This window comes from Camarhynchus parvulus, chromosome 18 (genome assembly GCF_901933205.1).
Source record: "Camarhynchus parvulus chromosome 18, STF_HiC, whole genome shotgun sequence".
In the NCBI taxonomy this organism is placed as follows: domain Eukaryota; kingdom Metazoa; phylum Chordata; class Aves; order Passeriformes; family Thraupidae; genus Camarhynchus; species Camarhynchus parvulus.
The window spans coordinates 9,833,086-9,895,807 of record NC_044588.1 but is presented as its reverse complement, the minus strand read 5'-3'; the positions used below and the strand labels follow the sequence as shown (position 1 = coordinate 9,895,807).

Here is a 62,722-nt window from a genome sequence, read left to right as displayed (position 1 = left end):
AGTTAGTACATTACAGTTTAAGCTCAAAGTTGTTTTTCAGTTTTCTTGCAGTGGAAAATTCTGAGACCTTTTTTCTACTTGCAACTTTGCTCCTTGTTTGCCTGTGCTGTCTTTCTGCTTGGTAAAAACATCTTCTTGTTTGAGGTGGGTTTATCCTTTGCTCTAAGCCATAAAAACCCCTTCTAACTAACACACCCTTTGCCTCCTTGGTTATCCAGTGAGACTGGCTCAGCAATTCTTTTCTTCTATATCAAAACTTGTTTCCATCTTTATTTCTTCTTCCAATTCTACATTTAAAAATCTTTCTGCTAAGCACACATATCTGTGAGACTTTCTTGTCAAACTTCCACGCTTCCCAACATCCCAGCTCTGGTGAATGGACAGGGAATGCAGGACACAGGGAGAGCCTGTGTCAGCCTTCAAACCTCAGGGTGTCTTAGAGAATTACCCAGACCCCATTGCCCTGGCATTTGGGCATCTCCACATTTTAATGGCATTTCCCCTCTCAATGTTAATGGCGTTTTTTCTTACAATGTGCACTGAAATAGGGGCATAGAGAGAAAAAAAGGCTACACAGGGGACTGAAATTTAGCCAGAACAGGAGTGTTTTCTCACATTGTCTCTGAAATCTGCTCTCTGCTCATTTTCTGAACTGAACTGTATCAAACACAGACAGAATTTACTACCAACAGGCTCCTTGCATGGCAGATTTGGCTGAGAGATCAAAACCTGAAATGCTCTGGAGTCCAGTCTTGTTTTCTGATTAGGCAAAAGGTTATGTAGTAGCTATTTATTATTCTGTGGTGGAAGAGACTTCATTTTCTCTATGCTCTTAATCCACCAGCAGTCATCAACATTGAAAGAGCTCCTGAAAGTACCCGAAACCAATTCTGCTAATTTTCCAGCCCCCAGGGTCAGCTGGAAAGCAGCTCAGAGCCAGGAGAGGTGGAACACGAAGCCGCCTGAGCATGGGCAGGAATGTGAGGCTCAGAAATCTCAGTGGGGGATGTCCCTGTTGCTCTGACAGTGGTGCCCCTCACCTGCCAGCTCGGGGTGGGCTCCCCTGCTCTGCACACCTCGGGCTCAGTGTCTTGGATGAGACCATCCCTGTGATGTCCCCCAAGCTGTCCTGTGTTGGGGAAGATGGAACAGGAAAGCGTTACAAATATGGTTGCCTGGCAAAAGATTTTGAGAATATAGAAACTATAAGTGAGATTGAAATGAAAGCAAGATTTGAGATCCTTCAGTTACTGAACAACTGGAAAACAGTGGTGTGGCTGGACTGAAGGTGATCCCCTTTTGATGGAACAACACCCTCTGCTTGCAGACAGGCCCAAGGGTCAGAGCAGATCCTGCTGGCTTGGCAGAAGGGGCCCAAAGAGGAGTTTTTAGGGTTTAAAATGTAACACAGTGTGGTAATGTAATGATTCTTATAGGCTGTATGTAAATGCTGTAGGATTTGTATCTTGTACTAGATTGATTAGTGAGAATTAGAATATTCAACAGAGAAGATTTATTGTATTGCAACGGGAACCTCGCTCTGTTACGCTCTTACTCCTGTTACTCTCTCACCCTCTCACCCTCTCTGCCCCTCTCTTCTCTCAGCCTGCTCTGAGCTGTGGCTGGCAGCTCCCAGCAGGGCCCTGCACCCACGCCCTTTGCAATAAACCCCAAGTTCCAAGCCCTGGCTTCAGAGATCTCTCATCTCCATCCATCCCCACCGTCCTGCCCCTGACTCTCTGACAGCCCTGGAACAAGGATCCCGTGCCCAGGGAGCCTCCAAATCTGCCCTCAGGTGGGGGAAGGCAGGCAGCTGACCTGATCTCCTCCTTGACCCAAATTCCAGCCTCCTTGGAGCAGTGCTGAGCTTCCTCTGTGAGCCCATGCTCACAAACACTTCCTTGGAGGCTGCTGCCTTTTCCAAGCTTTCCTGGCTGGAAAATGCTGCTGTGGGGTTTGCTGCTGCCTCCATCCCTCCCTGTGCTGAGCAGCCCCTGTGAGCATCCTCACAGAGGCATCGCCTCCTCCGCACACCCAGCTGCCCTTTGGCTCGTGGGACCTGCTGGGAGGCACAAAGAGGGAAATGCCAGGGAGCCTTGGGCAGCCTTGGGCTTTAAAATGCCATTTTTCCTCATCCCCTGGTATCCCCCTGCTCAGAACAAACCCTTCTGCTGCTGAGCAGCAATCCCACACAAATCCTTTGGTCTAAAGCTGCTTCCCAGAGGGGGTTTAACAAACCCTGGGACTCACCCAGCACCCCGCACCAGAACTCTGTGTTTAACAAACCCTGGTGATGCTGCTCTCACTCCCAGCACACCCGGCACCAGAACTCTGTGTTTAACAAACCTTGGTGTTGTTGTTTTCTTTCCAACCACCCCACCACCCGGAACTGTGTTTAACAAACCCTGGTGATGCTGCTCTCACTCCCAGCACATCCCAGCACCAGGAACTCTGTGTTTAACAAACCCTGGTGATGCTGCTCTCACTCCCAGCACATCCAGCACAAGAAACTCTGTGTTCCACCTGCCCTGGGGGAGCAGCTCTGGCAGGGGTGAGCAGAGCTCACCAGTGCAGCTCAGTGCTCCCTGCCAGGCTGCCAAAGGGGCTCTTGCTCTCAGTTCAACCTCCTCCTCCTCCTTCCTGCAAGGGAGTAAACAGAGAAACTCCTTCCCCTTCACCTCCAGCCCTGCTCCCTGAGCTCTGGCTGCCAGATGGAGTGAGCTGAGGCTTTTCTGCCCCTCTCTGCTGCCAGAGTGTCACGGCTGTGCTGCTGCCAGGGGAGGGGAAGCTTCTCCCAAGCCTCTCTCCAGTGCTTTGCACCATCTGCACACGAGCCCAGGGGCTGGGCCAGTTGCTCAAGGCTCTGCCTGAATAAGCAGCATCTCTGCTAAGTGTAAAATTGGAAGCAAAGGGGAGCTGGAGCAGAGGCAGCGGGGGTGTGTGAATGTGCTGCCTCCCCTGCACACAGCCAGGGCTCATCTCCAGAGGATTGGCTCTCCTCTCTATCTCCTTTCTCTTTCTGCAGTGGCTTTTGATGGGTGTTAAAAGCAGCCTGGCCTCAGAAGATGCTGCACACAGATTTATGGGTGCTGTAAGTTACCTGCTGCAGGAGCCCTAGCAGGGATGTTTGCTGCCTGCAAAAGCTGTTTTACTCATTTTCTTGGAGGCTGTTGCTGCTTCACAGGGTTTTGATGGACCAGGGAAAGCTCAGCCTGGGCAGGGAAAGTTCAGCAGCTGTGGATCCTTGTGGAGTGGCTGCTGGTCCCAGCATCACTGAAGGAAGGGGACACAGGGGGGTCCTGCCCATCACTTCCCCTTGGGGCTGACCCCACAGCCATGGCCAGCTCTGGGGATGTTCCTGTGTGCTGTCACCCTGAGCCACATGAGGACATCAGAGAGGTCGGGACCACCCAGAGTGGGGCAGTCTGCAGCCCCCCTTGGCTTATTTCCAGAAGGAAATCATCCAATTGTCCCCACTTGTTAAAATTCATGTTTGAACAGCTTTTTTCAGGCTGGAGAAGGGGGTGCTCAGGAAATGCTCTGTGCAATGTGGTGGGAGCTGAGAGTGCCTTCCCTGGAGCTCAGCTCTGTGAGCAGCAGAGGGACCAACCCCTGTGCTGCAGAGAGGATGGGGAGCCCTTCCTCTCCTGCTGTTTTCCCAGTTTTACATGAAAGCTGGGATGCTGCAGGAGACAGTGGTGGTGCACATGGCACTGTGCAAAGTTCTGCTTTGGCAGCTCCCACAGGATCCACAGCTTGAGGGCTGGGACCCATCACAGGAGGAAAAACAAAACTGTGTCTGTGTCAAAAGCAAGAACTGAATCTGCTCTGCTGATTTCCCAGGTGAGGTCTCTGCCAGTGTTTAAACAGGATAAATGAGACAACCTGGATAATTACAGGGCTGTCAGCTCCACTTCGATCCCAGGCAAACTGATGGAGTGGCTGATGTGGGAATTGATTAATAAGGAATTAAAAGAGAATAACAGCAGTAAATGAAAGGAAAAGGCCTCGATGTCTATCAACAGGTTGAAGGCAGTGGGATTTGCAGGAGCAGCTTTTTGTGGCAGAGCTGCCTGCTTTGGAGGGAGTGGGTTTGTGTGAGGTGTTTGGAACACAGACAGAGTGATCATCAGAGTGACCAGCCCAGCAGGGCCGCAGCTGGACATCACCATGCCAGCTCTCTGTGCCTGTACCTCCATCCCAGCTCAGCCTGAGCTGAGCTCCTTCCAGCACTGCCACATCCTCCTGGCCAGGTGTGGAGGTGAGCAGGGCACAGAAAACACCAGGAAAACACCAGGAAAACACAGAAAACCACCAGGAAAACATGTTCCTGCCCTGCTGGCTGCAGCACTGTGCATCCCCCCAGCACTGTCCTGGTCTCCTGGCAGGCAGGAAAGGGATGGCAGCATCCAGGCAGGATCCATCCCTGTGCTGGCTGCCTCCTTTTCCAGTTGCCATAGGAACAGACGAAGGCCTTTAAAGCATCGCAGTGGGGAGCGTGTCTAGGTCATGCTGTGGAGCAGGCAACAATTTTATAGTGATAATAAATCCAGGGAATTGGGAATTTGGCCGAAGTAGCACGCAAGGAAAGGACTTGAAAAGGCAGAATGGAGATAAATGAATGAAAATAATTTGATGACGAATGGCCACGCGTTGTGCTAGACCTGCCTGAAATCCTTCTCTGCAGTTCAGGAGAGAGGAGCTGGGAACACAGATTGTGAGGAATTATTTGTCCCTGAAGTCTGAAGATAGAAAGGCAAAGGCAGCACCTGAAAGTGTTGAGGGACTATTGGATTTCAAACCCTTTGGTTATTGTCAGTCCCTGCTCCGTCTGGCTGTGAGTTACTGCTGGCCAAAGATTTACCAGCCCTCCATTGGCATGGCAGCAACCAGAGAGGCTCCAAATCATCAGGGATGAGAGCTGGCCAAGCAGAGACAGCCCTGTGAAGGTCACAAAGAACCTGCACAGGGGAATGGGGGCCTGGGTGAGCTCTGCAGGTCCCTGAAGGTCTCCCCAAGCACTGCAGGGCTGGGGGGTCTGGGATGTCCCCTGGGATCCTGGGGAGCTGCTGGGGCAGCTGATGTTGGGAGCAGGTTGGATTCTGGATGTTCTCCTGCATTGTGGTGTGGAGCTGCTCTCCTGCTCCAGCCTGGGACCCTGTGTGGGTGCTTCCCTCCATCCTGGCAAATTCCCTCCCTTTCATGCCAGATCCATGGGCTGCGCAGCATCTTCCTGGCTTTGCTTCCCCTGCCTGGTGAGGCAGAAGCAAAAACTCTGTTCCAAAATGTTCCTTGCCGACAGAGCCCAACCTGTCTGTGTTATCAGCAGCTTTATCACACCCAGCTCCCACTGCAGCAGCAGAACAGTGGGCAGTGGGTGAGGGAGGGGGTGGCAGGCCACTGACACATGGCAGCAGTGTCCTCACATGCCCGAAGGAGCTGGGGAGCTGAAAATGGGTGGAATCAGACAAATCAGGCAATCTCTGTGTTCTCCCAGCCCTCAGAGCTGTGGGTAAATGCAGATCCCCTGTTTGCCCCAGCCTGGCACTGCTGGCAGGGCACAGTGAGCTCTGGGAGGCCCATGCAGATGTCCCCCTCCCCAAAACCATCTGCATCCTCCCCCTAATTGAGCTGAGATTTGAAACTCCTTTTATGTCGCCGTGTCCTGTTGGCTCAGAGCGGCAGAATTTCTCACTGGTTTAATCACCTTGTTATGTCAAACAAGTTTGGGTTATTTTGGGATGGCTGGAGGGTGCCAATTTGTACCTCCTGGCAGCACAAGGCCCGTGCTTTGCCTCAGCACTTGTTCTTGGCAAGACAAAGAAAGCCTTGAGTACCTCATACAGCAAACAAGGCTCCTGCAGGACCTGGGACAGCTGGTGCTGGTGCTGCTGCTTTCAGCTGAAGCCCAGTTTGGTTTCACGAGGCCATGGGAAGAGCTTGGAAGTGGCTGAGCTGGGGTTGGCCAGAGCCCAAGTCAGGCAGGCACCAAAGCTGCAGCAGCTCCTGGAGCAGAGACCTGGCTGTGGGCTCTGCTCCCTGCTGGGGACCTGCGGAGGGGCCTCTGAGCCCTCCCAGACACCGAATCTCTGCTTGGGTGCTCCAGCAGAGGGAATTAGACTCCCCTCGTGCTTCCATTGTCCCGTTCACAGCCCTGGCTAGTGGACACCTTTCCCTGTGCTGGCTGGAGGCATCTCCTCGCTTTCCTGGGGGCAGAAGGATGATGAGGAGAAGGGATGAAGCTCAGGTCTCCTTTTGGAGCCATGGCAGGGGACAGATGGAGGGGACAGGGCAGGCACAGCTCTGTGTGCTCCCACTGCAGGCACCAGGCTTCAAATGGGGGCTGGAGTCTGGCCCTGCCTGCCCTGGGGGGGCCCTGGGGGTCAGCACAGAGCTGGGGGCACACGGTGACTGCTGTGGGTGTGGGTGGCCCTGTCCCTGGGCTGGCCCAAAGCAGGCAGGGTCTGGAGCAGCCCTGGGCCAGCCATGGAATCATGAGGTTGGAAGAGACCTCTAGGCCCTTGTGTTGATGCCTCAGGTTTTGGCTTTTATATTTTTCAGATTCTGTGCTGCTTTAGTCTGTGGGTCTGAGCTTCACATCAGGGGATGGTGAGCTCTGAGCACAGAGCAGGGAGACAAAACAATTCCTGCTCCAGCTGGGCACCAAGGACAAATGATCCAAATCTCAGCCCAGGAGCACAGACACCGTGGGCTGGAGAGAGAAAAACAAGAAGGATGGGACTGGATGGGCTAAAGCTGGAATTGGACAATGAACTGCAAGATGCAAATGGAGCAGAACTGATCAAAGTGAGAGACCCCGTGCCCGGCCGTGCATTTTGGGGCCATTTTGGTTCATCTTGGGTGCAGCCCTGGCTGGGCTCTGGTGCTGCCCAAGGTGGATCCATGGAGGAGATCCTTTGAATAAATCCCTGCTTTATTCCGTAACTCTGTCCAGCCTCTGTTCTAGGCCAGCCTGCACAAGGCATCAGTGTCCCAAAGTTAACCCAGCAGAAGCTCAGCTCCTGGAGCCAGCCTGGCTGCTGGAATGTGGGTGCCTCTCCCAGAGGAGACAGCTGTGATTTTGTGATTTTAGGATTTCTCTCTCTGGCCTCTCCTGCTCAGAGACTGCCTATCCCCCATGCCCAGCATCTGCCCATGGCCTGTTGGGATGCAGCAATGGATGCCAAGCCAGGAGGCTGTGCCACATGTGGGTGGGTGTGGCAGTCACATTTTCTGGAAAAATCCCTTCGCCCAAGATTCTTCCCCTGGGAAGGTGAGAAGCCTCAGAGAAAAAGGAAAACAATATTATCTCATTTGCTTCTCCTGTGTTTTGTTGCTTTGGAATGTCTTTGGAGATTGTTTACCCACAGGTGATTGTTTCACTGGTTTCATGTGAATTGTTTTGACTCATTGGCCAATCAGGGCCAAGCTGTGTCAAGGCTCTGGAAAGAGTCACAAGTTTTCATTATTATCTTTTTAGCCTTCTGTAAGTATCCTTTCTCTATTCTTTAGTATAGGTTAGTTTAGTGTTCTTTAACATAATATATCATAAAATATCAATTATAAAATATAAAATCATAAAATAATAAATTAGCCTTCTAAGAACATGGAGTCAGATTCATCATTCCTTTCTTTGTCTGGGAACCCCACTAATACAATAGTGGGGGAGCTGAAATGTCCCCCTTCCCAGCAGGTGTGACCAGGGAGGCTCTGGGCTCTCTGAGCTGCCCCTGGAATCCTCTGCCTCTTCCCAGCAGCTGCTGGGAGCCATTCCCAAACAAACAAAACCAGAGGGCACCTCACAGCGCTCTCACCCGAGCCCTTTCCTTGGAACAGGAATAGGGAAGGGGAATGTTTGCTCTATTTTGGGATTTCTGAGCTTCTCCAACTGCACAGAGTGGCTGCAGCTATTTTGAGGTCCCTTTCCTTCCCTGCCATCCCCAGAGGTTCCTCACTGAGCAGTGGAATAGAAAACAACATATTACTGCTACATTTTGCTGAGCTTCTCTGTTTCATATGAAAGGAAGATGCTCTGGAAGCCAGTCCAAGCCAGAGATGCCAGGAAGGAATTGGATTTTTTCCTGAGTGTCTTCCCAGGATGCTGCCACAGCCAGTGGGGAGGTGCCTCACCCTGACCCTGCATGCCCTCTGGGCTGCCTCAGGTCCTGCCAAAATCCAAAATTCTCCCTTCAGATTTCTCTCCATGCACTCCAAAGGGACTCCTCTTTAAGAGCACAGGAGCCAGGCATGGAGGGATGTGAAGCCTCCATTGCTTCACTCTGGATAACCCCCAGGTGGTGGCAAATCCAGGTGCCAGGGGGTCTTGGCATTCTGTGGGACTTTGGGATTCTGCATCCCTGGGCTCCCCACAGCACCCTACCAGTATGGAAGCAGGAAGGTGGATCCACCTCCCATCCAGGAGGGATGGATTTCCAGCTGGGACACAACTGCTGTCCCTTCTCACCTCATCCTGCTGGTGGGATGCCTCCTTGGGAGGATCCCTATTAACATTTTCCTACAAAACTTGCACATCCTGCCCATGAAAAGCTTGGGAAGGGGTGGATTCAGGGGGCCAGGATCCCATCTCCCCACCCCAGAGCTCTGGGCCACCCGTCAGTGCCTGAACTTCACGGGATGTGCAGCAAAATGGAGCATCAACCACAAGTCTGCTCCTTTTCTGTGCCACTGGGTCTTCCAAAATCCCACCTTTCTCTCCCTGACCCTGGGACTCAGGAACAGCTGTGGGAGAAAGTATGTGGTGTTTGATGGAGCTGGGACTGGGGAGGACTGAGTGATCTGGGCAGGTTTGGGCTCTTGTCATTTGGATTTTTTAAACCATTCTAGGCATTTGCTATTTAGGATTTTTAATCCATGAGAGTTCAGCGCTCTCTTAGGTTACAAGATGTGCTGGGGGTGTGTATTCTATTTGTTATCTATTAGAGGAGGAACAGTTCTCTGCTGTTCATTGGGCAGTTTTCTTTATCTCTCCCACAGCCAACCCTCCCTCCAGGAGTTCTCTGCTGTCCATGGCCACTGAGTGTCCCTGCAGGGCTGATCCAATTCCACCATCCCATGGGGAGATGCTGCGCCCAGGGGAGGAGCCAAGCATTCCTACCTGGATCCAATCTGAGCCTGGAGCAGCACAGCAGCCTTTGCCCACTGCATTGCCAGAGGAGCAGCTTTCTGCTGCCCTGCATTGCCAGAGGGAGCCCAGGCCCATCTGCAGCAGCCCTGGAGCTGCAGAGGAAAACTCCCCCCTTGTGCAGGATCCCTGCTGCAGCAGCAGCACAGCTGGCACTGCAGGAGGGCTGAGCCCCCATGGGATGGGGCTGTGCCACCCCTGACACACAGGGGGACAGCTCCTGCTCTCACTTTGCCACTGATTGTTTTCTTTTTTTTGTACTATTGCATTTGTATTTTTAATTTTCCTAATAAATAACTGTTATTCCTACTCCCATATCTTTTCCTGAGAGTCCCTTAATTTCAAAATTATAATAATTCATAGGGAGGGGGTTTACATTTTCCATTTCAAGGGAGGCTCCTGCCTTCCCTAGCAGACACCTGTCTGTTCAAACCATGACAAGCACCACACTGAAGTCCCCCAGCCACTGTCCCACCACTTCCAGCTGCATCCCTCAGCCTGCCAGCGCTGCTTCTCACCCTAACCCAAGCTTTCCCTGGCAGGGAAGGAGTTGAAAGCTGAAAATTCCAGGGATGATTTATTTCAGCCACCTCTTTTAATGACGATTTGAATGAGCAAAGCAGAAAGCTTGGTTTAAATTGCCAGCTTTTAATCTTGTTTCTCATTTGTGTGTTTTATTTATTCCCATAATTTGATTCTTTATTGGTAACCACCAACCTGCAGCTTTGATTCTTCTAAAACTCCTCTGTTTTGCTAAACAGAAGAAAACACTTTGTGTGTGGGAGGTTACTTAAGCAATTACGTAGCCTAACGTACATTTACAGCAATTCTTTGTGTTTGGGGTTTATTATGTTATAATATAGGGAGTGATGCATTTCTTCTTTATGAGATGATTATTAAGTTTGGACTCACACCGTGTGCCATGGTCTATTTGGATGGAAATTGGTTTTAAATTTAAGATGCCCAAAAACCAGTATCAAAATTGGGTTTTATTAATTAAATAAAACCGATTAAAATGTGCTAGCCACAGATGAAAAAATTAGCTTATCTGAGCGTTCATTTAAAGCTGATTTCCTAAACAAGATAAGCACTATCCACCAGGAGGGAGCTGAGTGCTTTGTTCCCACTTTTCATATTCTTTATGGGTTTAAAATTAATATAATACTCAGGATTTATTCACAGGCAAGAAAAGGCAAAGGAGCTTTGCCACTTTTCCTCATCCCAAATTCCTAGGGTTTGCAATGACTAAATTACTGGGAAAAGTTAATGCAGAAGGAATTTTTTTTGCCTGCATTTTGGAGGGTAGGGATGCTGGGAGGTGCTGGATCCACCCCTCCAGCCTCTAAAACTTCCATGGTTTTAGAGCTTCTTTATAGAGCTGACAGCACCCACGTGCTGCCTGATGTTTTTATACAAGATACTAAAATTACAGGGGGATACATCTCAACAACAAACTCAATTTTTAATTAAAAGAAAAAAAAAAAGTGTATTTCAAGTAAAGAGAAATCACTCTGAAACTGGAAACACTCCAAAAATAAAGGTGGAGAGCTGTGGCAGAGCAGGCAGGGAGCACTTCAGCCCCCAATCTTTCCAGGCACAGAGAATTATTATTATTTGCCTTGCCACAGCACTGAGTCCAGTCCATAACTTCTCGTTCTCCTTCCTGGGAAGGGGAACTTTTTTCCCATTTGCAGGTCAGAGCCGACAGTAATTGCCCACTACTGCCTGCTCGGGGTTCTCACTGCAGCAATCGCACACAGAATAAATGGCTGTGTGCTGTTATCGGCAGTTTTCTGCCCAGCAGATCCGGGGGGTTTTGTTATCTCAAGGAAAAGAATTCCACGGATTGCTCATAAACAGGGACGGGGCCATCCTAATAAAGATAACGGATTATGTGCATCGTGCCAATAAAAACGCCCCCAGGGTGGGTGAGATCTCCTTTTTGGAGAGGCTGGAGCTGTTTCAGGGCACATCCCGAGGTGCTGATGCTGGAATGGCCCCTGGGTGAGGGGGAATTATTTGGCATTTCCAGAGATGCAATTCCAGGGATGCCAGAGGAGCAGCCCCGGTCCCCACCGCATCCTGGGGATGTTCTGGGAGCTCCTCTGGGTCTGGCACCATCTGCCTCCATCCCCGGGCATCGCTCCCGCTGCAAAAATTTAATAATAAGAAAAGGCAAAAGAAGGAAAACAGGAAAACAAGGCGCTTCTGTGCTTCCAGCTCTCCAGCGACTGGCAGCGGTTTCATGTGTATCTATCACTAATGCTGCTTCGCGGGCTCCAGTCCTACTGGCATAATTTTTTTAAAAAAACCCTTTTCCAGAGTAATTGCTGTTTGTTTTGTCATTTCTCAGTGGACAATTACAGTTCAAAAACAAGAGTGCCTTTGAAGAGTGCGAGCGGGTGGAGGCTTCATTAACACACTATTAATGCTCCATCGAAACTCACTTGAACTCCACCTGCCTGGGGCCTGGGACACAAAAAAATCTGGCTTTGCAAAGCGAGGATTATTTGATCTATTTAAAATACTCACAGTATGGTCTCCTGGATACATTTCAACGTCAGCAGTTCGGGAGGCTGAAATATCTCCTGTAGGTTTGTGCTGTTACTTATCATTCAAAAAAATATTCATTGCAAAGAATAATCCTATCTTTTTTTTTTTTCCCCTGGAGAACGGAAACAGAGACAAATCTGAACCTGTTTGTTTCAGGATGGGGTTCTTTACCTGGGATTAAAGTATTAAGAAGAACAGAACAATTTTGATTCAAAGAAGCAGCTCCCCAGCCTGGGGTCACCCCACCAAACCTGTCAGGGACTCAATCCTTCTGGGAGTGCACTGGGAGAGTTTCCAAGGCCTGATGGTGCAGTGATGTCAGGAGTGAGAAAAGCTGTTAAAAATAAAAAAGAGAGAAAATCAGGAAGTTTCCTGCTTAGCATTTTTATAATTTTTACTGAAAGGGAAGCTCTGGTAAATCAGGGGTTTGTGGTGCTCGCCACCCATCCCTCCATTCATCCATCTGAGGTTATTCTGGTGTTTCATTGCTCATCAGTAATGTTTTCCTTAATTAATATTATCCATCATCCATGAATGAGGCTGTTTGCTGGGAGCTGGGGGCTGCTGCCAGAGCTGGGCCCAGCTCCTGACTCTGCTCCCAGCAGGGTTTGGGAAGGTTCCACCATCCAGAGCTCTCAGAGCTCAATAATCACTTCTGTTAAAGATGCTAACGTGGCTCTGGGGTCATGTCCCATGGCACGGAGATTTTCGTAAAGCAAGGAAAGGTTTTCTTTCTGCTGTGCTGATGCCTTGGGATTTTAGCTTTTATATTTTTCAGATGCTGTACTGCATTAGTGCATAACTCTAAACTCCATATGAAGCTTTGGTTAACTCTCTTCACATTTTGGTCAGACAAAACAATCCCTCCAGGCCTGAGATCCAAGGACACCCTACAGGCTCAGGCCCAGAAAAGTACAAACAAAAGTGAATGGAGGAGAAGCAAATGGGGGAATGTGACTTCATTACCTGAAGCTGTAATTGGAGGTTTAACCTCTGATATGTAAATGGACCAAACTTAAAATTGTCTGAAAAACTTGTGACTGTTATCCATCTTGTTGGCTTCTGAGAGGCTTTTGACTGTCCAGGGTGTATCTATTGAAGGCCTTTAATAAATACCCACTTTTATTCTGTTAATCTGGGCAGCCACCCCAAGGCATGATGCAAACAGGAAGGTGGCCCTGGGCAGGGAGGTGCTTGCCCAAGGCGTTGGGCCCAGCACTGGTGGGAGCAGGGCAGTGAAGGGCTGCATCCCTGGAGATGCTGGGCTGGGATGTTCGTGTCCCTCCAGGGGAGCTTGGGCACGATGGGCCAGCAGCGCCAGGGTTTAATTTGTGTGTAGACACCAAATTTTGGCCATTTTCGTGTGATTTGCAACACATTCCTATTGCAAAGTGCAACCATGGAGCCCACTGAGCACTGCTGGGCAGGGGATGGAAAAGGAGAAGGGAAAAGGGAACTGCTGGAAAAGTGCTGCCATTAATCCATTCTTTTAAACCTGGAGAAGCTTCCTCCAGTCCACCTGAGGAAGATGAGAGACTCTGTGCAGCAGGGAGGAGAGCAGCCCTGGAATTACGCCCTGGAATTACAGCACAGTAATTGCTTGGTACTTACAGTCCAGGTCTAGAAGATCTCCAAGCCATAACTCATTGGAAAGATATTGAGCTCTCATCACAAAGAGGAAATATGGTCTCTAAACAGGCAGCTAATGGTGTGCAATTTATCTGATGGCAAATCACCCACGTTCATTACTCTGCAGCACAGCCAGAAAGAGAAATACAAAATTAGCTGAAGGAGAGAGGGAAGGAGGGAAGGACACATTTCCTTCCAATGTTCCTTCAAGGCAGCTTTTGGAATTAGGGTGGCAGCTCTTTGTACCCAGCACAACCCAGCCAGGAAAACCCCCTTTATATGCATCTTCCTCCCTGGAGACAACAAAAATGCTTTCTGTTCTTATTTTCACAGTATTCAGAGTTCCTACTGAGAAAAGCCTTCACATTCATCCAGGAAAACCTCGGACTGGTGGAATTTTTATTGTTCTTGCTCATCTCTGCCAGTGCTGTGGCTCCAGGGGTGAACAAAGGCCAGATACTCTTTTATGCCTTTCCAGCTCCTGAGTGTCCCCATGCTGGGGTTGGGAATGCCTTCCAGCTTCCTCTGCTTTACAGCTTCCTTCCTCTCCACTGCTGTTACTCTCCTCCAGGTATTTCTGGTGGAGGAAATGGTTTGCTGACTGCACCAGGCTTTTCCTGAGGGGTGGGTGATGTTTTCCAAGCATTGGTGAGGGACTGTGCAGGAGATGCTGGGTGAGGAACAGCCCAACTGGGCACCCCCAGAAAACAGCCACAGCCTCTCCATCCATCACCCTTGTTTAGAAACATAAATCTCATTCATCCCTGTGTGACTTGGGAGTTGTGGTTTCCCTTTGCAGGCCCAAGTGGAGGTGTCTGAAGCAGATGGGGAGTTGCGGGATGTGCAGGGTTTTTCAAAGCTGTCAGAGGTGCAGGACTGACAGACCACAGACACTTCTCCTTCCTCCTGCCTCAGGGTGGAATCGACTCCTTCTGCCTCTGCTTAGGGTGGAACCACAGAGTTTTTAAGGTAGGAAAAGGTCTCTAAACCCATGGAGCCCAGCCATTAACCCAGCAGTGCCAGCTCTCACTAGCCCATGTCCCTCAGCATCACAGCTGCACAATTGCTGAGCTCCTGCAGGGATGGTGATTCCACCACAGCCCGTTCCAATGCCTGACCTTTCCATGAAGAAATTGTTCCTAGCAGTGAAATAAACCTTCCCTGGTGCAACTTGGAGCCTTTTCCTTTTGTCCCAGTGCTTGTTACATGGGAGAAGAGACTGACCCCACTTGTCCACCACCTCCTGTCAGGGAGTTGGAGAGCACTTGGGGTTGAAATGTAGCAAAACTCACTGGCTGATCCTGAAAAATCCACCTTTGTTCCACGAGCTGCAGTGGAAAGGCCTGAAGGACTGACCCTGCCCCACACCTGCCCAGGATCCATCCCCCAGCAGCAGCCCCTGGGATCACTGAGAATTTGTGGGTTGCACACACTGAAAGGGAAATAAAAAAACTAATTTTAGTTTGCAGAGCAAGTGCCTTCATCAATTAATTTATCCTTCATTGTGGAGTTATGGAAGAAGGTTGGGGAAAAAGCTGTAGCACTTCTTAACTCTTAATTTGCCTTTCTTAACTCTTAATTTGCCTTTTCTAGATAATCAGAAGGATACAGTGGCTTGGGGGATGTTTGATTGAGCTTGCTGTGGATTTTGCCTCCTGTTTTTTGATGGCCAACAGGAAGTTATAAACCCCTGAAATAACCTTGATTTCTTGGGATGCTTTGCTTCAAAGAATTCCTTCCATTTCCTCCCAGGGTGACTATGAGAATGATCCAGAAACAATGTGAAATCTAATTTTCTGTTAGTCATACACAAAGCACATCCAAGTCATCACTTCATGCTTGGAAATTTGTCATTTTAATGTGCCTGGAGATCCTGTTGCAGTCCTGAGCTGTCACCTGCTGGTGCCAGGGCCAAATCCTTGCTGGGATTTTTGCTGCGGTGGCTCAGCCTTGAGCCCCTCTGTAACTCTGGAATTCATCTGATCCTGTGGCAGGAAAAGAAACCAACAGCTCAAGGCATGGAAGGGAGGCACCGTTTCCTTCCCTTGCTTGGCCACCATGTGTTCTGCAAGGTGCTCTGCTCCTCTCCAGAGAGCTGGCTGCTGTTTGCTGCTTTTCATCCCCTGTCCTCAAATTCCCAAACAATTCCCACCACCTTCCCTGGGACAGGCGCATTTCAGATGGACAGATGTCCTTGGAGAGCAGAGATGGGAATTAATTTCAGATATATTTTGGTGATGGACAGACTAGCTCAGAGCGCAGAGCTGGGAATGAATAAATGAGGTGAAATCTGGGGGCAATTCTGACAGAGATTTTCTTGGAGATTTTCCTGGCAGGGCTGGCTGCTGGCAGGAATCCTGCCTGACTCCACATGGCACCAGCCCCAAAGGCTTCCCCACCCCACAGCAAAGACCTTCAGATTCCATCCCCATCTCAAAAATTCCTGCATAACCTTAAATCCCCCAGGTCTGGGGCTTAAGAGGCATCAGCAAGGGGTGATGCCCTGGGCTGGTGGGGAGCAGAGGGACAGCCCAGGCCCTGGGGACGCCTGGGGAAGGCACAGGGATGCTGGCACCTCTGGTGGCTGTCCCCTCTTCCCAGTGGATTCACAACGGGAGCAATGATTTGCAGTTCCAAGCCAGGAACATTAAGAATAAATCACTCATAACTGGGAAGATGATAATAACAGAAGCCTCTGGGGAAATCTGTACTGCTGAACAGCAGCTTTTATTTTTTTTTTTTTTCACTTGAAGTCACTTAATGAACCCTCATGTTGAAATCTTCAGAAAGACTCACCTTAGGGGGTATTGGGAAATATTGACAAATAGTGTTTGGCACTCCTGGGGCTCTCAGGGACTGGCACCAATATCATCACAGCAGATGGACTGAATGCCTCCAGTTCTTGTTTTCCCACCCTCTGTGGCTCTTCCTACCTGCAAGGGGCAGGCAAGGTCCAGCAAGAGGTCAGCAAGCCCCATCCCAGCACTCACACAGCCTAATTCCCAGGGAAAGGGGCTGTCAGCTCAGCAGGAAGATCCATTTAATCCCAAACTTTGCCAAGAAACAATATATTAGCTGTAAAACAGCTTCCACACTTTATTTGAAGGTAATTTACAGCCCACACTGTGAGACAGAGCAATATTTGCAAGCAATTAAAGGGAGGATGACTCAACAACAGCCACACGTCGGGTCAGATTTTCAAGTGTTCATCGTTCATAATGAGGGGATTTGGGAAGCAGTGGCTGCTGGCACTGCCCTGGCCCATGAGCTCCCTGTCCCAGGCCTTGGGGGCTCTGGGCAGATTTGCCACTGGAGGAAAAGATGGGAGGGATGGTCCCAGGGAGCTGTGGGCAGGATAATCAGCACAAGGGAAAGTTTTGCATGGGGTCAGGGGTGGTGCCAGCCAAGCCTTGCCAGGGCAGGGGGGGTGAAGGTGAAGGGGCTGTGCTGGCTCTGGCATGAGCAGGATGAAGGCAGGGTGTCACAGCACGTGTCACAGCAGAGATGGCCACGATGCAGAGTGTCACCGTGCAATTTCAGAAGGCTTCAACCCAAACAGAATAACACCAGACCACTTCAGAAGGCTGCAAGTGTCTGCCCCTCTTGTTCTTTACCCAACCTTTTACACCCCTGATGTTCCTGCACTGCCCCTGTGTGCCCTCTGCTCCCTTTGGTGGCTGCTCAGCACACCTGGGCACTCCATGGCTCATTGCTGTCAGTGCTGCTCACCTGCTGCTCACAGCTGCACCCACTGGGGATGAGGCTGGGCCACAGCCCCATCCCAGTGACCCCAAACTGTGCCACGCACAGCCCAATGACCCCAAACTGTGCCACACACAGCCCCATCCCAGTGACCCCAAACTGTGCCACACACAGCCCCATCCCAGTGACCCCAAACTGTGCCACACACAGCCCAATGACCCCAAACTGTGCCACACACAGCCCCATCCCAATGACCCCAAACTGTGCCACACACAGCCCAATGACCCCAAACTGTGCCACACACAGCCCCATCCCAGTGACCCCAAACTGTGCCACACACAGCCCCATCCCAATGACCCCAAACTGTGCCACACACAGCCCAATGACCCCAAACTGTGCCACACACAGCCCCATCCCAATGACCCCAAACTGTGCCACACACAGCCCAATGACCCCAAACTGTGCCACACACAGCCCCATCCCAGTGACCCCAAACTGTGCCACACACAGCCCCATCCCAATTCCCACAAGCTGTGCACCTACAGCAGGGAGAATTCCCATTAAACCCTCGGGGCAGCTCCCTCTCTCCTCCAGCAGCCTGGCACCTCTGAGCACCCCTGTGGGCAGGGCAGGGAGGCCAGGGGGATTGCTGGGGGTGCTGAGCAGTGAGCACAGCCCCGGGACTGTCCCTGTCCCAGCCTGGCCAGGGGACACCGCGAGGCTCCGGCTCTGCCCTGCCCCAGCTGGGGCTCTGCTGCTCAGCTCATCACTGTCTGCTCTCCCCTGGAGACACAGACAGCAAGCGTTTGACTCAGATTTACATCCCTCAGCAGAGATTCTTGCTGTACTTTGGACAAGTCACCGACGAGGCTGTGACAGAGCAGAGCAACCGTGAGGCCAAGGTGGGAAATTGAGGAACAACTCTGAAGTGGGACCTTGGTGTGACCCAGCAAAGCCAGTGACTGTGCCAGCAGCACCCCTGGGTGTCACCAGGGCCAGTCCAAGCCCTGGACACAGGGCAGTTTGGCTGCTGGGTGGCATCCTGCTCCTCTTCCACCCGAGGGATGTTCCTTCCCTCCCTGCCCCTCTGTCCTAGGCTGGGGGTGTGTATTCTATTGCCATCTGTCAGAGCTGGGGCAGTTCTCTGATGTTCTTTGGGCAGTTTTCTTTATCTCTCCCACAGCCAACCCTCCCTCCAGGAGATCTCTGCTGTCCATGGCCACTGAGTGTCCCTGCAGGGCTGATCCAATTCCACCATCCCATGGGGAGATGCTGCGCCCAGGGGAGGAGCCAAGCATTCCTACCTGGATCCAATCTGAGCCTGGAGCAGCACAGCAGCCTTTGCCCACTGCATTGCCAGAGGAGCAGCTTTCTGCTGCCCTGCATTGCCAGAGGGAGCCCAGGCCCATCTGCAGCAGCCCTGGAGCTGCAGAGGAAAACTCCCCCCTTGTGCAGGATCCCTGCTCCAGCAGCAGCACAGCTGGCACTGCAGGAGGGCTGAGCCCCCATGGGATGGGGCTGTGCCACCCCCGACACACAGGGGGGCAGCTCCTGCTCTGACTCTGGCAGTGGTTTGTTTTCTTTTTTGTACTATTGCATTTGTATTTTTAATTTTCCTATGGGAGTTATCCCTACTCCCATATCTTTTCCTGAGAGCCCCTTAATTTTAAAATTATAATAATTCAGAGGGAGGGGGGTTACATTTTCCATTTCAAGGGAGGCTCCTGCCTTCCTTAGCAGACACCTGTCTGTTCAAACCAAGACACCATCGCATCTCCCACAGCTCCTTTAAGCAGCTCTGTTTGCTCCTGTGGTGCTCACTGCTAACCTTGCTCCAGAAAATTGCTCTATTTACCACCTGCTGTTCCTCAGCACTGCCTGCAGCAGCCAAACAACACCCTGGGAAGTGATGGGGGGCTGGAAAGGGAAGAAATGGGGTGGGACCCACATGGAAACACCAACTGGGAGAGGCAACTGGGCTACAGGGGCAGGGTGTCTGGGTGGGGAAGGGTTAATGGCCCCTCCCTGAATCAGAGGGCTGTAAAAGGGAGGGAAATGGGGTTTGCATCTCCTTTCTGTTCTGGGGGAGGGAGCAGTGAAGGGTCAAGGCTCTGCCGTGGTTTTATCCCCCCTGCCCAGGGTTTTCCTATCCCTATATTCCTGAGGAGCTTTGGTGCTGCTGGGGGCATCCTGGTGCCTTCAGCTGGAGCCACTGGCACACATCTGCCCTGGAAATGTGGAAACCTGTCTCTGGAAAGATGGAGACACCCCTGGGTCACACTGATGGCTCAGGCACAGGGAGAAAGGAAAACACACACACACACACACACAAGGAACCTACCCTGCTCTGCCTGGTGGCCCCTTCTGTAAACAAACAGCTTTTCACAGCCTGGGATAAATGCTGGAATAAATCACAGCAGCCAGCAGAGCAGGTACAGCTCCCTGGCCACTGCAGGTGGCAGGGACAGGGTCACTGTCAGGGCTCAGCCCAGTTGTCCCCCTTTGAGGGGCTTTGTGCCATTCTCCTGGGACCCCCTGCTTTCCAGCCAGCTGGCCCATGGCACCTTGCCTGGCAACTTCCAGAGATTACAGGAAATCCCAGCGCTGGTCCAAACAAGAGCTGCTGATTTAACAGTTTTGCCATAAACCATTCTTTATTATCTGGGGTTTCACCAGATGACCCTGGCCCTGTTGAGGAAGTGCTCTTTCTTCTGCAGTCAGCTGTATTTTAATAAGTTCCATTGTGGGTAAAACACCCCCAGAGAAAATCCATGCATTGTTCCATTCATCAGCCACAGCAAGTTCAGGATAAAAATATTCCAGGGTGAGGTAATGTACTGTGACACTGTGTAAGTTAATTTATAAGAGAATTAATTTTGTTTAGAGAGAGGGGATGAAACTTTCTCCAGTCAGACAGGGCTGGAAAATGTACTGATAGAAAAAAAAAACAGTATTCCTTAAGAGATGGGTTGGTTTGGGCATGTTTTCTTTGGTTTTTGTTTTTTTAAAAGTTCAGATGGTTTTGTTTTTTAAAAGTGGAAGTGGAGTGGAAGTACAGCTCCCTGAGCTGATCCAGCCAGGGAACTTCTGCTGCTTTGCTGATTCCCATCAGCTGGGAAATGGGGGAAATGGCCCTGGGCAGGTTTTACCTTTGGTCTCAGCACCAGCAGTGATGGGGGATTGTCACCATCATATTTTCTGAAAAATCTTTTTGCCCAGGATTTTCTCCTGGGAAGCTGAGGAGCCTCAGAGAAAAATGAGAACAATAATTATCTGATTTGCTTCTCCTGTGTTTTGCTGCTGTGAAATGTATTTAGACATTGTTTACTCACAGGTGATTGTTTCATTGGTTTCATGTGAATTGTTTTGACTTAACGGCCAATCAGGGCCAAGCTGTGTTGGGGCTCTGGAGAGAGTCATGAATTTTCATTATTATCTTTTTAGCCTTCTGTCTGTATCTTTTCTGTATTCTTTAGTATAGTTTTCTTTTATATAATATAGTAACATAGTAAATTAGCCTTCTAAGAACATAAGGTCAGATTGATCATTCCTTCTTGCCATGGGGCACCTCACAAATTCAACAGGGGATGAGGGGAGCTGGGGACAGTGCTGCCCTGCCTGGTCCCCTCCTGGCTGCCCATGAAGTGATGCTGAGGGGATCACCCCGGGATGGCTGAGGCTGCCAAAGCCTTTCCTGGGCTGTGCCATCCCCTGGAGCTGCCCTGGGATGCTCAGAGGAGCCCAGGGGGCAGGAGGGCTCAGCTGCACCAGGAGTTTTTTGGCTTCACGCTTCTCCCAGCCAAAGTTCACAGGAATCTGGCCACCAGGAGCATCCCACTGGCTTTGGGGTCCCCAGGCAGGGAGGGGACACGAGATGCTGTGTGTCCTGTGTGGGCACAGGGAGCTCAGGCTGTGGGTGCCAGCTGTAAGAGGCCTGGAATGCCATTATCCCAGGAGATTCCCATGCTGCTTTTTGCAGCTGCACTTCCCTGGGTGCCTTTGGGGCACAGAATCTCTGCTGTGAAAGTCCTGGCACTTCCTTGGGCTCCTGTTCCCTCTCCATCTGTCACTATAGGATACAAAACAACACAACACACACACACACTGCTGTTCTCAAGGTGAAGAAAAGGGAAGTTTATTTTCTGACTCCAACATTTATAGATTTCCAAAAGTGACAGTGGATTGGAGGGTGACAGTGCCACCTCGCCAACGACACTGGACAAACCAACAGTCCAGCAAATTTTTCCTCCTCCATAAAAAAATGCCAAACAAGAAGTTATTTACAGAAAGTACGTGAGAAAGTTGGTTACAAGAATGTAAACATTAGAAGGCTTAGAAAATCTGTCTTGGTTTGGAAAGACAGGTGTCTGCTGAGGAAGTCAGGAGCCTCCCCTGAAATGGAGAATGTAAACCCTCCTCCCCCTCCCTCTGAATTGCTATAAATTTTAAATTAAGGGGCTCTCAAGCAAAAATATGGGAGCAGGAATAACAGTTCTTTATTAGGGAAGAAAATAAAAGGATAAAATAAACAATGCAGTAACCAAACCAACACTGACAGAGTCAGAACCCAACCTGACACCCTGTGGGTCAGGGTGCTGGCAGCAGTCCCATTGGAATTGTGGCTCAGCCCTCCTGCAGTGTCAGGGGTGGTTCTGCTGGAGCAGGGATCCTGGAGAAAGGTGCAGTCTCTGCCTCTGGAGATCCAGGGGAAGAGGCAGCTGCTGTTCCTCTGGGCAATCCAGTGCAGAAGCCGTGCTGGTGTTCCAGAATCTCCAGATTATATCCAGGTAGGAATGCTTGGCTCCTCCCTCTGGGCTCACATCTGCCAATGGGATGCTGTAGTTCTTATCAGCCATGCAGTGACATTCAATAGCTGTTATCAGCAGGGGTCCTCTCCTGAGGGAGGAGTGAATGTGGTCACTCAAAGAGAGAGATAAGGCAAACTGCCCATTTGACAAAGGTAATCTGCCATGCAGATGGTCATGGAATACATCTTGCCTTGCAATCTGGAACAAAATCTTAAAAAATCAGGGTGACACCCATCAGATCCTGCAGGCAGGCACAGGGACACATCTCAAGGTGACACCTGGCTGGGGACACACATCACACCTTGCTGGGGATCATCCCCATGGGCTCTGGCTCTGGCTGCAGGGATTCCCTGGTCCTGCACACCTCATCTCCCACCAAGGATGAAGCCAGGAGGACCATCCAGGCCTTTTATTCCAATGAATGTTTGCAAATTCTTCCTCCTTATCTGGCAGTTTTCACCTCAGCTTTGCAGAGGCAGTGAGGAGTCTCCATTCTGTAGCTATTTCTCACCATAATGATTTATAATAGATGACAAAAATGAAAGTGCTGGAGGAAGAGAGGCCCAGCCTGGGCACTCGGATGGCCCTAATGAAGTCCCATCCAAGTTCCCATTTGTTGTCAGCTATTAATTCTCTCCCAATTCAGCCACCAAATTACTTTCCTGAGAACTGAGTCTAAATATGAAAATCAATTAAGAAGGGAACGAGTAGCTACATCAGGGAGAGGAGGCAAATATAATGACAAATCACCTGGTTCCTTTCGAGCATGCAAATTAACATTTAGAGTGTATTTTGAGGAAGGGGAGCTTGGAAATGCTGCTTCACAGAAGCTGCTAGATCAATTTTCCAAGCCTGAGTGCTGGAGATTCTTCAAAGTTACTGAGGGCTCTGTCTTGGGATAAAAATATAAAAAAGGCAAGAAATCAATGCTGATAATTAATTTAGCAGAATCTATTCGTTCTTTCTCCTTCCAGTCAATGCAAAGAAAAAAATCATGCAGGAGCTGAATTTTACATTTCCACAGAGATTGTGCTGGGACAAAATGAATAAACGCTCATAAATTAGTTCAAAAGCTCTGCTATGTTGCTGAAGTGGGGCTTTTTAATTAACTGGAGGAATTTGTCATCACTTTCCCCCCTGCCCTTGTGAGTGCCATCCAAAGTGCCTGGGCAGCCCAGCCCTCTGGAGATCCAGCAGCTCCACGCCTGCATGTGGAAGAGTTTTAAGCTGTGATTTTTTTGTTTTAGGTCTGGTTTCTCCTGGTGCTTGATGTGCACAGAAAAGCCCAAAATCCACATCCCAGCCAGGATCCTGCTTGTGTCCTGCAAACAGGAGCTGGTTGGGAGTTTGTGGGATTCAGACTTTTTAGCAGGGCTTGTGAAGGGACAGGAAAGATGTTTTTAAGCTAAAAGAGGGTTGATTCAGACTAGAGATAAGGAATACATTGATTTATGGTGAGAGTGGTGAAACACTGGCACATTTTGTGTTTCTGTAATTAGTTTGGGGTTTTGTACAGTTCCTAAAGAGTTTAGAGGAGCCTCAGTAAATATTTAAGGAGGTTGCAGGGTTGGTAAATAGTTCAGGAGGGTTGCAGGGCTCCCAGAGGAGCTGGGATTCTGGAGCAGGGGCAGAGCAGCAGCACATCCTGTGCTCTGTCCAGCAGCAGGCAGAGAGGAGCCGCCTTTTAATTATTCAAAACTCATCTTTCCTCCCATTAGCAACAAATGGGAAGTGGATGGATTTGGGCAATGAATCCCCAGGAGGGTACTTGAGTTTAAAGCACAACCTGTCCACTTAAATCCATCCTGTGGAAATTGATTTAAATGCGCTGATTCTCCAAATTTTGGTTCTGTGGAAGCTCATTGCCAGGGGAAAGGGCTGGGCAAAAATGTGAAATTGGAAAATAAGAGGGGGAAATGGTCCTGGGCAGGTTTTGCCTTTGGTGTCAGTGATGGGGGATGAGGGGAGCTGGGGACAGGGGCTGCAGCACCTGGATGGATTCACTGGGAAAGGGGAAGGGCTGGTTTGGTGTCTCAGACCTGCCCAGTGACCCCCGTGCTGGGGCTGGAGGAGGGATGGGACCCTGCAGTGCCAGCCCAGGGGGCTGTGGAACAGGGGGTGTGTGAAATCCAGGGCTGGTGAGAGGAGTTTGCTGTGGTTGTTGTGGTGTTTGGCCCTTGCTCGATCTGCAAATGGTCGAGGAGCTGATTAATTCCCATGGAAATATTCTGTTTATCTTGATTAATGCATGGCAGACTCAGGAGTTTCTGTCTAGGAGGTTTGTGGCCCATCCCAGGAGCCCCAAGAGTGACATCCCTGGGGTGCTGGCCCTCACCTCCAGCAAATCCAGGCTTTGCCCAATGCTCTGGGAGTGAAAAATCAGATTCTGCACATACACAAACAAAACCTGTGGTTTTCACTTGGCTTGTGTAAGAACACAGGGATTTCCCCCCTGCAGCCCAGGGGTGTGGGATGTGCTCCCGGATCCCAGCTCACTGTTATCACTTTGATAAAATCCAGGAGGAATTAATACACAGTATCGAAATCTAAATCCCTCAAAACAGTTTATTTTCACCCAGGATATCCCAGTGAGGAGTGGCAGCTGCTCACAGATTTCCACCCTTTATGAGGCTCTGGTCCCTGAGATCAGATTCAGATGCTTTTCTCCACACTGGGAAAAAAATCCTGCTATGCCAGGCAGGTGCTAGAAAGAGAAAAAAATCAGTGGTGCTTTAGAGCAAGGGATGGTTTCTGGGACAGGAAGGACAGCTGAGGAAAGGTTCATTTATTATCCTTGTCATGGATTTTATTAGCAAAGCTCTATTGTAGGCATTTTTCTCTTTCTGCTTGCTCTTTGTTTTTCCTTAGCAGTGGCTGGGCTGCTCCCCCCTGATCAGGTAATGAGGTGCAGGGAGCAAACCCCATTAATCAGAGAATGGGAACAGGGACACTGCCCATTCATTCAGCCTCTTTTAAACCCTCAGAGCTAGAACAAACCATCAGCCCCAGTCCAGCAGGAGCCTCCCAGGACAGTCCCAGTGCCCTCAGGTCCCAGCTCACTCACACAAACCCCCACGAGCTCCAGGGCCATGCCTGGCAGCAGAACTGAGCTGTTATTTTCCCTCCCTCAGTAACAAATAAATCCCCTGCTGGATGATGTTTCTATGATGGGTGTTGGCCACGATCCCAGTAGGGCAGGCAATCATGGGCAATTATTTAATTAGCAGGATGAGGCTCACCCTGGTGACTCCATGCACCAGCTCCAGGCTGGGGCAGCAGCTTAGTGCTCCAGAGGGGTTGGATGCTGTTTGCTGCAGGTTTTCCAGCCCTGCCCACCCTCCCCAGGGCTTCTGAGCTGCCTCTGCCTCACCACTGGCCTGGGCCACACAGCAGCTGCTTGAAATGAAGGAATTTCTGTTTCTGCTGGGAAGGATGAAAGTTTGACAAGAAAGTCTCACAGATATGTGTGCTTAGCAGAAAGATTTTTAAATGTAGAGTCTGATGGAGGAATAGAGATGGAAGCAAGTTTCGATATAGAAGAAAAGAATTGCTGAGCCAGTCTCACTGGATAACCAAGGAGGCAAAGGGTGTGTTAGTTAGAAGGGGTTTTTATGGCTTAGAGCAAAGGATAAACCCACCTCAAACAAGAAGATGTTTTTACCAAGCAGAAAGAGAGCACAGGCAAACAAGGCAGCAAATGTTGCAAGTAGAAAAAAGGTCTCAGAATTTTCCACTGCAAGAAAACTGAAAAACAATTTCTAGCTTAAACTGTAATGTACTGACTTTTAGTGATCGGAGAACAGTAACATGAATCTGGTAATTACAGTAGTTATGATAGGCTATAGGTAAAAGTTAAGGTACAGATTGGTTCTGCTGTATTAAGATGCTCAGCAAAGAAAAGTATAAAATGCATTGTAACCAAAACCAAAGGGTCTCCAGGGCTGCCTGCAGCTGGAGCTGACAGCTGTAGGCACAGCTCTGTCACCCACAACCCTGGACTGCTGTGACATCCTGGATACAATAAACTGTGTTTTGGAGAGCCCCTGGAGTCCCACATCTCTCATTCAGGCTCTTGCATATTTCCTCTGTCTTGGAAAAACATAAATGTTCTCTCTGAAGAGAGGATGATCAAGGGTTAAGTTTTATTGGACAGCTCAGCTGCTGTGTCTGTGTTTGGAGCTTCCCTGAGTTCTGCCCCCAGTTTGATTATCATCAAACCCCAGCACATTTGTCATGGGCAAGGAGAACATCAAGTGACATTTTTAGGCCAGGGCCAAATTCATCACCTGTGAGGCAGCTCTGCAGCAGTGCCTGTGCATCTGGGGACATGGAGGGGATGCTCCTAACCCAGGCAGGTTCCTGTGGGGAACAAGCTGATCCCACACGGCCTGATGTGTCCCCTGTCCCTTTGTCCACTTTGTGTCCCAGCACATCTTGTCCAGAGCCAGAGCCTGTGGGAGCTGTCTCAGAAGTTTCTGAGCTGGGTTTCTCCAGCCTGGGAGGGATCCTGTCCATGCTCTGGGCTCTGCAGGGACAAGGCTCCTGCCCAGATGGCTCTGCATGCTCTCCATGGCCCAGCAGCAATGGAAAGGTGTGTCTGAAGGTGGGGCCAGCTCGTGCTTTGCTGTCCCTGCACACACAGCCAGGGCAAAGACAAAACCCACGCAGGGGGTGTCAGCAGGGCAGGACCCTCCCCTAGATGTGTTTTATCCTTTTCTTTCCTGCACAACCCACCTCAGAGGGCTCAAACAAAGCAGTTTTGGTCTCTTGGCACCCTCCAAGGAACCCAATGAGCCCCCATGAGGGCCCTGCTGCTCCCACCCTGACCCTGACTGGCTGGAGTGCCACTGTCACTTTTTCTGAAAAATCCCTTTGCCCAGGATTTCTCTCCTGGGAAGCTGAGAAGCCTCAGAGAAAAAGGAAAACAATATGATCTCATTTGCTTCTCCTGCGTTTTTCTGCTTTGGAATGTGGTTGGAGATTGTTTATCCAACGGGTGAATTGTTTTTAATTAATGGCCAATCAGGGCCAAGCTGTGTCAGGACTCTGGAAGCAGTCATGAGTTTTCATTAGTATCCTTTAGCCCTCTGTCTGTATCCTTGCTCTACTCTTTAGATAGTTTAGTATAGTATTCTTTAATATAATACAGATCATATAGTATTCTTTAATATAATACAGATCATAAAATAATAAATTAGCCTTCTAAGAACATGGAGTCAGGTTCATTCATTCCTGCTTTTGACAGGGGTCCCTGAAAATACCACACGGGAGGATCTACATGGGGAAGGAACTCACCTCAACATTGCCCTGAGGTGAGCAGCAGGAGAGGAAAACAGGGATGAACATCCTCTTAACTGCCTCAGTTTTACATGCCAGACAGCACAGGGCCTGGGAAGGCAGAGGATTTATTGGAAGAGACATTGTCAAGCTGAATAGCATCAGGGGGGAGGCACTGGGGTTTGGCATCTTGGTGGCAGCAGCAGCAAAGTCTGGCTTTGAAGGAGCTGCTGCTCCCACACTCACATTTTGGCAGGGCAGCCCCACTGATTGTGGGGAGGGTTGGATGGGTATTTTGTGCTGGGGTTTGATGCCTGCAGCCTGGCTGGATCAGCTCCTCCTTGGGCTGCAGAGAGTGGCAGCTCTGGGATCTGTCCCCAGGTGTGTGACACCTCCTCCCTCTGGGGTAGCCTTGGAGGGTGTGGGTGTTGTTCACACCCAAGAAAGCAGAAGTTTGGAAAATAGGAGATGTGTAAAGACTTGGTAAGAGGTCAGCACTGGGTGAATGCTCTTCTCCCTGGAGGGTATCCCTCTGTCAAAGCCCTGGGGTGATGCTCCTGCTGCAGTCCCTGCCCTGATCTAGGCTGATGCCAGCCCCAGGCTGCCAGTGGGGGAAATTTTTAACCCCATTTTAACACTTTCCTGGGTGTTATTCACAACAATCACAGCACTTTTTGGTGCAGCAGAGATGTTCCAAGTGGGCTCTGTCTGTCCCCTCTGCTCTGCCACCCTCACCCCTCCCAGCCTGCTTCCTGGGCACTCTGGCATTGAAATTCCTGATCCCCCTCCTCATCTCCAGCTCTGCAAGAGGAAAATGGTTTGATAGCTCAGCCCTCAGCTCAAGCAGCTCATGCTAACAGCAAAGGGTTTGAGGACAGTGGTTCAGGTTGATCAGGAAGAGTTTTTTCATGGAAAAAGTGCTCAAGCCTTGGAATGGGCTGCCCAGGGAGGTGATGGATTCCCCACCCCTGGAGGAGTTTAAAACCAGCTGGACATGGCCCATTGTGATCTGGTCTGGTTGGCAGCCTGCAGATCAGGCAAAGCTTGGCCTCAGTGATCCTGGAGGGCTCCTGAAGCCCAAACAATTCTGTGAAATGATTCCAGGGCCCAGGATCAGGGCTGGGAGTGCTGACCTGAGCCCATCCTTACCTGTGCCTCACTGTGCCACGTGTGGGACCTTTCTGGAGATTGGATTTCAGCATCTCCCTCCATTCCTGCTCCATCTGACTCTCCCACTGCCCAGTGTCCCCTCACAGGCAGGAAAACCTTCCCCTGCCAGCTCTGAGGTGCTGTGGGGCAGCCGGGCCGTGCCAGAGTCCAGTCCAGACTGTGCCACAGGGTTTGACCTGCCACATGAACCTTTTCTAGCATTTTCTCTCTGGTCCATCCAGTTCTGAGTCCATTGTCCATCTTTTTGGGGCACAAGGGCTCTCAGGAGGAAGAGGAGGCAAAGAGAAGAGCAGTTTTACCTGCCACATGAACGTTTTCTAGACTTTTCTCTCTGCTCCCTCCAGCTCTGAGCCCACTGTCTGTGGTGGTGTTCACAGGGGTCCCAGGACAAGGGAAGAGATGAGAATCTTGACTCCATGTTCCAGAAGGCTGGTTTATTATTTTATGATATATATTATATTAAAAGTAAATTATATATTAAAACTATACTAAAAGAATAGAAGAAAGGATTTCAAGAAAGGAAAGGAGAAAGGAAAGGAGAGGAGAAAGGAGAAAGGAGAAAGGCCTGGTGTGTTACACGTCTGAGTTGTAGGTGTTCTTCTGGGAGTCTTCTGGACCCTTAGTCAGGCCCCAGACTCCCCTCTTCTTGGGTTTCTGTGGCTGAAATGGCTCCCAAGGTATTAAGAAGTCTTTTTTTTTCCCCAGCTCTGTGACCAAAGAAGAAGTCAAGATTTGTCAGTTCTGCTTTTCAAGGTTGTTTATTTTCTCTTATCTATTCCATTCTTTCTCTGACCTGCTGAGATCTGTCCAGCAGGTTGGTTTGTGGCACAGTCCCTGCCCTTGGGGTGGTGTTGGCTTTTTATACTAAGAACTACGTGTGCTTTATTTACAATAATTTCCCAATACCTATCACCTATGTTAGACAGTCTGTCTCTACTCTAAACCAACCCAGAAGTGTCACCATCACAGCAGAAGATGGAGAACAAGAAGCAGAAGCACCAGAAGGAGAAGGAGGAGGAGGACAGGACACGCCCAGATTCCTCCATCTTGCCTCTTGAACCCCCATTCTAAAAACCCCAAAATTCTACTTTTCCACCCTGTGACAAATTCACTATCATTCTACTCAAACTCTTGTGGCTTGTAACTCTTCACACAAAGTTGGGAATTGTTTCCATGGGTTAAAATCAAAGGCACGGGTGTTTTTGACTCTGTGCCAAGGTCTCTGAGCCCCCTACCAGGGTCTGGAGCCCTCCAGAGCAGCCAGAGCAATGTCCTGGGTCCTGACAGCAGCAGGGAGGGTCAGCAGGGCTGTTCTGGGGGTGGCTTTGGCTCCCTGGTGAGGCTGGGAGGAGATGGGAGGGGGATAAACCCAATCAGCACCACAGGCTTTACCTGTGCTGCTGGGCTTCAAAGCTCTGCTCAAAACCATTTGAGGGAAACTGTGGCATTCACATTCTCTGAAAAATCCCTTCTCCCAGGATTTTTCCCCTGGGAAGCTGAGGAGCCTCAGAGAAAAGGAAAACAATTCTTATCTCATTTGCTTCTCCTGTGTTGTGCTCATGTGGAATGTGTTTGGAGGTTGTTTACCCACAGGTCACTGTTTCATTGGATTCTGCTGTGAGTTGTTTTGACTCATTGGCCAATCAGGGCCAAGCTGTGTTGAGACTCCGGAAAGAGTCACAAGTTTTCATTATTATCTTTTTAGCCTTCTGTAAGTATCTTTTCTGTATACTTTAGTATAGTTTAGTGTAGTATTCTTTAATATATTATAGATCCTAAAATAATAAATTAGCCTTCTGAGAACATGGAGTCAGATTCATCATTCCTCCCTGCCACAGGAGTCCCTGCAAATACAATAGGAAATCACAAAAACCCAGCTTAAGTGGGCCCAGCTGGTGTCCTGCACATGGAGAGAGCCCAAATGAAGCATCCAGCCCAGGTGGAATGATGGAAAACCCTGGGGCTCACAGGATCCAGCATCCACTTCAGCCTCAATCCACTTTCCTGGCTGTTTGTCCTGCCTCATGCTTGGCTCAACCCAGCAAATGCAGCTCCAGGCTGCAAAGCTGTGACCCCTTCTGAGTGTGTCTGTCCTCTATCATAGCCAGAAATTCCCATTTTCCCCACTATAAATAGCATTTGTGTGTGTGTGTGCATTTATAGATACACAGACAGCTTTGCAAGCTGATACCAATCCTGCAGTGCTGGGTTAGCAGTTGGACTCCATGATCTTTAAGGTCCTTCCCAACCTTAACTTTTCTGTGCTTCCATAATCATATACATTTCTATATAAATCAAATACATTTGCAAGCTTATATCCAATCCTGCAGTGCTGGGTTAACAGTTGGACTCCATGATTTTAAAGGTCCTTCCCAACCTAAATTATTCTCTGCTTCCATGATTAAATCTATATCTATATATCTATATATAGATATATCTATCTATAACTGTCTAAACATTTGTATTTCTTTAAATAAGCACAGTTACAAGTTGATATCCAGTCATGCAGTGCTGGGTTAATGGTTGCACTTGATTTTAAAGGTCTTTTCCAACCTAAATGATTCTCTGCTTCCATGATTAAAAATATATCTATATATCTATAACTATCTATATCTTATCTATATCTATATCTATCTATATCTCTCTCTATATCTGTATTTATATAAATAAGCACAGTTACAAGTTGATATCCAGTTATGCAGTGCTGGCTTAATGGTTACACTTGATTTTAAAGGTTACACTTGATTTTAAAGGTCTTTTTTCCAACCTAAATGATTCTCTGCTTTCATGATTAAATATATATCTATATATCTATAACCATCTATACCTATATCTATATCTTATCTATATATATAGATAGATAGATATTTTATCTATATCTATATATCTGTATTTATATAAATAAGCACAGTTACAAGTTGATATCCAGTGCTGGCTTAATGGTTACACTTGATTTTAAAGGTTACACTTGATTTTAAAGGTCTTTTTTCCAACCTAAATGATTCTCTGCTTTCATGATTAAATCTATATCTATATATCTATAACTATCTATATCTTACCTATATACCTATATTTAATCTATATATCTATATATCTCTATATATCTGTATATATCTACATCTCTTTATATATCTGTATTTATATAAATAAACACAGTTACAAGTTGATATCCAGTTATACAGGGCTGGGTTAATGGTTACACTTGATTTTAAAGGTTACACTTGATTTTAAAGGTCTTTTCCAACCTAAATGATTCTCTGCTTTCATGATTAAATCTATATCTATATATCTATATCTATATATCTATATTTATATCTAATCTATATCTATATATCTATATCTATATCTATCTATATATCTGTATTTATATAAATAAGCACAGTTACAAGCTGGTATCCAGTTATGCAGTGCTGGGTTAATGGTTACACCTGATTTTAAAGGTTACACTTGATTTTAAAGGTCTTTTCCAACCTCTGCTTCCATAATTAAATCTATATCTATATATCTATATCTAATCTATGTCTAATCTATATCATCTATATCTAATCTATATCTATATCTATCTATCTACCTATCTATCTATATCTATATAAATAAGCACAGTTACAAGTTGATACCCAGTCATGCAGTGCTGGGTTAATGGTTACACTTGATTTTAAAGGTTACACTTGATTTTAAAGGTTACACTTGATTTTAAAGGTCTTTTCCCACCTAAATGATTCTGTTCCTCCAAGCACTGGAGGAATCAGCAGTGGGATTTTGCAGTAGGGGAAACTGAGGCCCAAGCTGGCTGTCAGGTACCTGAAGAAATGAGTGTTCCTCACATTAATTCAGTATTTCAGGGAAGGGATGGATCACCCTGACTGCCTTTGTGCCAGCCCTGCTCTGGATTTCGGAGCAAACTGCTCATTTATTTCCCAAGTATTCTCCAATACGTGAAAAAGGAGATGTGCATTGGGCTCTTGTGGGGGTGAGAGGCACCAGTGTGAATTGGGATTAAAGTTTTGGGGTGGTTGGTTTTGCTTCTTCCTTTATTTCCATGAGGGATGACAGCAGTAGCATTGTGGCTGCAAAGGCTGAGCTTGCTTGGAGGAAATCCAGCCTGCTTTGACACTCTGCTGCCCTGAATGACAAGAATGAAATTAAAAAGAGAAGAGAGAAAAAAAATAAAAAAGGGGGGGGGGAAATGGAAAGAAAAAAATTCCAGCAGCCACTGCTCCTGCTCTGGCATTGCAAATCCAACAGCTGAAGTTTTATTTGTACTGACTAAGCTGAAGCAAGCCACTTAATTCCATTTTAATTCCCTTCAGACGGCTTCAAAAAGCCTCATAGCTGTTTTCCTGCTTGCTGGGAGCTCTGAGGCAGCCCCCAGCCTGCCCAGGCTCTGTGGATCCTGGGATGGAGGCTGGATTTGGATCAGCCCTTCCCAGGAAAGGCTGGGATTGGAGCCTGGAGCTCTCACTCCTGGGATTTATGAATTATTCAGGGCAAAGCTGCCCTAGTGGGTCTGCCAGGGGGCTCAGGGGTGGCCTCGCTCTGTCCCCCTGCCACCCTGAAATGTGGCAGCCAGGCCTTGGTCAAAATGTCTCTTAGAGCCTCCCCTGGCCCCTGTGGCTCCAAGAGCATCTTTGGGGAGGTTTCATAAAGTACAAATCCAAATCAGGGTTTGCAGCATCCCTGGGAGCACCTCCAGGCCTGGGCGTGGATGGGGCAGAGCTCTCAGGGCTGGTTTTGTCCTTGAAGAGCTTCTCAGGGCTGGTTTTACCCTGGAAAATCTGCTCAGGGCTGGTTTTACCCTGGAAAAGATTCTCAGGGCTGGTGTTACCCTGGAAAAGATTCTCAGGGCTGGTTTTACCCTGGCAGAGCTGCTCAGGGCTGGTTTTACCCTGGCAGCTCAGAGTTCAGAGCCACCAAAACCCCCATCCATGCGCATGTTGCCTAAAATCCCAGGAAATTCAGCAGAACATCCCCCTGACCCTGCCCTCAGTTGGGAACAGGTGATTCCAGCCCAGCAAACCTCTCTCCATCCACCCACCATGGGTGCAAGGCAAACTTTACCTGTAAGAACCCCTTCAGCCAATAAACCATGAAAAAAAAATGGTTTATTTATAAAATAAAAATCAAACTGAACCAAAATTTAAAAAATAATCTTAAAGTGAAACCTCATCAGTGTGGGCTTTCAGGAGGATTTTGAGGTGTGGGCCCTGCTGCTCTTCTGTAGCCCTCTGAGTCTTGGAACATATTTGGAAGAGCAGAAATGGAATTGGAAATGGAACTTTTTGTATTTGAGGGATGGATGCCAGGTCTGGAAACAGGGAGGACAAAGGGAGCCCCAGACTGGCAAGATAATGGGAGTTTTACCCTCCTGTGCCATTTAATAGCTCTGAACCTTCAGCCCACAACAGGAAATAGTTGAGAATTTGATGCAAAGCACTTATTTTTTTTACTAGAAAAGGAAATTGCAGGGTGTATTTGCTGGGAAAAAGGTGATCTTGAAGTGTTTTGCTGGGAAAAGCTGGGGAATTACTTCAAACTCTGTCTAAATAGTCATCCACTGGTGATGTGAAACTGCATCTCATTGGGAGGTTGCCACTGATGTGTCATAATTCAGTGAGCACAAAATCAAATCTCTCTGCTTGGTAACATCCCCACACCTCAATTTTCCACAAAAATGAGGCATTTGGTATTTATTTGTTATGTGTCAATGCTGGGAGTGAGCCCAGCCTGCTGGAGAGGGTCCCAGGTGGATGTGGCTGTGAGGGGCAGCAGAAAAGCTCCTGAGGAGAGGGAGGAGGAAGAGGAGGGTTGGGATGGGGGCTGCCCTCTGCCCTGGAGCATCCCAGCCTGGCTGGGGCTGTGATGTGCCTCATCCTGTGGGAAAAACCGAAATAATCCTTCACCTGTGGGCAAAGGAAAGGGAAGCAAAGGATCTGCAGGCTCAGAGGATTTTAGGAGGGTCTTGAACAGGGCTGGGTGATTTTAGGGGATGTTACACAGGTGTTGTGGGAAGGGCTGGGTGATTTTAGGGGATGTTAAATGGCCAGTGCATTCTTGCTGCTGACAGGATTTTGGGGACAGTGCCGAGCTCAGGCTGGAGGCAGAGCTGACCCTACAGCTCACCCCATGCCACAGGGTGCTCCCCTTGATCACCAAAAAGGGATGTGTAGCACACCCTTCAAAGAAAGGCCCTGATCTCTTGTCCCTGCTGTTTCCACACCCCATTTACTGCCTCACCAGGAGCAGCTGCCTGCTCAGAGGAGGGATGCTCCCTGCTCAGTGCCAGGGATGGGGAGTTGGGACTCCTGAACCTTCTCTGGACATGTGGGGGAGAGCTGCAAAGCAATGCCTGGGGGTGGCAGGTGACACAAGGTGTCCCCAGGCACTGCAGGAAGGGCTACAGAGGGATGTTCATGTGCAAGGATCCTTCCGCCTTGCCTTTCCTTTCCTTTCCTTTCCTTTCCTTTCCTTTCCTTTCCTTTCCTTTCCTTTCCTTTCCTTTCCTTTCCTTTCCTTTCCTTTCCTTTCCTTTCCTTTCCTTTCCTTTCCTTTCCTTTCCTTTCCTTTCCTTTCCTTTCCTTTCCTTTCCTTTCCTTTCCTTTCCTTTCCTTTCCTTTCCTTTTCCTTTCCCCTTTCCCCTTTCCCCTTTCCCTTTCCCCTTTCCCCTTTCCCCTTTCCCCTTTCCCCTTTCCCCTTTCCCTTTCCCCTTTTCCCTTTCCCCTTTCCCCTTTTCCCCTTTCCCCTTTCCCTTTCCCCTTTCCCTTTCCCCTTTCCCCTTTCCCTTTCCCCTTTCCCCTTTCCCCTTTCCCATTTCCCCTTTCCCCTTTCCCTTTCCCCTTTCCCCTTTCCCCTTTCCTTTCCGCTTTTCCTTTCCTTTTTTTTTCTTTCCTTTTTCCTTTTCTTTTTCCTTTCTTTATTTCGTTTTCTCCTTTCCTCCCTCCCCATCCCCAGTCTCCACTGACCCCTAGTGGCTCTGAGGGCGCTCAGAGCTGAAGCCACCAGGAGGGCTCAGCCTTTCTCGGCTCTGCAGATGGGGACATGGAACAGGGAGGGGTGCATGGCTTTGAGCCCTGTACCTGCCTGATTCTGTCCTCTTCTCCTAAGATTTGGGGAAAATGATGGCGGGAGAAGCCTCAAAATGATGGGAGGAGAATCCTCAAACTCTCTCTGTTTGCTAATCTGAGGCACTCAGCAGGAGGTTAAATATTCCAGGGTGAAAAGCTTTTCAAATTTATGGTTCAGGATGAAAATGCTTGGTCCAGAGCTTTTTAAAACCACAGCAAGCCCTTGCTGGCTGCAGTTCTCCTGCTGTGCTGGCTGAGTAATGGGATGGTTGACTCTCACAATTAAAAGACAAATATCATGTGTGTATGTTAGGAGAAGTTTTATAGATTTATAGTTGTGTTTTACCCCCCTGTGTTGTTATCAGGGGGTGCCCAGGTTTGGGACATTTGGGAGGATGGGACTGTTACTATGGCAACACCTGACCTCCAATCAGGATTTAAGGAAGTAAAACTCCACCACTGGACAGTGCAGAAGGAGTGGATGGACAGAACTTTGGGAGGGGCAAAAGGGTTAAAAGGCAGAACATCCATTGTGTGGATGAGCACATGGTGGGAAAAATCCTCTGCTCCCGTAATATTTTCTCTATTCAGTCTTCTGTTGTATTTTTGGTAAGGTTTTAATTAACCATTTAAATTTTAGGAAGTGAGCATCATCTCTCCCCTTCCCTTTTCCCAGCTCCTCAGCAGTGGGAGCACTGAGGCAGGGATTGCAATGTGCTGCTGAGGCACACTCATGAGAGTGTCTCACATCCTTCCCATCTAAAGGGATGAAAGTTTTGGCAGGATGTGTGAGCTGTGATCTGCTGGAATTGAGATAAAAGCTGTAAAATGGGAGGGGGGTAAAAAAAATGTAAAGAAGAGGTATCAGGAGAGGGAGCTGTGAGGAGCTGGGGATGTTGAGGGCAGAGGGGCTCCACAGAGGGGGTGGGTGACACATCCCCTGGTCTTGTCACCCCACCAAGGACAAGGGATGCACCTGCAAACCCAGTCTGTCAAACCCGAGCTGGTGCAGCCACCAGTGCCACCCGCCCTCAGCACCCACACGGGTGGAAGGGCTGGAGCTGGCCCTTGCTGCCTCATTTTACCACCTCCTCCTCCAAAAAATGCAACTCGATTAACTCTGTTGCAGTGCAAACAGAATTTAATGCTTTGTGTAATCTCCACCGCGCTGAATTTCCCTCCCAAAATGCCAGGGAGCCCAGCACAGCCTCCCCAGTGTGAGAATCACACAGGAGCACATTATTTGATAGAGATCTCCCTGGATTTTTTCTTCTCACCGAGCATCCTTATCTCTGCCCCGGTGTTGTGAAGCGTTTGCTTCCCATTCATCTGCTGGAGGTTGGGGGATTCGCTGCCCTTGGAGCTCCATCAGAGCACAAAGGGCCAGCCATCCCTTTTCTGCAGAGCCAAGAGAGGAATTTGCAGCTCAAGAGTTCCATTCCCAGCTCCATGGCTGTTGGACAATACCCTTTTCCTGACCCAGAGATGGGGAAACTGAGAGGTGTTTTAAAAACTTTGATTCCATTTTCAGTCTCATGTGAAGGGTGAGACAATACAAATGTTATAATTCACACCATCACAATCAGAAGCCAACTATTTCCTAATTACAATACACTATAAGTGTTTCTTGGCCACACCATGCTGGTTTTGCCACACCATGCTTCAAAAACATTCAGCTTTTGCCACTAAATGCCTTAAAGGCAATCATCTAAAATTACTCTTTGTGGGCCTTACTACAATGCATCTTTCATAGCTCTGTTTATACATAGATATATAGATATAGATATATAGATAGATCTATATGGATCTATAATATGATATAGATATAGATATATAGAGATATATATCCATATATATATTATATATATATATATGATATCTAGTATTTTTTGCAAGGCCATCCTTTGAAACTTGTTTCTAGCTCCATTTCTCTCTCAGCAATGTCTGTCCTATCCCATGGCATTTCTAAGTCAGTGTTTCTTATCTCCAAGTTTGCATACAGATGAATACTGTGTGGGCCTTCTGTCAGACCCTTAGAACTCTCTACAAATCCATTTCCAGCCATCCCTTTTCTGCAGGACCAGCAGAGGAATTTGCAGCTCAAGAGCTCCAGGCTGGATGGGCAGAGCAAGGGGAGCCTGACAGGATTATTTATAAAGGAAAGGTGAAACTCTTGGAGACCTGGATCCCATCCCCACTCAGAGGTACCTAACCTAATTTATTGGTTTTTCGAGTAAATTAACTCCTGGGCAGGTCTGTAGTCGAGTGGCTCTGTCAAATAATTCCTGCCCCAGGAGGAAATGGTTTGCCAAGGAGGCAGGAGCAGCTGGCAGGCACCAATCCCCCTCCTCTCCACAGCCAGAGCTCCTGCAGCTCGAGGTGTGCAAAGCTCAAAGCTAAATGCTTTTTTAATGGGATAACATAGCTGTGGTATTTATTTGAGGATCATGCTTTGCATGCAGGATGGGCTTTTTGCCCGTTTACTGTGTTTTTTTTTCTCTTGCCACTGGAAAGAAGGAAATAAAAGCCTGTAATCTCCAGCCAGCAGACACCGAGCAGATAAACTTCAGGTGTCTCCCAAGGCTCCTGGAGGAGTTTTGTGCTCCCTCCTTATCTCCAGCTCCAAGTGGCATCATCCTGGGGATTAGCACAGTTCCTGGGGGAGCACACAGGCTGCTGTCCCATCCCTGCTCCGGGCAGGGCTCCCAGGGTGGGCTTGAGAGGAATGGTGGATTTGTCTTTCAAACAAGCTGTGGGTCTGCTGGTAGATAAAACCAGCATTGAGAGGTAAAATAAACAATGGGAAGCGTTGCACTGATTGATGAATAGAAAAATATATTTGCTTTTACAAATAAACTGTAGGTTTGCTGAGAAATGAAATTGGACATTGAAAGATGAAAGAAACAATGGAGAAGAAAAACCCCTAAATTCCATAAGAATTAAAAATTAAAAGGGAGGGTTGTACCAAATCTTTGGTATCAGGTGTATCAGGGAGTCTGTACTTCTCAAGTACCTCAGAAATGGGGAAAGAGAGAAGGGAAATGCAGCCGGGAAATTGGGATAAAAAGGGAGGCTGCGTCCTCCAAAAATTCAAGAGGCCTCAGAAGAATGCCCCATGGCCTCTCCCTTTATTGGAATAAACCCAGAAAGGGACTCCTCTGTCTCCTTTTTGGACATAAACCTCTGGTGTTTGTGGATTAATTTTCCTGACAGCTGCAATCCCAAACCAGGAGGCAGCAGCATTTCTCCTGATGGGAACCCTTGTCCCAGCCCAGCCACCACGTGCAGACACTGCCAGTGACAGCACATAGCCTGGCCCCAAACCCATCCCGGCAGGAGCATCCCTGGAAGGGCTTGATGAACACGAAGAAACCAATTTTCCCATCTCCTCAGGTATTGTAGCTTTCAGTGCTAATTAGTGTCTGGTTTAATTCATCCATAACTGATATGGTCTTCAAAGCTTAAATGTCTTGCTCTAACGTTTCCAGTTTTTTATTCCTTTTTTTCCCTTGGAACTCCTGCAAGGGAGCCTCTGGGACTCCACAGCTCTTGCTTTTTGTTTGCTTTTAATCAGTTTGCTTTTCTTCCCAAAAACAAAGACTAATAGCTCTGCCATGGTTTCTCCTTGGAAATTTCTCTACATTGAGGAGAAGAGAGAAGAAAAGTGTGACTTGTTACAGGCTTAATTTCCTGAGGTCTTTCATGTTTTTATCTGGCTGACTGCAAGAAAAACAACTCTCTTAATTTAGATGAGAAATTGAAGGGCACACGTATAATTTGGGAGTGATCCAGCCTGTGGGACCGTGGTGAGCAAGTGTGGTTGTTTTGGTTTGAACAGACAGGTGTCTGATAAGGAAGGCAGGAGCCTCACTTGAAATGGAAAATGTAACCTCACTCCCTCTGAATTATTATAATTTTGAAATTAAGGGACTCTCAGGCAAAGATATGGGTGTAGGGATAACAGTTCTTTATTAGGAAAATTTAAAAAAACAAATGTAATAGTACAAAAAAGAAAACTACTGATGGAGTGAGAATAGGAGCTGCCCCCCTGTGTGTCAGGGGGTGGCACAGCCCCATCCCATGGGGGCTCAGCCCTCCTGCAGTGCCAGCTGTGCTGCTGCTGGAGCAGGGATCCTGCACAAGGGGGGAGTTTTCCTCTGCAGCTCCAGGGCTGCTGCAGATGGGCCTGGGCTCCCTCTGGCAATGCAGGGCAGCAGAAAGCTGCTCCTCTGGCAATGCAGTGGGCAAAGGCTGCTGTGCTGCTCCAGGCTCAGATTGGATCCAGGTAGGAATGCTTGGCTCCTCCCCTGGGCGCAGCATCTCCCCATGGGATGCTGGAATTGGATCAGCCCTGCAGGGACACTCAATGGCCATGGACAGCAGAGATCTCCTGGAGGGAGGGTTGGCTGTGGGAGAGATAAAGAAAAAACTGCCCCATGGACAGCAGAGAACTGCCCCAGCTCTGACAGAACAGAGCACACCCCCAGCTACAGCTTTCAGCCTGAGACAGGGTGGAAATGAGGGATCAGCAGGCCAGGGCACCTGGTCCTTGTGGCAGAACCATCATGGCAAGAGTGGCACTGTCCTGGTGTGAGGGGCTCTGGTCCCTGGTGTAGTGAAACCCCTCTGGAGGTGCTGCGAGGTTGGGTTGTGCTGCTCTCTGTGGGCTGAGGTGGTGCTTGGAGAAATTACCCATGGGTGCTGCTCCTCCTGGCAGCATCTCAGGTAGAGCTGAGTGTCCTGGGATTATTCCAGAGGATGGATTTGTTGGCCAACAGCACAAACCCTGTGCCAGACCTGAGGGCAGTGCTGTGGCCATGCCTTCTCTCCAGGCAGGAATAAGGAATAAGGAATAAGGAATAAGGAATAAGGAATAAGGAATAAAAGGAATAAGGAATAAGGAATAAGGAATAAGGAATAAAAGGAATGAGGAATAAGGAATAAGGAATAAGGAATAAGGAATAAGGAATAAGGAATAAGGAATAAGGAATAAGGAATAAGGAATAAGGAATAAGGAATAAGGAGAGGCTGCTGAGTGCACCCCTGCCGCCCCCTGATGGCTCCTGGGGTGCAGCCCCCGGCCCCTGCCCTGCTCTGGGGCACAAAACCTCCTCATTCTGCAGCCCAGGTGGGCTCTGGGAGGGCGAGGTGCTCATGTGGGCATGGACAAAAGGTGATGGAAGGAGATGCTGGAGATCCAGGCAGGGTTTAGAAACCACAGCACAGCCCACACCCCACACCAGGGGGGTGTTTGCAGGGCCCCTTCTCTCCCCTCCTTCCAAAGGATCCAAGTAGAACATTTTGGGTCTTTTATTCTGCTCTTCTCATCTTGGTCCCTGCTGGAGCTGATTTATCCCTCAGGCTTGCAGAGTTCCATCCAAGAGGGACATGTTTTGCCTTTGTAGTACATGAGATTGCTATAAATTATTGGCTGCTTTGTGTCAGCCAGAGCCCGACACAGCCCATAAAACTCTCTGGCCATGATATTGCTCTTGAACCTGGCACCAGGCTGCTGGTGGTGTGCTGGCACAGACCCAGAGGAAGGAGTTGGAGCTCCAGGCGTGTGTTCTTTTTCCTAAAGTCACATTCTGGGGACATTCCAAACCCACCTGGGGCTGTTTGCATGTCCCCTGCTCCAGGTGACCCTGCCTTGGCAGCAGGGTGGATCTCCAGAGGGCCCTTCCAACCCTGACTATTCTGGAATTCTGATTCTGTACCACCCCTGGCCACTCCTCCACTGTGGACAATTGGGCAAAGAATTCAACAGCCTGTGTTTCCAAGGCTTGCAGGTGTAGTAGTAGTAGTATTAGTAATAATAGTAATAATAATAATTTAACATTTTAATAACATTATTTATTATTATTATTACTACTACTACTATTATTCACCAAGCACAGAGCCAGTGAGGTTAAAACAGCTGTCTCAAGGCCAGATTGCTGCCTGTTCACTTTATTGGCCATAAGTGATGTGTGCAGGAGGGCAGTGGGAAGCAAAGGGGGCCTCCTGAGAACCACAAAAACTGGACTTTTAATTTAAAACTACCCTTTCCTGTTGCAGTGTCTCTCCTGCCAGTCCATTTTTTATTCCTGCTATGCAGCAGTGATCAGCAAGTAACAAGGGAGAAAGGAAACTGATGGTCTTGCAGCTCTGTCTGGCCGGTTCCAGTGCTGTAAATTATAGATATATATGGTACAAAGGAGTGCTGGGGTATTAATTTCTGTTGTTGAAAATCACAGACCCTTTACTTTAATTTACTGCTAAATAATAAATGACTTTGTGAGATACTCAGGCAAAGATAAAGACACCTCAGTAAATCAAAGAGCTCATAAGCACTTGGGCTCAGTCTGTCTTGCATGTGTACTTAAGTGGTTTATATTGTTCTCAGAAAGCAGAAATAAGCAGGCGTTTAACTGATGCTATCTGCCAAAATAAAGGATGAACCCGTGAATCAAATGGCTTCCTGCAAATCCTCATTTGCATTTGAAGAGCGGAACGAGGAGCGCTGCTGTAGCGATCTGGAAATGTTTAGGGACAAGGCTCAAACCAGCCATGGGATGCAGGCCCACAGTGGGGCCGTCACAGAGAGCAGCAGGTGGGTTTATATAGGATTTGTGTGGGGTTTATCCACAGCTCAGCAGGAGAGGAGTCCATGGATAAGACTGGAAGGTGCCAGGGTTTGAAGCTGTCTCTCCTCACCCCGCACCTGCAAAAACACCATTTTGGAAAATCCACATGTCCCCATTCTCGTGGCACTGGACACGGTGCAGAGCAAGGTGAGACCATGGTGGCACTGAGGACCCTGATCTGCAGCGTGGATCTGCCATGGAGAGCCAGATCCCTGCCTGCTTCTGCCTCAGTTTCCCTCTTGGTGTGCAGAGAAACAGCAGATTGGTCTGTACAAACCAGCTGTGGGTCTGCTGGTAGGTAAAACCAGCACTGGGAGATCAAAGAAACAATGGGAAGGATTCCACTGATGAATGAATGGAAAAAGATATTTGCTTTTACAAATAAACTGTAGGTTTGCTGAGAAATGAAATTGGACATTGAAAGATGAAAGAAACAATGGGGAACAAAACCCCCTAAATTCCATAAGAATTACAAATGAAAAGGGAAGGTTATACATTAGAGGGAAATCTTAGGTATCAGGAATTTCAGGAAGTCTGAACCTCTCTAGTACCTCAGAAATGGGGAAAGAGAGAAGGGAAATTGGGATAAAAAGGAGGCTGAGTCCTCCAAAAAGTTGAGGGACCCCAGGGGAATGCCCCATGGCCTCTCCCTTTATTTGAATAAAGTCAAAGGACTCCTCTGTCTCCTTTTTGGACATAAACCTCTGGTGTTTGTGGATTAATTGTCCTGACAGCTGCAGAGGAACCCCTCCACCTCCCCAGGCTGCCATCCAGCTCTGCCTCCTGGCCCAACACTTTTCTTTATCCCCTGAGCCCACTTGTGCCAGGCAACAGGGACAGAGCCATAAAATTGCATCTGCAGGGAAGGCAGGAGCTCTGGGGTGGCCCTGAGGACGTTGGATGTTGGGCTCTGCAGCCCAGCCCCACGGATCCAGGAAAGCAGCAGCCACAGAGTGCCAGGCTCCAGCTACTTGCAAAGGCAAGTTAGAGTCGAAAAGATGCAATCAGAGTCTGAACTGAAAATAAGACATGGATGTGGCCGATTTTGACATTTATAGCTCATGTTTATTATGCAAATTTTCCACACTCTATAGGAATGCAGCAGAAGGAGATTGCAAAGGGCACCAACTCATCCTTGACGTCTGTGTTGGAAGCGTCTCCCCGCGCATCTGTGGCCCTGTTGAGCAGATTTTTGGGGTGCTGGGGAGGCAGCTGGGGGTGTGGGGGCTCTGTGAGTGGTACCAATGCCTGGCTGGAGCTGTGGGACCTCTAGGGATGTGGGTCTGGTGGAACAAGAGGGTGTCAGAGCAGTGCTGATCCCCAGGATACAACACAGAGGCATTTCCTTGGATAGGTTCAGCAGATCATTTCAGCTAGAGCTCTGGCTGTGCCGCTGATAAAAACGAGAGCAGGCTCCTGGTACTAAAGTGATTTCAGCATTTATTATAATAAAAATAAAGGCCCAAAGCCAGGAGGCCCGGGCTGAGCAGCAGCGTTCCCTCAAGGATGGAGCAGCGCCGGCGCTGGGGCTGCTCACGATGGCCCCAGTGCTCCAGGGGAAGGGCACAGCTTCCCTGGGTCAGATCCCCCCTTTTATCCTGTTTTTTGTCCCTCTGGATTGGTTTCTTTTGGGATCCTCCATTTGCATAAGGTTTAAGGCGCTTGATTGGCCATTACAGTTCTGTCCAGGCTGGCTCGTTTCACTTGGGGGGTGCTGCACTTTACTGAGGTGTAATTTCTTACAACTCCCCTTTTAACCTCTTTTACAATATAACAACCAAACTAACAGTACATGTTAAAAACGAGAGCAGGCTCCTGGTGCTAAAGGGATTTCAGCGTTTTTTATAATAAAATAAAGGCCCAAAGCCAGGGGGCCTGGGCCGAGCAGCAGCGTTCCCTCAAGGATGGAGCAGCGCCGGCGCTGGGGCTGCTCAGCAGCGATGGCCCCGAAGCTCCAGGGGAACAGAGCAGCTTCCCTGGGTCAGATGCCCCTTTCTATCCTGTTTTTTGTCCCTCTGGATTGGTTTCTTTTGGGATCCTTCATTTGCATAAGGTTTAAGGCGCTTGATTGGCCATTACAGTTCTGTCCAGGCTGGCTTGTTTTGCTGGGCGGTGCTGCACTTTACTGAGGTGTAATTTATTATAACTCCCCTTTTAACCTCTTTTACATGTAACAACCAAACTAACAGTACATGTTTAACAATTATCAACTATTTTACAACAGTTTCTAACCTATTTTTAACGCTTTGGCCTCCCTCTGAAGGCTACAGGATGCTCCCAAGTGCTTTGGAGTGTTTTACAGTGTGGCTGCCTGAGCACAAACTAAAAGAGATTGCATTGTTGAGTCACCTCTGCAGTGGCCAGCCTTCCTCCTGTGGTTGGAATTGGATATTTACCCAAAATGCAGGGACACTGAACCCCTCACTGCCAGTCCAGAGCTGTCCCCATCCCACAGGTTGTCAGAACCCAAGAAATTCCTGATTGCCCTGGAAGACTCGAGACCCTGCCCAAGACCCCTATGCCTTTGATTTTGACCCATAGAAAAAATTACCAGTCTTATATGAAGATCTGCAAGCCATGAAAATTTAAGCAGAATGATAGTGAATTTATCACAAAGTGAAAATGTAGAATTTTGAAGGTTTTAGAATAGAGGTTCAAGAAGCAAGATAGAAGAATCTGAGCGTGTCCAGTCTTCCTCCTTCTTCTGCTTAGCCTCCATCTTCTGCTGTAATAATGACACTTTTAGATTGGTTTAAAGTAGAAACTCACTGTCTAACATAAGTGATAGGTATTAAGAAGTTATTGTAAATAATATACATGTAGTTTTTAGTTTAAAAGACAACACCACCTCCAAGGGTGGTCAGAGTGCCTCTGTCTGTCCTGCTGAAGAGATCTCAGCAAACCAAAGAAAGAATGTTATAGATAAGAAATAATAAACAACCTTGAAAATGAAAACAAAAGAATCCCGACTCCTTCTTCAGCTGCCAAGATAAGAAAAAAAATACTTGTACATATCTCAAAACCAGTCTAACCAGCAGAAATCCCAAGAACAGGTGACATGGGATGAGCAGCTGGTGCTGATGCCATCCTGCAGGCAGGAACAGAGCCAGGAAATGTCATCTAGAGATCCAAGCACCCTGTGGCATGGACAGTGCCACCCTTGCAGGTGTGCTGGACTCTGCAGCCCACTCTGGGGGGGGTCCAGCTCCATGGAGAGGCCTGAGGATGCTGTGCAGGTGATAAATCATGTCCCTGAGAGCAGAGAGCAGCTCAGGGTGGGCACATTGTTCTGTTCCTGAGGATTTTGTCCAGCTCCATGACACAGAGCCTGCTGCTGGCTGTGCTGACTGTGGAGAGTACAAACCACACCTGGTACAGCTGGTGTGAGGAGAGCCACAGTAAAGGGGAAAAACTACAGTAAAGTGGAAAAATTATAAGAAAAAGGCCTCATAAAATCAGGCCTGCTCTGTTATTTCAGTGTCTGGCCTTGTCAAGCTAGCACTTTGCAAGTGCCCATGTGAAAGCAATCCTGGTGTGAACAGTTTGTTAACATAACAATCTATTTCTGGGTGAAAAACAACCAGCACATGCATAAACATTAAATCTATCCCATGAGAAGCAGGGAAGAAAATATGTAAACAATTTAAGAGTATATATATTTATAGATATATATCTCTATATATAGATATATATATAAAAATATATATATATATATATATATATATATATATATATATATATATATATATATAATTCATAGGGATTTGATGGACAAGTAAAATACCTTTTACTAACCAATAAAGTAATTGGCAAGCAAGCTCCTGACCAGCTGGAGTCCCACACAAGGTCTGTAAAACTGTATAAAAAGGAGTTATGTGAATAAAAAATGGGGTTTTCCACCATGAAGAAAATGGAGTCTCATGTGAACTATTCTGATAGAGCACTCATGTGGCATTCATATTTTCTGGAAAAATCCCTTCGCCCAGGATTTTTCCCCTGGGAAGCTGAGAAGCCTCAGAGAAAAAGGAAAACAATTCTCATCTCATTTGCTTCTCCTGTGTTTTGCTGCTTTGGAATGTGTTTGGAGATTGTTTACCCACAGGTGATTGTTTCATTGGATTCTGCTGTGAGTTGTTTTCACTCTTTGGCCAATCAGGGCCAAGCTGTGTCAGGGCTCTGGAGAGAGTCACGAGTTTTCATTATTATCTTTTTAGAATTCTGTAAGTATCCTTTCTGTATTCTTTAGTATAGTTTAGTATAGCGTTCTTTAATATAATATAGTATCATAAAATAATAAATTAGCCTTCTGAGAACATGGAGTCAGGTTCATCATTCCTCCCTGCCACAGGGCACTCTGCAAATACAATAAGCACAGCCACACAGAACTGGATCTGGAAGAAAATTTGCCACAATGAGTTATTCTTCAATAAAGGAAGCCCCTGGGAGGTGGGAGGCAGCAATGGGGATGTGCTGCAATCAGCAGAGTCCTGGCCACAGCAGTGCTCCTCAGCAGGTCACAGCAGGTCACAGCAGGCCACCAGCTCTTGGATTTGTCATCTTCAGAGTGGAGGACACCAGCCCAGCTGGCTCTGCTGGCTCTGCACACAGACTGCCCAGCTGGCAGGCTGAGGGGAGAGGAACCTCCAGCTGGGGACATTGACAAGCACCAGAGAGAGAAAACTTCTTCCCCCAGCACAGCTGGATTTGCTCAGGGATGTTTCTCTACAAGCAAGTCAAGCAAGTGTGAATAAATTGAATAACAATTTATTAGATACACAATTTATTAGATACACACTCTTCAACCTTCTCTGCAGCAGGAGGCTGGGGACAAAGGAGATATTGATGGGAGTAATCCCAAATACAACTGAGCTCTGTGGAGCAGGGAATTTTCACTTACTTTTTCAGGTGAAGGCAGAGATCCCTGAGCTTTCAGCTCATCACTGGGGTGGGAGGGACAAGTGCTCTTCAAGTGCCTTGGACTCAGGTGTCCCAGTTGTGGTGGTGTTTGCAGGAGTCCCAGGATGAGAGAAGAGATGAGGATCTGACTCCATGTTTCAGAAGGCTTGATTTATTATTTTAGAATATATATTATATTAAAACTATACTAAAAGAATAGAAGAAACGATGTCATCAGAAGGCTTGAGAAGAAAGCAGAAATGGAATGATAACAAAATCCTGTGACTGACCAGAGAGTCTGAGACAGCTGGACTGTGATTGGCCATTAATTAGCAACAACCACATGAGACCAATCACAAATCCACCTGTTGCATTCCACAGCAGCAGATAATAATTGTTTACATTTTGTTCCTGAGGCCTCTCAACTTCTCAGGAGAAAAAAGCCACATTTCTCTTCACAGAGAAAAGCAAGACACAATTCCTCCCAAAAATATTTCTAGATTTCACATCCTTTGAACCTCAGAGAAAGAAAAAACAGCTCTTATCTTATTTGCTCTACCTGTAGAATACAATATAGAAACTATTATACCAAAGTAGAATACAATCTAGAAACTGTTTACCCAAAATAATAGTGTTTCGTTTCCTTGGCCTATCAGGGCCAAGCATGTGTGTATATCAAAACTATCAACTGTCAACACTCAAAAAATTCAATACAGTTATATACAAAATTAAATACTTAACAAATTCAATTTAAATGTAATGTAATATAAATATAGTATAGTATAAAATAATATAGTATAATAAAATAGTTAATTGCCCTTCTAATATCAATTAAATCCTCCTCATCATTCTCTCCCCTCGTCGGGGTTGCCTGCAGATACTACAGACCCCCACCAGGAATATCTGTGGTCTGGCACATCCCACACCACAGCAGCGACCCCAGAGCCAGCAGGGTCCAACCCCAGCAGGACCAGGCTCCCAGATCCATGTGCTGTTCAGTTTTCCTGAAAGCCAGGGCAGCTCCAATGTGCCCAGAGCTGCTCAGGTGTGATGTGGCACAAACCCCACATCTGACAGTGAAAGCATTCTGCTGGAGCACAGCAGGAGGAAAGCAAATTACTGTGGAGTAAACCAGAAAATCCATCATGGGTGGGAAGAGGAGGAGGGAACTGGTTGAAGGATCCACGTACAGGACTGTGACAGCAATCAAACAACAGCCCTTTAAATGTCAAGGGGTGTGAGCGTGGCTTAATAGCAATGAAAACGCTGCCAAGCTGGGTGATGAGGAACAAAGCAGAGGGATGGAGACATCCACCCATTATCTGCTCCCTGGAGAAAGAGAGGAGGGTGATAATTCAGGTTTATGCTTGATCTGCTGTGTAAATCTCAGAGAGGTAATGTTTTCTTTTATCAAAAGGGGAAAAAAAGAATGTTTGTTTTCAGCAGTGTCCCTGCCATCAGCCCGAGCTGGGCTGTACAAAGGAGATTCACAGAGTTTGCAGCCAGCCAGAGCTGGGCAGGATTGCACCCAGAGGGATGGAACCCTGCAGGGTATGAGCTGGCCAGCCCCTGGCTCCCTTGGAGGCAAAGGACTGAGTGTGAAAGGGGTACAGGGGGATCAGCAGTGTGAAAAATGTGTATTTTATGATTGGCTTTTTGCAAATATTAAAATGAATATTCTATGTGTTGTGTTAGAAAGTTATGCTGTATCAATTTTCTTAAGCAGTGTATTAAATATAGTTTTAGGTTATAACAGAATGTTAAAATAGAAACTATGCTGTGTAAGATACTTTTTTTAAAGAGAGGACTTGCAGTGAGATAGCAGCCACAGGACACCTGAATCTTTCAGAGAAAAAAAATTCTTGCTCCATTATCAGAAGAAATGAACTTCTTCCTGCCTTGCTCAGCCCTGAAGATGCTATCAGGATTCAGAGGAAGAAGTTGACACTGACCAGACAGAATCCTGTGTTTGAATGGAATTTATGCATCATGTATGAAGTGTATGAATATGCAACAGGCTGTTGCTTTTAAGGGTTAATCCTCTGTTAATGTGTGTCCTTTTTTGGGCTTATTTTGCCCAGAAAGATGTACCCGAACTGTCCGTAACTCTTTGTTCTTATTGTCTCATATTGTCCTAATCCAAATGGTCCAAATTATTATTACTCTAATTGTATTACTATTTTTATAGCCATTTTATTACTATTAAACTTCTAAAATTTTAGAAACAAGTGATTGGCGTTTTTCACAAGCAGGATGCAGGGATTGCAGCAATGGGTGTGAAATGCTTTTACCCTCACAAATAAAACTTGTGGAAGGGTGTGAAAGGCTTTTATTCTGCACACACCTGCCCTGGGCCAGGGAAGGAATGGGTGGCCATGCCTGCCCACAGTGCGGTGTTGGGATTGTCCCTCCACCTCCCTCCAGGCTGGTGGCAAACAAGGCTGTGAGGGCTCAGAGTGTGCCTGAGAGCCAGCACAGCCTGGCTGGCTCATCAACCACTGCACGTTTGGCTCCAGTGATGCCTCAAGGCTGACCTAGAACAGAAGAGGCTGGACTGAATTAAAGAATAAAGCAGGGATTTATTAAAAAGGTGGATCCTCAATGGATCCACCTTGGGCAGCACAAGAGCCCAGCCAGGGCTGCACCCAAGATGAACCAAAATGGCCCCAAAATGCACGACCGGGCACGGGGTCTCTCCCTGGGATCAGTTCTGCTCCATTTGCATCTTGCAGTTCATTGTCCCATTCCAGCTTTAGCCCATCAAGTCACATCCTTGTTTTTCTCTCTCCAGCCCACGGTGTTTGTGCTCTTGGGCTGAGATTTGGATCATTTGTCCTTGGTCCCCAGCTGGAGCAGGGATTGTTTTGTCTCCCTGCTTTGTGAACAGAGCTCACCATCCCCTCATATGAAGCTCAGACCCACACACTAAAGCAGCACAGAATCTGAAAAATATAAAAGTTAAAACCTGAGGCATCACCAGGGCTCTCCCACCAAGCTCTGGGTACCTGGAGCCCCTAAAGGATTTCGCTGCAATCACAGTTGGATTTGATGATCTTGGAGTTCTTTTCCAACCTCAAAGATTCTACAAATCTGTGAGCAAAAAAAGAACAGTGAGCATTGTGAGTTCAGCATTAAACCAGCAAGGCATGAAAAGCAGGGCTGTGTGGGGAGAAGGGAGATCCCTGGGCTGGTCAGGGGGCAGCAGGGAAGGGCTTTGTACTCTGAGAAGCACAAAAGCAGCTTTTGCAGAGTCAGCTCCTCAGATCTGTGGGTATTTGTGTTTTCATTCATCCCCCTGCATCACAATTCTTTGTGCAAAGCAGGGATTGTGCCCTCTGCTTTCACAGGGACTGGAAAGATGTTCCTGGGTATTTGTAGAACACTCCTGCTGTGTATTTGCAAGGGCAGAAGGAGAGTCAGGAGGAAATGAAGAGTTCAGAATTCAGAGCAGGCTCTGAGCAGGGCAGGCACCCACTCCAGGGGAATCTGTGTGTGGGATTGCCTGCTCAGCTGGCTCAGCGTGGGGCTGGGCTGGTGGCACAAACCTGTCCCTGTGTCCCTCAATCCCTGTGGGGATGTGCCAGCACCCAGAGGCCACACTGAGCTTTAATGGGCAAAAATGAGTTTTTGTTTGCTGGTGGTGTGGTGCTTGGTTTTGCCAGCTGCTCCTCCCATCCAGGTTTTGCACAGCTTGGACCTGTATGTATATTTTATAAGAGGTCTGCTAAAATGTGTTACTGCAGAAATAAAACTAAACACTGCTTCATTTTTAATGAGCCATCAGGGAGCAAGTTATTGCTTGTGTGTTGGAGTGGTTTTCTGCTCCCAGGCTGTTTATACCAAAATGTCTTGGAGGGAAAATTGTGATTAAATTTCTTGAGAGATACCTGTATTTGTGCTGAAAGCCTCTCTCAGCCAGGAGTGGGACTGTCAGAGTCGCTGAAAGTGAAGCACAATTCAACACAAACAGGCAGCCTTGAGAACCATCAGCAGAATATTAAATCAAAGTAGTGATTTACTCTGTCTTAACTGCCCTGTGGTTTCATCTGCAGCCAAGAACAGGCTCTGAACTCTCTGTGTGCAGAGATTTTGCCTTTTGGGGGGGATTATAAAAGTGGAATGATGGAATGATTTGGGTTGAAAAGGATGTAGAAGCCCATCTCATTCCACCCTGCCATGGGCAGGGACCCCTTCACTGTCCCAGGTGGGACAGCCTGGCCCAGGGATGGGGCAGCCACAGCTTCTCTAGGCACCCTGTGCCAGCACTGTCCCAGGGAGGAACTTCTTCCTCACTCCTTCTAGTGCAAAACTATTCTGTCCTGTCCTATCGCTATCTGCCTGTATAAAAAGTCACTCTCCATCTTTTTATAAGCCACCTTCAGGCCCTGGAAGGGGCTCTGAGTTCTCCAGGAGCCTTCTCTTCTCCAGGTGAGCACCAGCCCGGCTCCAGAGCAGAGGGGCTCCAGCCCCTGGAGCATCTCCAGGGCTCCAGCCCCTGGACCATCTCCATATCTCCAGCCCCTGGAGCATCTCCATAACTCCAGCCCCTGGAGCATCTCTGTAACTCCAGCCCTGGAGCATCTCCAGGGCTCCAGCCCCTGGAGCATCTCTGTAACTCCAGCCCTGGAGCATCTCCTTGACTCCAGCCCTGGAGCATCTCCGTAACTCCAGCCCCGGAGCATCTCTGTAACTCCAGCCCCTGGAGCATCTCCGTAACTCCAGCCCCGGAGCATCTCCATAACTCCAGGCCTGGAGCATCTCTGCAACTCCAGCCCCTGGAGCATCTCTGTGACTCCAGCCCTGGAGCATCTCCATGGCTCCCTTTGCACCAGCAGCTCCAAAGCCAAACCCTGCCCGGTCGGGCCGTTCGGAGCTGCACGAGGTCCCGTTCTCTGCCGACCCCGAGGCCACAGAGCTGGGCTCCGTTCCCCTCCCGTTCCCAGGCTCCGCTCCCGCCCGTTCCCAGGCCGTTCCCGGGCTCCGTTCCCCTCCCGTTCCCGGGCTCCGTTCCCCTCCCGTTCCCCTCCCGTTCCCGGGCTCCGTTCCCCTCCCGTTCCCGGGCTCCGTTCCCCTCCCGTTCCCAGGCTCCGCTCCCGCCCGTTCCCAGGCCGTTCCCGGGCTCCGTTCCCCTCCCGTTCCCCTCCCGTTCCCGGGCTCCGTTCCCGGCTGCTCCCGGCCGCCGCTGCAGTCCCAGATCCCGCCGCACGAGGGCGCTGTGTCTGGCGGGCTGTGCTCCGCGCGGCGCTCTGGCCCGCGGCTGCTCTCGGTGCCCTTCCGGCCGCGCTTCCGGCCGCGTGGGGCTGAGGGGAGGCCGGGGCCATGGCGGGCACGGGAGCGCTGAGGGGAGGCTGGGGGCCATGGCGGGCACGGGAGCGCTGAGGGGAGGCTGGGGGCCATGGCGGGCACGGGGGCGCTGAGGGGAGGCTGGGGGCCATGGCGGGCACGGGGGCGCTGAGGGAGGGTCGGGGCCATGGCGGCCACGGGGGCGCTGAGGGAGGGTCGGGGCCATGGCGGCCACGGGGGCGCTGAGGGAGAGCCCGGGGCCATGGCGGGCGTGGGGGCGCTGAGGGAGAGCCGGGGCCATGGCGGGCACGGGGGCGCTGAGGGCCCTGGAGGGCGTGATGGGAGCTGGGGGTCAGCGGGGTGTGGGGTGTTGGGTGCGGGGAGGGGGCTGGGGGAGATGGAGTAGGGGGGTCTGGAGCGCTGGGGGTAATGAGGGTCGGGGGCAGAGTGTGGGGTGCAGGAGAGGCGATAATGGGGGCTCCCGGTAGCAGAGGCTGGGGGCGGTGTGGGAGGTGGGGGGACATTGGGGGTCTCGGGATGTGGAGTGGGGGGGAATCGAGGTACTGGAGTGCAGGGCATGGAGGTTTGGGGACGGCTGGATTTGGGGGTGCAGAGGGGCTTTGGGATCAGGGTGGCGGGTACTGAGGTATGGGGGAAGGGTGTGGGGTTGCAGGGGGTGCTGCAGTGGGGCTGGAGGATGGTGTGGGAGGCAGGGGTGAGTGCAAGGAGGCTGGGGCAGACGGTTTGGGGGGCTTGGGATGCAGGGAAGAGAGGTAGTGAGGGCCTGGGGGACAGGGTGTGGGGTTCTCTGTTGGGCTGGGGGAGGCAGCTGTGGGGGTGCAGGGAGGATGTTGGGGGGTAGCGAGGGCCTGGGGGTCAGTAGGGGGCTGGGGTGGGCAGGGTTTGGGGGGCTGGAGCATTGGGGGCCGCAGGGTTTGGGGCCTGGGTGGGCTTTGGGGCTCTGTAGAGGTCGGTAGGAGGGCTGGGGTGCTGTGCAAGGACAACCCTGGGGTGTGGCTGCTCCCTGGGGAGGCGTTGGGCCCACAGCAGGGTGGGAGAGCAGAGTGGGACCCATGGGGTGTAAGGGGTGGGGAGGGGGCTGCAGGGCCAACAGCCAGAGCAGGATTTGTTTTTGCTGTGAGTGTCCCAGAACTTTGTGTGTCCCAGGGCTTCCTGCCCAGGCTCAGCCCCAGATGGTGGCACAGGTGGGGCTGGGTGCTGCCATTCCTGAGGTGAGGGAGCAGCAGGTGAGTTGTGGGAGCCCCGTGTGCCCCCCTGGGCAGGGGTAGGGGGTCTGTGGGCTGGGGAAGGGCTGCTGGGTGGTGCCAGCCAGCCTCACCCGTGCCCGAGAGCAGCTCCCAGGTGGGCTCCGTGCTGGGCCTCACCTGTGCAGTAACAGGTGTGAACATTCATGAAGCATTTTGATGGTCATGTATGATACTGCAAACAACAGCTGCACCCCTAATGCAGGGGAAAATGGGTTAGATTGGGGTTTTTTAATGTGTGCTGAGTCTTCTTTTGAAAATGTTTTCCAAAATCAAACCGGTGCTCCCTCAGGTATGGAAATGAGAACTTGGCTACTTATCGCTAGATGCTGTTTGAATTGCAACTTTGTTCCCCACGTAACAAAGTGATAAGGTGGTTTCTACACTTGAGCAAATGTAAGGCTTTGTTGGAAGTTGTGTACTTTGCTCTCTTGTTTACATGTCTGGTTTGTCTCCTGCAGGGGGGTTCACCTGGGGACACCTCAGGGGACTGTGTGCCCTGGCAGGTGTGGGAAGGGAGAGGGGAGGGCACCACAGTGATCCTGGCTCCTGGCAAACATTCCTTGCCAAAATAAGAAGTGCTTTTCCAGTTTGTTGTTGCTGTGGGATGGGCGAGCTGGCCCTGGAAGTGGTAGAGATGCTTTTGGGAAGGATTTTAGGGGGAGCTGGGGTGGATGATGCTTCAATTAACACTGATCATGGGGAGATATGTGTGTTTAGGATGGGGGCTCTGGCTTTAGCATTCCTGGCTGGACATCTTGGGTTTTTATTTTCAGGTGGCTGGACCAGGAAGTGATTCTGCAGGATGGTGAGAGCTGCTCTTGCAGTTTGGTAATTCCTCTGTGGTCTTTTGGGGCTATCACAGAATAATGGTTTGGGCTGAAAGGGAGCATGGAGCCCCTCTCCTTCCACCCCCAGCCATGGGCAGGGACACCTTCCACTATCCCAGGTTGCCCCAAGCCCAGTCCAGCCTGACTTTGAATATGTCCACAGCTTCTCTGGGCGCCCTGTGCCAGGGCCTCCCCACCCTCCCTAATTCCCTAATTCCTCATCTAACCCTTCCCTGTGCCTGTTGAAGCCATTCCCCCTTATCCTGGCACTCCATGCTCTTGTTAAAAGCCTTCCTCCAGCTTTCCTGTGGATTATAGAAAGCAGTTGTGCCTGATGGATGGTGAACATGAATAAAATCCATTTTTCAAAGTTGACTTTCTTCTTGTTTAATCCTGTAGTGCCTGAACAGAGTAGACAGGTGTTTACCTACTGCAGGTGGCTGTGCAGAAGTGACACCTGCACTGTCCCTGGCGCTGTCACACCCTGCAGATGTGCCCCAGCCCTGCCTGGGGAGCTGTCAGGCAATGGGATCCTGGATTGAGCTGTGGGATTTGGGATCATCTCGGTGTGCCGAGCTCTCACCTCCACTAGAGGGTGTAGAGCTCCACAGAATCTTTTGTTTTCACGGAAATGGGAGAACTGGGAGCCTCTCTGTTATCGGATGTGCAGGCAGGAGGCCGCGGCAGGATTACATCCCTCGGGAGATCCTGCTCCGTGCCCTGGCAGCAGCCCAGGCGGCATTACACAACTGCCAGCCAGCTCGGGGCATGCCATGGGATGTCCCTGGCCAGCCTGCAGCCAGGAGGAGCAGCTGGAGTGTGGAGCCAGGGGAGGCAGCTCTGCTGTGGGTTGGATCAGGTGGTGCCCAGCTCCTGGATGAGGTTTCCTGGAGGGATAACTTGCACAGTCCAAGTTCCCTCTCCTTTCTCTTGAGGAGAAAAATCTATCTAAACAGCAGGGACAAATGTTTCACTTGCACAAGAGCCTGGCTCCTAGATTTCCCTTCCTGGAGGGAATTTCCACTTGCTCTGCAACCTTCCCAAGCCAAGCCCAACACCAGTGTGCTGTGAAATTCCATAAGGCTGTGCTGCTTGCTGGGCTGTGTGTGCTCCCTGTGCTTGTAGGATGTGCTGCTCAGCTCCAGCTTGGCTCCTTGGCCAGGTGTAGGATTTCTTCCTTGCTAAATTGTGCCTCCAAGTGTCTCACTAAGAAGGAAATCCTGAGCAGAACTGGACCCAGCAGTGCTGCCTTGCTCCAGCTCTGAGTGCCTGAGCGAGCACCCAGAGGGGAGCTGGCTGTCTGGGTAAGCAGGTGATGCTGTGACTGTGGATGAACACAGGCGATGTCAGAATTCAGGACAACCCTCTGGCTGTCCTGGAGTGCCAGGATCCCTGCCAGGGGGCTCAGAGACCCTGGCACAGAGCCCAGGATGCCTGTGGTTTTGATTATGGCCCATGGAGCAAGTTACCAGCCTTATATGAAGATCAGCAAGGCACGAACATATAAGTAGAATAATAATCATTTTGTCATGGGGTGAGAAATAGATTTTTGGGGTTTTTAGAATGGGGGTTCAGGTGGCAAGATGGAGGAATCTGGGCGTGTCCAGCCTTTCTCCTTGTCCTACATCTTCTGCTGTGATGTTGGCACTTTTAGGTTGATTTAGAGTAGAAGCTCACTGTCTAACATAGGTGATAGGTATTGGGAAGTAATTGTAAATACTGCACAGGTAGTTTTTAGTATAAAAAGATAACACTGCCCCAAGGGTGGCCAGTGTGCCTCTGTCTGACCTGCTGAGCGGACCTCGGCAGGTCCGAGAAAGAATTTTGTAGATAAGAAACAATAAACAACCTTGAGAACGAGAATAGAAGAGTTCTGACTCCTTCTTTGACCGCTGGGCTGGAAAAAGAGCCTTTCTGACACATTTCGGGGTCACTCTGAGCAGCAAAAGTCCCGAGAAGGCTCCTCTGCAGCTGCTGGTACCGTGTGGGTCTGTGACATTTTGGAGCTGGATCCATCTGGGAGGGGAGCAGCTCCACAGGCAGGTGGGATGTGCAGCTCTGTGGTGTCAGGAGGGCCTGAGGCCTCCATGTGCTGCCAGGGGTGTCCAGTCAGAGCCTGGCATGGGAAGAGCTAAGTGGCCTCTCCAGGGACCCTCTTGGAGGAATCCTATGGGTAAATGCCCTAGAGGGAAGAGGGGTCCCAGAGAGCTGGGTAATATCCAAAGATCACTTCCAGACTCAGTAACATCCCTATGGACAAGGAATGGAGCAAAAAGGGGCAGGAGAGCTGCAGGGATGGACATGGAGCTGTGTCAGGAGAGACAATGAGGGGGAAGAAGGGCCAGGATGAACACAGGGATGGTGTCTGAGCGTGCTCTGGTGTGCTCATCCGTGGCCAGGAGTGCTGATGGGAGGGAGGTCAGAGACCGTGTCCCCCCAGTGCCAGATCCTGGTGCAGAGCCAGCTGTGGAGCAGCAGCCAGGATCATAACCCAGCCAACCAAATCCTCCATCAGCTGAGCATGAAATGGGTATTTATGTGTGGAATGAGGAAGGAGGCAGAGGTGCTTGCACAGGCACCTGTGTTATACCTCAACTGCAGCCAGGCCAAATCCCGAGCACTGGGGCTGTGCTGGGATCTGGTCAGACCCTGTGGAAGGGGAGCACCCCTTCCTGTGGGCATGGGAGATGCCCAGGCTGTGGGGAACAAGCTGAGGGCAAGGTGGGGCAGGTTGGTGAGCTATGGGGAAACCTCTTTATCCTCCAGAGCACAGCCCAGAGAGGGCCTGGCTGTGCCTGGGGTGTCTGCCTGTGCACTGAGCCCGGCCCCGCTCCAGGGCTGCCTTCTGCTCTCCCCTGCTCTGCTCCTGGTTTGTGCTGAGGCTGGAAGAACTTTGAGCTCTGTGCCTGGCTGGACCTGAAGCTGGGGCAGCAATCAGCTCCCACTGTCTGTGTTATGTAAGGGTTTGAACTTTGCCCTGCTGGAAGTGGAAATGTCTGGCCTGCTCTGATCTCTGCAGGAATTGTGAGTGTGGAGATTGAAAGCTGTGGCCACTTCTGCTGGGTAAACAGCCAGAGAGCTGCCTGTTTGCCACCTTTCCTCTCCCTCCACCCCCCACTGAAGATGCTCTGGCAGCTCTCTTGGAGTGTGACATCTGGGAATAGCACTGGCAACCCACAGTGCAGCCCAGACCACTTGGTGAGGGCTCACCTCTGCTAAGAAGCTGCTTTTAGCTGCTCCCTCAAGAGCTGTTTTTAGGTCTGGCTGTAGCACTGCTCTTCCTTCAGCAGCAGCTGAAGTCCCTTGGGCACAAGCTGCAGGAAGGACACATCTGGTGTCTCACTGCCCTGATCCTGGGGGGATGGATGAGGCTGGGCTGGGCACAGCCTGAGCATCCTCAGCACTCCCAGCTCCCACCAGAGCCAGGACTGCATGGCAGGAGTTGATGCCAATCACTGTGCTGCGGTAATGAAGTGAGGGGGAAAGCAAAGAAAGCTTTAAAAGTATATATTTTTAAGCCATAGCTAAGAAATCTGCCATGGCTCCAAGTTGGACCTTGCAGTCAGAGGTGAGCAGGCTTAATTTGACAGCTATTTCTTAAATATTTTAAAAGCTGCCTGGAATAAACTGAATGCTTCCGAGTAGTGACCTAAATTCCACTTGCTGTAAATTTCATTAGAAAGTGGATTTGTGTGCCTGCCAGGCTGCTTTGCAGCTTCATTGATCTGTCCAAACCATGTGCTATGCAAGTGCCTTCCTCAGCAGATTTTTAAAGAGCTCACTGCTGCCTGCTGCCAGCCCAGAATGTGACTTGTTTTCTTTCTTTTCTCTGCTCTTCCTCTTTTTTTTTTTTTGTTTCCTGGTGCAAATGCATGATTTGTGTACTAATCACATTGCATCATTAGTTGCACAGAGTCATCCCACTGGCTGTGTGGGCACGGATGGAGCAGCTAGGAAGGAAAATGTCACTGTCTTCAGCTCACTTGATGTGTTTTGCTCCCAAATCCCCATCCCACGCCATGAAGGCCAAAGACTTTCACAACCCTGGCAGCTGCCAGCAGCTCTCTGCTCTCCAGCACTGTCACCTGTGGTTGTGACACCCCCTGGAAAAAGCCTCCTCTCCTCCTGCTGTCCCCAAAGTGCTGTCTGTCCCCGTGCAACCACGGCTTTGGATCCTGTGGAGAGGTGTGATGGTAGCACAGATGGCACAGACTGAGCCTTACCAGGGAAAATAGCCTGGGGAGAGCTGGGACTGCCACACCTGTGGATGCAGGAGCAACATGCACCTCCCCAGGCCTGAGCAGGGTCCCACAGGTGATGCTGAGCTCCCTTGCTGTGGCAGTGTGCTCTCAGCCCACTTGCAGGGTTAAAGGGGGTGGAGAGGGGCTTTGTGCAGCACCACAGGGACACAGGGCAGAACCACAACTCTCTGTGACATGTTTGGTTTCTCTCCTGCAGTGGGGGGGTTCAGACACAGAGCAATTGCCTGGTTGGGCTGAAGCACTGGGTGAGGGGAAGCTCCCTGTGGCCTTCATGTTGGATACCCAGCCCTGCCTGCCCCATGGGAACTCTGCTCTGGGGCTGTCCCCCTGCCCCTGGCACTTCTGTTCCTGGGGGACTCCCAGCCTGGGGAAGGGCTCCATCACAGTATGAAATCCAAGTTTTGGAAGCCCCATGGCCTTGCTGTGTTTCGGGGGGGTTGGGCAGGCAGGCTGTGCTGCACATAAAGGCCTAACCCCAACCCCATCCTACAGGAATGAAGTGCTGGCCCCTGGCAGGAGCTCTGACAGCTCTTCCCAGTTCACAGCACGGGGCAGAGCTGGCTTTTGAAGAGGAGCTTTCCTGCCTGAGGACAGTCCCAGCACTGCCAGGCTGGCATGGAACACAGCCCTGGCAGCAAGCCCAGGGGTGGCTTTGGGCCAGGAGGGCACACTCGTGTTGAAGGGATGTCTAAGGGGATTGGTTATCACAGAAATAATCTCCAGAGAGTGAGATTACAAAACATGGGGCTTCCCTCAGCTGTCTCCTGTGCAGTTGGGAATATGGGAGGGACTGGAAATACCCCAAACCCACCCAGAGAGGTGTCCAGTGTCAAAGATGGAGGTTGGAGAGAAGTATGTCCCTCTTCTAACCACTGCCTATGACTGAACATTGTGAAGATACATCTGGAGGGGGGTTTGGTGCTTCTCTTGCTGTGTGGGTGATGAAAGCGGGAAGAAATCCCTGTATTGGACCTATGGAACATGGGACTGTCCTGCCTCCCATGAGGAAGGAGCTTTCTTGGGCTGAGTTTTGGCCCCCAAGCAGCAGCAGCCTTTCCACAGCCTTCCCTTCCTCTTTGGCTGCCAGCATAGGGGATGCTGAGTGCCAGGATCCTGGCACTCTGCTCTGGGAGAGGTGCTACCTCACCTCTGCTGTACAGCAGTGATTTATTTTCAAAAATGAGGAAAACCTGAGGTCTGACAAAGACCCCACAGCTTGGACCAGCAATATGGGCTGTCCTGGGGAGAGGGCCTTGCTGGCTGGCAGCATCCAGACTAGGGCTAAATTAATTTCCTGTAAATCTGAAATGCTCTGGCAGTTTCCCAGCTTCTCAGCACCTCTGCTGGAGCTGCCTGTTATTTATTTCCCTGGGGTCTTAGATGTACAATAGGTTTTGCAGAGGTGATCACCCAATCCCATCCCCTTGTGTGTCAGCACCCAGAGCCTTTCCTTACTGCAGCTCTTGATGAGGGGCTTCTCTTGTGGCCCCAGGTGGCTTCAGCTGTCCCCAGCTGCAGGAAAGGCAGGGAGGAAGGAGACTTGGAGGCAAGAAGTCTCCTGGCTCTGTCCTGCTTTGGTTTGGGGCAGTGTGGGGGGTTCAGCCCCTTGGAGGGGGGCTCTGCAGGTTCACCCTGTGCCTGGCAGAGAGGCACCAGGGCTGTGCCAGCCTGGCCATGACTGGGCACTGGCATGGCTGGGGAGCTTCCCTGTGTCATTCCCCTGCTCAGCACAGCGAGGCTGGAGCAAGGGCAGCTGCACTTGTGAGTGCTGAGCAAAGGGCTGCTCAGGGGGCAGCTGCCAGGGACAGCTGGATTTAAGTGTTGGGAATGTCACCAAAGCAGCAGTTTTTCTCTGCAGCCTGTGGGGGTTTATGTAAAAAATGAAATTTCTGTCTATCTCCTTCCTTGTGCTTTCTCATCTCCGCCAACGGAGCTGAAGATGGGAGAGGATTTTTCCCCTATATTTAGCTTTGGAGAAATTGCTATAACTAATCGGCTTTAGGATTCTGTGTTCTCTCTTTTATTTTATCTTTTCCTGTCACTAAGACCTTGTCATGTGGCTGTGGACTGCAGCTCCCTGGCTCTCTGTTTGCTGGGCTTTCATGGAGTCAATTAATAAGCCATAAAAATAACACCTCCAGCTGTTCCACTTGCAGCTGCCAGGCTGGAGTCTAATTATGGGGCCTTGGATCCCAAATCCTGCTTTGCATGTAGAAGTGCCAGTGAATAGGAAGAGGCAGAGGAGATGGCAATGCAAAAAAGGAATGTGGTTTGGGGTCTATTTTTAGCCTTTTCAAGCCAAATGTAAAAAGACCCTCAGGCTGCTTGTGTCCTGCTGAATGTGATCACATGCACAATATTGTTCCCATGGCAAAGCACAGCAGCCAGGGTGGGTTGGGGGTTATTTTTGGTAATTAACTTGCCTACATTGCAAACGTCCTTCTGGGTTAGTTTGCACAGTGCCGTGTTGTGGCTCACATCCATGTGCTAATGGGTTTATTGCAATCAGCTCCAGCTCTCTCTGTGTCCCTGAACGTGCCAGGCAGCGGTGGGGAGGGGAAGCACACAGCTGCTCACCCAGGGCATCTCACTGAGTGGTTGCTGGTAAAAGGGTGCTCAGCCTCCCTCAAAAAGTCCTTTCCTGCTGACAGTGACACAAAATTAATTTAGCTGGGGCTCTGGTGGATAGATGATGGTCTCCCTTTCATATCATCCTGTCTGTTGTGCATCCTCATCTGCTTTCCAAGCTGGATGTTGTCTCTGGGTGAACTGCTGGGCAGATTTGTCCTCTGCTTCTCTGGAGCCCCTGCTGGGCTGGTTCTGCCTCAACTCCCACCACTGCCATATTCACCTTCCTCTTACTTCCTCCTGGGTGCTTCGTAACACTCACTTTCCTTGCTCCCCACAGAAGTGGTGCAGCAAAGGCCCCGGTGCATGGGGGGGTGTCGGGGATTGGGCACAAGGAAAGCACTGGGCTCGTTTCCAGTCTCTGTCCAGGGAATTGTCTGGGAGCATTTCAGTCCTTTCCATCACTGGGCCCTTGTTTAATTCAGACTCAGCCTGATTGTGACCAAAAGCAAATCAAACAGCTGTTCATTAGACAACTTAAATACTTAGTGGTCACACATTAGTCTGTAGCCACCAGCTTGTAACCATGACTGCAAATATGCCTCCTGTGCTGGAGACCATCCCCTTTGTCAAAACAAGTTATTTGGAGACTGATACTGAAACCTGCCCTCAGAAAAACTCTGACACCTCCCACTTGCACAGGGGCCACAGCTGTGACAGTGCCACCTCTTCCCTGTCTCCTCAGGCTCCCTCTGACAATCACCAGAGCCAGGAGGTGTTAAACACCTTCTCTCGGGGGATGGAGCCACACTCTCAGAGGGTGTCCCTTCAGTGGAGCTCTGCTGTGAGTTCTCCTAACCAGGGACAGAGGATGCTATCAATCCTTCCAGCCTTGCCTGGCAAAGAGATTGCAAACGTGGCTTTCCATCACGTGCTACATTAGCCAAATTAATTCCAGGACAGGCAGCCAGCGGTGCTCGAGGCCGAGACTGATGAATGCTGCAGCCGTGTCAGAATGAGCAGAGCTGCTGCCTGCTCTGTGCCAGCTCCTCAGCTGCAGCCAGCCCTCTGCTCAGCCGTGCCCTCCACCTCACACCCCTCGGGAGCACTGAGCTCTCAGTCACTGACACAGACAATTCAATTGCAAGGAACATCTGCCTCGGAATTGTGCTCCCATTCAGGCTGCTGCCACCGCCATGGGGTGACATTCTTCATGCGTCTTGCCTGCTTTCTTTAATCTCCTAAACACAGGCATGCCTGTGGAGCACAGAAAGGTTCTTCCCCCGTGAGAAGGAGAAAGAAATTAGCCAGCAGATCGAGCGTGTATAGCAAATAATGAGATTGCCTTGGATACAGGACCAGAATTCATGCAAAGCATGATGCTGATCAGAGACGATAAGTGGCGTTTCTGGGGTCTGCAAACAGCGTCATCAAACTTGCATTTCTCAACTTCTGAGACTCACATGGACGAAGGCTGCCAGCACAGGCCTGATCCACAGACTGCAAGTTAAAAAAATAAACCCTAAAATAGCAATACTGGTAGTTATTTTGGTGTGCAAGTGCCTCATAATGCCTCGTTTTCCTCCAGGCACAGGAATAAGCTGTACAGACACAGGCACTGTGGTGCTGGAGGAGCAGCAGTCACAAAGG

The 62,722-nt window shown here is 49.5% G+C and overlaps 1 long non-coding RNA gene and 1 other non-coding gene across 2 annotated transcripts; both read left to right on the top strand.

The window, feature by feature from the left end:
- The first annotated feature begins 53,239 nt into the window (after positions 1-53,239).
- On the top strand, positions 53,240-54,594 carry LOC115911312. Its single transcript, XR_004061256.1, has 3 exons — positions 53,240-53,394; positions 53,705-53,808; positions 54,189-54,594. It is a non-coding gene; the product is annotated as an uncharacterized LOC115911312 (long non-coding RNA).
- On the top strand, positions 53,444-53,599 carry LOC115911432. Its single transcript, XR_004061268.1, has one exon.
- Positions 54,595-62,722: the final 8,128 nt, after the last annotated feature.